This window comes from Nicotiana tabacum, chromosome 14, assembly GCF_000715075.1.
Source record: "Nicotiana tabacum cultivar K326 chromosome 14, ASM71507v2, whole genome shotgun sequence".
NCBI lineage: Eukaryota > Viridiplantae > Streptophyta > Magnoliopsida > Solanales > Solanaceae > Nicotiana > Nicotiana tabacum.
Window position 1 is genome coordinate 42,135,649 of NC_134093.1, and position 72,089 is coordinate 42,207,737.

Below are 72,089 nucleotides of genomic sequence, written 5' to 3' on the forward strand. Positions count from 1 at the left end.
AAAGGTAAGTGTCTTGCCTTACCTCGAGTGAAAAAATTACTCCTTAGGCATCGAGTCTTATGTGCCATTTATGAAATGTGAAAGCCGTGTACGCGAGGTGACGAGTACGTACTTGGGCTTATATGTGCAAATTTTATTGGGTTAAAGTCTTAAGGCATTATTGGGTAGTAAATTGGATAATTATTGGTATGTATTTAATCATCTAATTGCCATACCTCGAATCACATTTATTGAATTTGTTTCTATACGACAATTCGATGTAATTATTATTTGTATATTTATGTGAATTCCGTGAGTTTGATGGTTTGATATTTCTTGAAATTTAATTTCATTATGAATTTTTTCTTTGCAAATAATTAATTAAGCAAGCTTAAGAAGACAGGTTAATATAATTATCTAAATTTAGATTAATGAAGGCTTTGCTTTATGCTGAATAATTTTTATCTCTGTTAATTATTTTTGTGGTGTTATACACATTGTGTGGAGCCTTCGGCTATTTGTTATGAAATTTTATTGATTTGGTTGTGTCTTTGTAATTTGGTTGTGGCCATTGGACAAATTGTGATATGAATTGATTTTGTTATGTTGCCGTGATAATTTTTCGTGTAAATTGTTGTGTTGTGTGAGTTATTATTTGAGGATATAATGGTGTCATTCTACTGTTGATATTATGTGGGTATAAGGGTGGCATTTCACTGTTGTGTTTGTTGGAATATTGTCTGGGCGGAGAGATAAGGGTGGCTATAGGAGAGATAAGGGTGGCAATAGGAGCGATAAGGGTGGCTATTGATATTGTCAGGGCGGAGGGATAAGGGAGGCTATTATAGGAGTGATAAGGGTGGCTATAGGAGAGATATGGGTGGCTATTGTCATGGATGATATGTGATGATGTGGAGTGGTTGCATTGGTGATTTTATGTGATGTTGTGACATTTCTTGTATTTATTTTTATACCTTGTGCAATTTGTCTTCTTGTTGGTAAATTGATAACAATCTGATTTATGTTGAAATTGGGAGCTTGTGACTATTGCCACGCGGATTATGAAATGAAATATGGGTACGAGGTGCCGTTAAAATAAAATAATGATATTGGCACGTGAATTGTCTGTGCAATTGTGATATGAAATGTGGGCACGAGGTGCCATGGTTAAATAATGATGATATTGGCACGTGAGTTATCCGTGCGGTTGTGATAAAGAAATTGGCACGAGGTGCCGTGGAAATATAAAATTGGACTGAGACCCGTACTTTATGATTTTGAAATGAGGAGTCACATGGTGACTTTTATTCGAAAGATACTTATTTGAAGGAATTATATTTGAAAAAGATTTATTTGAAAGAATTATAATTGAAAGATATTTATTAAAGGAATTATATTCGAAAAAGATTTAATTGGAAGAATTATAATTGAAAGATATTTATTGAAGGAATTATATTCGAAAAAGATTTATTTGAAAGAACTATATTTGAAAGATATTTATTTGAAGGAAGTATATTCAAAATATATTTATTGTAAAGTATTATATCCTGAAGAGTATTATTTGAGAAGCATATAGGCGAAAGATTTATATTTGAAGGACTTGATTTAATTAGGTGTACTTGTATTTATCATTTGTTGAGCAATATTAATGGTTGATTTGTGTTGCCCTTATTGTTATTTATTTTCTATTATTTTTATATATCTTTTTGCACAGGTTATTAGATTAGTGAGTGTCTTGACTGTACCTCATCTATACTCCACTGAGGTTAGTCTTGATACTTACTGGGTACTGGCCGTGGATACTACACTTCTGCATATTTTTGTGCAGAGCCAGGTATTGGAGATATCGGACTCGGACAGAGTTAGAGTGGGATCGCAAGGATTCAAGGTAGAGCTGCTTGGTTGTCGCAGTTCCTTGGAGTCTTTCCATTTTATTGTACTGTTATTTATTACACTACTAAAAATTCGGCAAAAACCGACCAAGGTCGACCGACCAACTTTGGTCGGTCAAAAAACCGACCAAAGTTGGTCGGTTTTTCAAAATATTTTTTTTATTTTTTTTATTTTTACGAAACCGACCAACTTTGGTCGGTTTTCTTTGGCGCAAAAATGCGGGAAACTATTTTTGAGTCTCACAAAATTTATGTTTCAAGAAACCGACCAACTTTGGTCGGTTTTTCAATTAAAATAAATAAAAATTAATATTAAAAAAACCGACCAAAAATGGTCGGTTAATTCGGCGGGTCATTTAAAAAAACCGACCAACTTTGGTCGGTAATTTTACTTTTTAATAAAACCGACCAACTTTGGTCGGTTATTTTCGTGCGAAAATACAATTAAAGAGTATAAATCAAATAAAAGACAATCTTAAAACAAAATGTACCAATGGTCTAGTGGTAGAATAGTATCCTGCCACAGTACAGACCCCGATTCGATTCCCAAATAGTAATTTTTTTTATTACATAATTAAAATACCGACCAACGTTGGTTGGAAAAAACCTGCAATATTTTTTTTTTGAATTTAATTGACCGACCAAAGTTGGTCGGTAATTTCCGACCAACTTTGGTCGGTATTCCTTTTCGACTACAAAAATTACCGTCCACACGTAAATGGTCGCATTTTGGTCGGTTTTTGGCCATTACCGACCAACGTTGGTCGGTATTTTTGGTCAGTTTTTACCGAATTTCTAGTAGTGTTATTCAAACAGTATTGAGTATTCGATCCTTGAGATCATTTCATGTATTCAGTTAGAGTTCGTGACTCAGTACTACCAGTCTTGGGAGGTTGTTATATTCATATTTGTTCCGCTGTTGGTTTTGATTACCTATTCAATTTATATTAAAAAAAAATGACTTCGAAATGTAATGGAAATCGGCTTACCTAGTTTTAGAGATTAGGTGTCATATCACGACGCATGTGGTGGGATTTTGGATCTTGACATAGGTATAAAGTGAGATTTTCTCTTAAATTAATATTGGATACTGTCATATCGAGTAGAAACTCAGTCCTATGAATAAGAAGAATTCTATGCTATATCGGATACAAAGATAGAGTAACCTATGCTGAATAGACTACAAAGCAACGAACTAAGCTCCAAACGGTTTGGAATTCCAAACACTCTGTTCGACTTCAAATTATTTCTTTTTAGATATTATTTTTTATTGGATAGAATTGTAATATTAAGGAGTTCTTCCAATAATTATGACTTTGTTAATTAAAATTGTGATAATTAAAAATTATAATATGTGATAAAGTCTTAGAAACTGCATAGAAGTAGGACTCTAATAATTACTAATGAAAACCTAACTGAAAATCAATGAAAGGACATGTCATTCCGACTAATGCCGACTTTAAAGACACATGTCTTTCTTTAAAGTTGGACCATTTATGTTTTCAGATCAAATTGTAATTTCTTTACGAAAATTGGACCATTATGTTCCAGATCACAATGTAATTTCTTTACGTGGAGTCGATTCCTTTAAGTTATAACACACTTAAATTTTGAATTTTTGTCGAAGAAGTTATTTCATACCAGATAGAATCGTAATACTTAGGACTGCCTAATGTTGTGGTTCGACTCTGATATAATGTAGTTAATTATCCGCAGGTATTATTTCAGTCCACTTTGTTATGGCCTATTTAATTATTCTCAAGTGAAATTTCATATTGTTAAAGCAAGAAGGAGAACTTACGATAGGATTAAATTTTTCTAACGTACGTATTTGTATCCTTTTGAAAAACAACCAAACACAAACTATGATTTCGTATAAAAAGATGTCTGCCACCTATTTGACTCTACAAAAGAGCTCAATCAGGAACATTAGTGCATGAGTTTCGATTACTCGACTTTTACGAGTCAAATAACTTTTTCTCTTCTTTTTTTCTTTTTTTCTTTCTTTCTTTGCTTTAACTTCCTTTAAGGCATCTTCGGTGAAGATTAATGTACTATTTTTATTGTTATTTTTTTAATCTTGTAAATTGCGATATAACACTTGATTCTATTACGCTCGTCAAATAGATATTTTAAATGTTTGTGAAATTAAGAATTTATTTAAAAATAAAAATTTATAATAATTGACACAAGATAACATGCAGCACAATGAGAAAAGTAATTACTTCGATATACATGAATCATTAAGGCTTATCTAACGTAAATCATAACATCACAAAAGTTATTAAATATTGTTGCATTCTTTAATTAAATTTACAATTTAATCGTATAACTTTGTACACGTTTTATAGTATTTAACAAAATATATTCGTGCAACTCACGAATATATAGGCTAGTATTTATAAGTGAAAGAAATTCTACGAGTGAACTACCTTACTGACACCTTTAACACATTCCCTGTAAGTATGAGCATGAGTTTATGTGGCATCTGAGAGGGTTAAAAGTATTTGTTGAACTACAAAAGTAGTTAAACTTATACTCTCTTCGTTTCAATTTATGTGAACCTATTGACTGGGTACGGAGTTTAAGAAAAGAGAGAAGACTTTTGAACTTGTGGTTAAAAATGAGGCACATATATTTTGTGTGGCTATAAATTATTGCATAAAGGTAAATTGTTTCCAAATAAGGAAAAAGGTCATTCTTTTTGGCACGAACTAAAAAGGAAATAAGTTCACATAAATTGAAATAGAGAAAGTATTAACTTAACGGGTCTCAAAAGCTATTGAACACTTGACTGCTTATATTACTTTATTTCACTGTGAATGTATCTGATATTTGAATTTAGCTTGCACTTTTGCAATATTATGTGTTTTAAAAGGACAAAATGTTGGGATTTTAAGTTTGTGTAGTTTAAAGAGGGTGAATGAGAAATGGAGGGAAAATAAAATATTTGAGTTTCCCTTGGGAAAGGGACATTGTCCCATATCGAAGGAAGAAAAGGCTTTTGATGGGTATATATATAATTGCTCTTCTTCTAGCTCTTAAAGAGTTAAGAAAAAGGCAAGCCTCGCGCCGTCGTCGTCGTCGCTCGCTCGGCTACGGCTACGGCTGTTTCTGAAAGGCTGCAAACCTTTTCAGAAACATTGCCAGCAACTCTATAAATAAAGTTTGAATCCCAGAATCTTTCCTTATGAAATTTTCTGAGCTTCTTCTTCTTCTGCACAATATTTTTCAGTGTGTTTTACGACCATTGAGTGGTTCGCAATTCATCAGAGTTTTTGGTACCAATACACTGGTGAGTTAAATCGTTCTATCCTGGGAGGATATATTCCAGCACATCGGGTACTTGAGGGGAATAATTTCCTTAAGGACACACTGTGTATTCAGTGGGCTCGATTTATTCCTATACTGTTTTTTGTTTTTCAGAATCTATTTCGGTAAACAAGTATTACTAACTTTCTATTTTATTTTTTTCAGAAAGTTTAATTGTTTATTACAGCAATACAGAATTTATAACAATCTTAAGGAAATTAATTTTTTTTTTATATTCTGTATTTTGTTTGTGGAGATTAAAACCTGTGTGATTTTCTACTCCTTCTGAATTTTACTATTCTGATTTGAAGATATAAAAAACTTCATCAGAGTATTGAAATTCGTAAAACGATTTGAAGAACATAAAAACTTCATCGTTTTTCTGTGAAACAGTACATAAAAACTTCGGTTTTATTTATTATACATACTGTTTTTGTTAATAACAGTATTATTTACTGTTCTGATTTTGTCATTAATTGAACTCTTCTGTTGTTTACAGTGAGAAATGGCAATTGATAACGGAAATTCTTCTGCGACTATTGCGGCAACGACGATAGCCTCGTCAAGCCGGACTGTTGTTCCACCGGCAGAAAAATCGGAGAAATTTTTCGGAACCAACTTCAAAGGATGTTAGCAAAGGGTGTTCTTCTGGCTTACCACACTTGGTATGCAGAAATTCACTAGTAAAGAACCTCCAGTGCCTGCTGCGGACATGCCGGACAACGAGAAATTCATGATTATTGAGGCATGGAAGCAGGCAGATTTTCTTTGTAAAGGCTATAACTTAAGCGCTTTAGAGGATGACTTGTACAATGTGTACAGTGTGATGAATACTTCGAAAGAATTATGGGACGCACTTGAGAAGAAGTACAAGACTGAAGATGCATGCTTGAAGAAGTTCGTGGTTGCCAAGTTTCTAGACTATAAAATGATAGACAGTAAAACTGTTGGAACCCAACTTCAGGAGCGTCAACTTATTTTTCATGACCTTATTGCTGAAGGTATGGTCGTGAATGAAGCATTTCAAGTGGCTGCAATGATTGAAAAATTGCCTCTTTCGTGGAGAGATTTTAAGAACTATCTTAAGTACAAGCGCAAAGAAATAAAGTTGGAAGATCTTGTGATTCGTCTCAAGATTGAGGAAGACAACAAAACAGCCGAGAAGAAGTCTCGTGGAAATTCAACGATCATGGGAGCTAATATCGTTGAGGGGACTACTCCAAAAAGTAAGAAGAGAAAGAGGTCTTCTGGACAGACTAAGGAGCAGAATAAAAAGAAATTCAAGGGCAACTGCTACAATTGTGGAAAAACCGGTCACAAAGCCCCTGATTGTCGTCTCCCGAAAAAGTATAAGAAGAAGGTACAGGCCAACATAGTGGAGAAGAATTATGACATTGATGATCTGTGTGCAATGCTTTCGGAATGCAACCTAGTTGGAAATCCGATGGAGTGGTGGATTGACTCTGGAGCCACTCGACATGTTTGTGCTGTCAAGAAAGCATTTGCGACTTACTCTACTGTTGGTCCCGAAGAAGAGCTTTCCATGGGAAATACTGCAACAGCCAAGATTGAAGGTTATGGGAAGATATTCCTGAAGATGACTTCCGGCAAGGTGTTAACGCTCAACAACGTTCTTCATGTTCCTACTATTAGGAAGAATTTAGTTTCTACTTCTTTGCTTGTTAAGAACGGATTCAAATGTGTATTTGTTTCTGATAAAGTTGTTGTAAGCAAGAATGAAATGTATGTTGGAAAGGGCTACTTCACAGAGGGCCTCTTCAAACTAAATGTAATGGTTGTTGACAGTATGACTAAAATTGCAGCTTCTTCTTATTTATTGGAGTCAAATGATTTATGGCATATTCGTTTAGGACATATCAATTACAAAACCTTGAGGAAGTTAATTAATTTAGAAGTATTGCCTAAATTCGAGTGTAATAAATCAAAATGTCAAATATGTGTTGAGTCTAAGTTTGTAAAACATCCTTATAAGTCTATTGAAAGGAATTTAAATCCTTTAGACTTAATTTATACTGACATTTTGTGATATGAAGTCGACACCATCTCGAGGTAGGAAAAAGTATTTTATAACTTTTATTGATGATTATACATATTGTTATGTTTATTTGCTTAATAGTAAGGATGAAGCAATTGAAACATTTAAGCAATATAAGAATGAAGTGGAGAATCAATTGAATAAAAATATCAAAATGATTAGAAGTGATAGGGGTGGAGAATATGAATCTCCATTTGCAGAAATATGTTCGGAATATGGAATTATCCATCAAACTACTACACCTTACACACCTCAATCCAATAGAATTACGGAAAGAAAAAATCGGACATTAAAGGAAATGATGAATTCTTTATTAATAAGTTTCGGATTACCGCAGAGTTTGTGGGGCGAAGCTATCCTTACAGCTAATCGAATACTCAACAGAGTACCCCATAGAAAAACGCAATCCATTCCATATAAAAAATGGAAAGGAAGAAAACCCAACTTGAAATATTTCAAAGTGTGGGGGTGTCTAGCAAAGGTACAAGTTTCTTTACCTAAAAGGGTTAAAATCGGACCAAAAACTATTGATTACGTTTTTATTGGATATGCTACAAACAATAAAGCATGTCGGTTTTTTGTTCATAAATCCGATAATCCCGAAATTCACGTTAATACGGTAATGGAATCAGATAATGTTGAATTCTTTGAAAGCATCTATCCGTATAAAACTGAATGTGAGTCGTTAAGTGAAAGACCTAAACGACATCGAGAAGAACCAAAGGAAAATACTCCAAGTATAGAAGATCCAAGGTGTAGCAAACGTCAAAGAATATCTACTTCCTTTGGACCAGATTTTGTGACATTCTTGCTTGAAAATGAGCCTCAAACTTTTAAAGCAGCTATGTCATCTTCTGATTCAGCGTTTTGGAAAGAGGCAGTCAATAGTGAGATTCAATCAATTTTGGATAACCATACATGGGAATTGGTAGATCTTCCTCCAGGAAATAAGCCTTTAGGTTCGAAATGGATCTTTAAACGCAAAGTGAAAGCTGATGGCACTATTGACAAATATAAGGCAAGACTTGTTGTCAAAGATTATAGACAAAAGGAAGGCCTTGATTACTTTGACACTTACTCGCCAGTAACGAGGATAACATCTATTAGGGTGTTAGTGGCACTAGCGGCCGTGTATGGTCTTGAAATCCATCAAATGAATGTTAAAACAGCTTTCTTAAATGGAGAATTAGAGAAAGAGATTTACATAGAACAACCTAAGAGTTTTGTGGTAACTGGTAAAGAAAAGAAAGTGTGCAAACTTGTTAAGTCACTTTATGGACTTAAACAAGCACCCAAATAATGGCATGCCAAATTTGACCAAACAATGTTGGCAAGTGAGTTTAAAATCAACGAGTGCGACAAATGTGTTTACATTAAAAATACTCCAAGTCATGAAGTCATTATTTGTTTATATGTTGATGACATATTGATAATGAGCAAAAACATGACAGATATAAATGCTACTAAGCGCATGTTGGCTAGCAAATTCGATATGAAAGACTTAGGAGTTGGTTATGTGATCTTAGGAATCAGAATTCACAAGACTCCACAAGGTCTAGTATTATCACAGTCTCACTACATTGAAAAGGTACTTGACAAGTTCAAGTATTTGGATTTCAAAATTACCAAGACTCTAATTGACGTGAGTTATGCACCTCAAAAGAATGAAGGTGAAAGTGACTCACAATTGGATTATGCAAGAGTATTGGGAAGTTTAATGTATATTATGAATTGTACACGACCAGATATAGCATGTGCTATTAGTAAACTGAGTCGGTTTACAAATAATCTCAATCACATACATTGGATGGCAATGAAACGAGTTTTGGGGTATCTCAAACATACCCAAAATTACGCTTTGCATTATAACAAATATCCCTCCGTGATCGAGGGATATAGTGATGCAAATTGGATCACTGGATCATCTGAAGTTAAATCCACGAGTGGATATGTTTTCACAATTGGGGGTGGAGCAGTGTCTTGGAAATCATCCAAACAAACGTGCATCGCCCGTTCTACAATGGAATCTGAATTCATAGCTTTAGATAAGGCCGGTGAAGAAGCTGAATGGCTCCGAAATTTCTTGGAAGATATTCCATTTTGGCCCAAACCTTTGGCACCTATTTGTATACATTGTGATAGTCAAGCGGCAATAGGCAGGGCAGGGAGCGTTATGTATAACGGAAAATCTCATCATATACGACGGAGACACAATACTGTTAGACAACTATTCTCTAGTGGTGTTATCATAATTGACTACATAAAGTCAAGAGATAACGTGTCGGATCCACTTACAAAAGGCCTATCTAGCGAGGAAGTTGAAAGATCATCAAAGGGAATGGGGTTAAGGTCTAGGACAAGTCATGATGACGGTAAATCTACCTAGTAGACTGGAGATCCCACGAGTTAGGTTCAAAGAGATCAAACAAAGTTATGAATGACGGTTCAACATTGTCAAATAACTCAACCTATTCTCGTGATGAAGACAATGTTCATAAATAAAGGTAAAGCATTAAGGCTTTTTGATGAGTCAACAAAGCTTAAAGATTTTTTAATGATTTGCTAAGTCTGGCAGGATATGACCAGATAGTGTGTCTATAGGATTACACATTTAGAAATTACCTATGTGAGTGTGAAGTGTAAGCCGCTTCAAGGGGAATGAAAGTAAAGGCCTATTCTCTAAGCACTCATGAAACCAGGCGGTGTTCATGGCTGAAACGAACACAACCGTGAGAACCATAGATGGTTAAGGATTGATTGTGTGATTTATGTTGTCTAGGTATACAACAAAGCTCGACGGTTCAAAGATATCAAATCTACCGATTGACCGAGTATATCCGATATAAGTTCACTACGAAAAGTTCAAAGGAAAACTTACTTATCCAGATACAATTAATTCTTGCATGTAAAACACACACCTGTCCGTGCATTCCTTTATTTTATAGCCATTCCCCATTCATGTGGGGGATTGTTGGAATTTTAAGCTTGTGTAGCTTAAAGAGGGTGAATGAGAAATGGAGAAAAAATAAAATATTTGAGTTTCCCTTGGGAAAGGGACATACTCATATCGGAGGAAGAAAAGGCTTTTGATGGGTATATATATAATTGCTCTTCTTCTAGCTCTTAAAAAGTTAAGAAAAAGGCAAGCCTCGCGCCATCGTCGTCGTCGCTCGCTCGCTCGGCTCGGCTCGGCTTCGGCTACGGCTATGGCTACGGCTACGGTTTCGGCTTCGGATTCAGATTGATTAATTAATCTTTTTGGATAAAATTCCTTTCAATTATTTAATTAATTAATTAAATAATTAACGAAAAATTCAATCCGAAATAACCCATGACCCGCGACCCGGTCAGGCCCGTTTTCTTTCTCGGATTATTTTAAATATATTTTTTTCGCAATATTTTTCAAACATCCCTTTTCCAACAGCCATGGCTGTTTCTGAAAGGCTGCAAACCTTTTCAGAAACATTGCCAGCAACTCTATAAATAGAGTTTGAATCCCAAAATCTTTCCTTATGAAATTTTCTGAGCTTCTTCTTCTTCTTCTGCACAATATTTTCCAGTGTTTTACGCCCATTGAGTGGTTCGCAGTTCATCATAGTTTTTGGCACCAATACACTGGTGAGTTAAATCGTTCTATCCTGGGAGAATATATTCCAGCACCTCGGGTACTTAAGGAAAATAATTTTTTTAAGGACATACTGTGTATTCAGTGGGCTCGATTTATTCCTATACTATTTTTTGTTTTTCAGAATCTATTTCGGTAAACAAGTATTACTAACTTTCTGTTTTATTTTTTTCAGAAAATTTTATTGTTTATTACAGCAATACAGAATTTATAACACAAAATTCGCCTGCTACTATTAGAGTCATTACTTAATTAGAATAAATTGCAAATTAGGTATAAATTGTCGTCTGTAATGGGGTTGATTTACTAAAATTCTAAATATTAACAAGTTTTGTTTATCGGAGTGTAGTAACTTTCGATGGTTTAGAAACAGATAAAAACATTTGATATTAATTTTTTTATACTAGTATCTATGAACGTGCACTGCACGTTAATAATAACACGTGATTTAAATATTTATTTATATGAAGGAACAAAAAAATTAATTATTGAGAGAAATTTTATGTATACTAATATAACAAACATCTAAATGCCGAAAAATATTATTACATTAGCATAATACATAAATTTAAAATAAAAGGATATCATCAAAAACTTATACAAATGATCAATTTTATCATGTTAGTTAGATATTTATGTATTATAGTTTAAAAGTATTTAATGTGATGGTATCTTAACGAACACTTTTTTGTGGACAATATTTTGTTGTGTATGTTTCCTCCTAAAACTTTGGTTGCTCCGCCTTAACCAAAACTCTTGTTGTCGATCTTGATATTCCTCTTGAAAGTGCAACATACAATTGTTCATACAAGAAAATATATTGCGGTAAATATAATTCAATATTTAGGATGTTTGCCATCGTGCTTTATTTGCTATATTAGCAAAACATAAACATACTAAATATTATTTTCACACAAATTTAAAAGGATATTCCTTAGTTTCAGTAGACGAAAGCTGAATTCAGGGATAAGAATTTACTTAGAAGTACATTGACCGGTATCATAATTTTTGCATGTATGACGTTATTGTCAAAACTTCTATATACTATTTGTGTGCTATTACATAAGTTATTCGACGTATCTAAGTTTTTCAATAGCATGACAGACATATATTTTTTCAAAACTAATATATATACAATGGAAGATCAATTTTAACTTAATCTATTATATATACGGTGACACTAACATACGTAAGAAATAATAAACTTGACAACAAACATGTATGGTAGAAGGCCATTTAGTATTAAAGTATTTAAGTATTCTTCTTGGTAGTAATTATTGGTATTATTTTCTACTGAGTAAAAAACTGAAAAATATTTTATTTTTATTATAAAATTTTGCAATCAACCTTTTATTTAGTTGATCAACATATTCATTTGTGCTAGCTAAAATATCTTTTTAACTCTATTATGCGATTTGCACAAATTACGTTTTAATCTAATGATAGAAATATTTCTCTTATTAAATGCACTGCTATTACCATTGGGATTGATAATCAAGTCTTCAGGAAAAACCAAATCATTTTTTATTGGATACTCTTCTTCGTTCCGACACGAAGCAAGAAGACACTGAATACTGGATCTGTTATTACTTTATATTTCTTGTTAGTTGAATCTTTTTCATTTGAGGCCAGAAGTATAACTTTGGCAAGCTAGCTTTTACAGTCTCTGCTTTTGTTGATTTTGAAACTACTGATAGTACTTGACATAAATCACATCCCAACCCAATAATTTTCCACCAAATGGTTCATGAATAAGAACTTTAGACAATTATTTCGATCGTTTGATACTTTGCCATAAGTGTTTCATCCCATATTATCAATTTTGCTTTCCTTATAAATTTAGTACCGTTGCTCTGCTTTGATATATTTGTGATGGTTATTTAAGTTGTTTGAAGAGGTATATCAAATATAAAGTGGGTGGCCTCACAATAAAATCGTTGTTGCTGCACCACTTGTTATTATTGCTAACAGTGTCATGCCTTTTGATGTGATATTTGCAAATAATGCATGACATAGAAATATTATTTCGATTCTGCCGGAGGTATCTACAAAAAATAATCCTGTTATAGCAGAGTCGACTCTTTATAACATAGTCTTGAAAGTTTGTTCTAGTTTAGGATTTAGTTTTGATTGTGCTTTCTCGTACACTTGTATAACATTTTCATTCTTAATAATATACTAACATTTTTACTTTGTGTTCCAACGCTCTTTTTATGGAATAAATTTATGTACCATATGATGTTTTTAAACTTGAATAAGAATTTTAATCATATGATGAATTTAAAAAATAATTGAATTGGATTCTCTTGCTAAATAATTAATTAAAAGATTTAATTATTTAGTTTTAACATAAAAAATAATTTATTCTATGTTGATTCAGATCTTAATATTAGTTCATCTCTTGTTTTGAATATTTAATCTTAATTATAATTTTATCCACCACAAATTTTATTTTCAAAGAGTAAAAGATTGATATGACATTTCACTTTTAGATCTTTATGTCTGTAGAATCATTAGTGGTATTGACTCTTACCAATCATTTTTTTTCTCTTTCTCGCACATTTATATTTGTAAATATTTTCTTAGTTGTGGTTTAATAATTGAGTATTTTTAATATTACACAAAAAATTGATTAAAAAAATATTATTTGAATAGAAAAATAGTTCAAATATAACATAAAAATATGTTATCGTGTGGTATTTTTTTTTCTCAATTTCAACTCTTTATGCAGTTCATTTAATATTACTTTTATTTTTTCTTGGTATTGGACATTATGGAGTGGTAATGTATTGCCAATACAGAGGATTCTTATGAAATTAATTTTATTAAACCATCCTACATATTTTTAATAAGAATTTAATAGACAAATTTTATTAATTTTTAAAACTTAAATACTAAAAATTCTCATAGAAGGTATTATAGTCCAAAAAATAGGTTATTGCAGTTATGCCATTTCCCTATGAGTTCTTCTGTTTAATATTTTAGGGCTATTTTGGTATATTAATATTGTATGTATGCTTTTATAATAATATATGCTCTCTTTTTTCTAAATTAATTTGGACAATATAATACATTCTTAATTAAATTAGTAATATGGCGTTATAATACGTTTTCAAATTAAATTAGTAATATGAATTTTTAAGAAGTATATCCTAAAAGTAATAAGATTACATGACTAAAGATATTTAGTTGTTCAATACGTTTTCAAATTAAATTAGTAATATGAATTTTTAAGAAGTATATCCTAAAAGTAATAAGATTACATGACTAAAGATATTTAGTTGTTCAATTTTATACGAATTAGACATCCCGAAAGTAATTATACTAATAAGATTCCTAAAGGTAATCATGTAGGATTCCTAATGCGTAGTATTATGTCCTAAAAATAATATGATTATAAGGCTAATGTCTAGAATTCTGATTATGTCCTTTTATTATGAGTTATTATGCTTAATATTAAAATTATTTTTGTAAACCGACATTGTATTCATACTTTTATGATAATATAGATAGGTAGATAGATAGATATAGATAATGTATTTTGTTAAAAGTTCATTATCTTTCGCTATAAATTTTACAATAATAGTACTAGGGGCTACATGTGTGATGGGTGAGGCAAGTGACATAGAGACTAGTATGCCAAAAAATTATTTGTTCGATGTTACTTTGCCCTTTAACCCCTTTCTCTGGTTTAATTTTGTCAGTTACCACTTCCTTTTTTTTTTTTCTTTTTTTAAATTTCCACCCGTTTGTTATAATTTTTGTTTTTACACATGTAGCAGTCCCTGTGATGCATAGTGGTGTAAAAAACAGAAGATTTGCGATATCCTATGCTGAGAAAGAATTTGAGTTTCTAGATCCGTGGGTGTTCTTTATGGCTTGAACATCTGGGATCGGCATTAGTGAATGTTTTAAAACTTCTTTCAGAGGAAACCAATTCTACAAACAGCAAAAGAAGAAATAACTGATGCTAGTGCGCATCTTTTTCCTCAAGCTAGAAGCACAACAAAAGCACTGATGAAATACAGCTGCTTTATTTCTTTTCATGGTGAGCTTATCTTCAGGGTCGAACTCCCGCTATTTTCCCTTCTTACTTTCATGACTAGATCTCACCAAATTTTGGTTTTCTTTTTTCAGCGAAAAATTTTGGTATTGTTCAAGATACAAATTGAAGTAACTTTTACCCAACTGCAATGACATCCTTTTTTCCCCTTGACCATTAGTTTAGAGGGGAAAACGTGCTGGGTGGGGGTTACGCTTACACATACAAACATTTTTGGGTGGGAATTCTAATTCAGCAAACGGCCAAATATACCCTTATACTTTCGAAAATGGTCTAAGAATATCCTTGTTATACTATTGGGTCATCTATACCCCTTCAGTCATACTTTGGGTTTAAATATACCACTCATTTAAACAGAGGAACACGTGTCATCGTCCCGTTGATCAATTCTAAATATCTTCTAATTAATTAAAAAGACACATTACCCATACCCGAAAAGTAATTTTTTAAAACAATTAAAAATTGGAAAAAACTGAAATTATTTTTACTAGAAACTAAAAAAATGAAAATATTTTTTTTCTAATTTTTACAAAAAAACTGCATTAGAAAAAACTAAAAAATATTTTGTAAAACAATGTTTTTGTAAAAACTAAAAAAAAAATTAAAAATTAATTTTCTAAAGCAATTTTTTTTGTAAAAACTGGAAAAAACTGAATTTTTTTTTACTAAAAACTGAAAAAAAAATGAAAATGTTTTTTTTCCAGTAGCTTTAAGAAAAGCTGGAAAATATTTTCTAAAATAATATTTTTATAAAAACTGGAAAAAAAAACTAAAAAGCAATTTTCTAAAGCAATGTTTTTGTAAAAACTGAAAAAACAAATATTTTCTTTTTTTTCAGTTTTTAGTTAAAAATATTTCAGTTTTTAATTGCTTTAGAAAATTACTTTTCAATTTTTTTTTAAATTTTTACAAAAATATTATTTTAGAAAATATTTTTCAATTTTTTTAAAGCAGTTTTTTTGTAAAAACTGGAAAAAATATATATTTTTGATTTTTTCAATTTTTAGTAAAAAATATTTTTTAGTTTTTTCCAGTTTTTACAAAAAAAAATTATTTTTCGAGTATGGGTAATGAGTCTTTTTAATTATTTAGAATTGACCAACAGGACAATGACACATGTCTCTCCGTTTAATGAGAGGGTATATTTGAACCCAAAGTATAATTACAGAATTATAGATAACCCAATAATATAACGAGAGGTATTCTTAAACTATTTTCGAAAGTAGAAGGATATATTTAGCCCTTTGCCGATTCTAATTTCCAACAAGAGTCGAGCATGCAACCAAGCATTGAATGGAGAGGACTGAGCTGTCCAAGTGGCTTTTGAAATTGTTAACTCAAGGGCAGTTTAAGGTTTCCAGGGTTTGGATTAGTTATTTGAGGGCAGTGGATTAAAGAGCAATTCAGGATGTGTAACTAATTTGGTAACCGACAATACCAACTAGTTTTTTCCTGGTGAATTTCCCTGACAGTATCGCAACAATCTTCTGAACGTCTTTACATTTGTTGAGGAGATATTGTGAAGGGCGATCATTCCCTAGTTTTTTGCCGCCTAACAGAAATGCCAAAAGTTAAAATGATCACCAAGTAAATGGGTAATCAATAGGTTAACATAATGCAAGCACCTAAAAGCACTTCCTCTAGCTTTTTAGCTTCATAGCAGCCAATCATCATCTCTATACTGAATATGGTATCTTCAAAATGCATTTCTATCTGTTTCTAGACATAACAAACTTTAGATGATTTATGCTGTCTATATTGATTTGATTTAGTTTAAGACTTCGGATTAACTTGGATGATAAAGATGAGGGTTAATGTTACGTCAAGCTGAGCTTGTATTTATTATGTATGTCTAAGATGTTGGCAATACATTTCATTCAGTTCCTATGCGGCCTCTTCCAACTATCATATTTGAGATGTAAGCAATGGCTCAATTTTATTCCCACTTCATTGCACGGGTGATTTCCCATTCGACTGTGTCATGATCTTGATCCATAAGTCCTTCAACCTTTTTCCTGCAGTTCACCAATGCAACTTTGAATGTTTCGTGCTCAAGGGATGATGGATACATTATCTGCTCTTCCTGATATGTCAAATCCATAAAATGAAAAATAGTAAGAGAATTGAGCACTTAGTCGCGCTATCAAGCATCAAACACATAGTTCCAATCAAAGATCAATCGTTACTGGATCATTGAGAAATCGGCAGTTGATACTTTGTTGAGTATATAGCATATAGTCATTGAAGCAACATGTTTATAGTAATTCTTTTGAAGTGCCAAAGTATCAAAAAAAAAAAGTTGGAGACTACATATAGGAACACTTTAATTGCCTGTCCATGGCACTCAAAAAAGGAATATTTTTCAAAATAGTTAACTTTCACCATTTTCTAAAATTCGTGGCAAGTGAAACAATTTTGCTCCTGAGAGAAAGCAGCTGGTATGTATATATATATATATATATATATATTGTCAAATTAATAATCCAAATTCCGGTTTTTCATGTTAGGCAGTTGAGTTTTACCTCTGGTAGTTCGCAGAATTCATCAGGAGCTATTTGCAGCAACTCCACGGCAGTTTGACCAGTACACCAGGCAAAGATTTTTCCACTCTCATCTGCAAGAGTTATTTTTAAATGGAAATTCCATGCCAGTTCTGCATTGCATTTACATTGACAGAAGCTGCACTTGAGATCCTCAATGGAACTATCATCAAGAAAATAACCACAAGACGTATGTGATAGTCTCGTAGTCACGTGACAATGCTCAATTTGATCCAGCCAGACTCGACATACCTGGAATACAAACAACCCCACAACCATAATGAGAAGTGCAGATTCAGTTTTGCATAAGTAGCATAATGACAACAGAAATGAGACTCTAATAAGTCTTGATTATATTCTCTCTCTATCTCTATCATCATCTCCAGCATTACTAATCCCAACAGTGAGAAAGCACGGGAGAAAATATTTTTGATAGTTATTCTATGTTACAATGATCCCTATTTATATGTATACATAACACATAACCTAATCATGTTACATACGAAACTAGGACTGATTACATATATTCACATAACTATTCTAACACTCTACCTCAAGCCGGTGCATACAAATCATATGTACCGAGCTTGTTACATATGTAACTAATACGAGGACCAGTGAGGGACTTGGTGAAATTATCTGCAAGCTGATCATTCAACTTCACAAATTTTGTAGCAATATCTACTGAGAGTATCTTTTCTCCGACAAAGTGACAGTCAATTTCAATGTGTTTAGTTCTCTCATAGAACACTAGATGTGATGCAATATAAAGAGCAGCTTGATTATCACACACAAGTTCCATCTGGCTAATCTCACCAAATTTCAACTCCTTGAGCAACTGTTTGATCCAAATTAGCTCACATGTCGCCATAGTGATTGATCGATGTTCTGCTTTTGCACTAGATCAAACAACCACATTTTGTTTCTTGCTCTTCCAAGACACCAAATTACCTCCTACTAAAACACAATATCCAGACATAGAACATGTATCAGAAGGTGATCCTGCCTAATCAGCATCTGAATATCCAACGATCTGCTCACGGCCTCGATCCTCAAACAAAAATACTTTTGTGGTCTTTATACTTTTCTGAAGTGCAATCGATTGACTAGGAGGAGACAAGTCCGCGGTAGGAGCAGGGTCAAGTGCAGGACGTGAATCAGCTGGAACTGATACTAGGTGCGGACGATGATGATAAGTCAAGAGTGGTGTTCATGTGGCTGGGGATCTAGAAGGATCAACACTAGACTCCTCAGCGGTTGATCATCTTATATATATATAGTTACTTTGCTTGATTATCAGGACGTCGAGGGAAATGGGAGCGAGTATGCTTACCGAGCTGACATGACTCACACTCTATGTGCACAAGTGAGATAAACCAGGTACCATTTTCTGAAGTTTTGACAAACTGGCATGTCCCAACCGTTTATGTAATAAATTTGATAAATCAGTAACAGGACAAGTTGTTGAAGGAAGACAAGATGTGAGTCCATATGATTTAGCAAGGATAAGATAATAAAGTCCATTTGATTCACGCCCGGTACCAATGATCTGCCCCGTACTGCGTTCCTGTATAAAAACAATGTTATCAAGAAATAAAATAGAGCATTTAAGTGATTTGGCTAAGCGACTAACGACTATGAGATTAAAAAGACTACCGGGAACATAAAGAGCCGAATCTAAAGGTAAGGAAGGAAGTGGACTTGCTTGACCTATTGCAATTGCCATGGTTTGAGACCCATTGGCCATTGTGACTATTGGAAGAGACTGGGAATATGAAATAGTGAAAAGAGATTTGTTACCAGAAATGTGATCAAATGCACTTGAATCAATGACCAAGTGTCGGAAGAAGAAGAAGAAGAAGATTGAGAGACACAAGTCACGCTATTACCTGTTTGAGCTACAGAAGTTATATCAGAAAATGTCTGCTTAGGTGCTTTATACTAAAGGAACTCGATATATTCTGATAAAGAAACTATATGAACATTCGAAGTATAGGATCCAACGGTATTTGAGCCAAAAGCATCGGATCGGAGTGACATTATAATGGACTTAAGAGAGATCAAAGCCAAATATCTGATGAAGATTACCAACAGTGATGAGATCCCCTCAAATCAAGCAATTAGAAACTGTAACCAAACTTTTATAATGATCACGGACATTGTTCTGATCACCAGACTAGTAGTAAGTCGGTCTGATATTGTTGGTCGAGCTTCAGAGTGATGAAACATTTGTCTTGAAGACCTTCAATTGACATACGCAACTGCTGTGACTTCTCAGATCTTTGTCGGAAAATTGAAGTAAACAAAATGGTGGAAATTAAATGGCTGAGGTCCAAATCAACAGGCGACCTTAGTATGTGAAGGTGGCCGGAAAAGTGACCAGAACAGTGATAGACTACTGCTCTCGCTGAAAAACACTTTTTCAGTAATTGAAAATCCACAAAATCTCGAGGGTCGAGTCGGAAAAAGTAGGCGACCAGCACAGAAGAAAAATCAGACTTGGAAGATACCGGAAACGAGCTCACGCGTCGGCGCGTGAAGTGACACTTTCGCCGGAATCCTAACTGTTGGAGGCGCGTGACGACGCGTGTGAGGTTTTTAGTCGGAGATCTTCATTGGGGTTTGGTCGCCGGTGATAGAGAACCTTGTGGTGGTATTTGCACAAACCCCACTCAAACTAAGATTGACGTAAACAACTTCTTAAGTCACCGAAAAATTACACGGTGACGACTAATTTATTCCCAGATGTCGTTGGAATGACGCACAACGATAATTATCTTACCATTGCTCTGATACCATGTGAGAAAGCATGGGAGAAAATATTATTGATAGTTATTCTATGTTAAAATGAGCCCTATTTATATGTATACATAAAACATAACCTACTCCTATTACATACGGGACTAGGACTAATTACATATATTCACATAACTGTAACGAGCCGACTGGTCGTTCTGAGAATTAACATCTCGTTCGGTGGCTTAAGGTCTTGAGCAGCTTCATATTCTATATTATGGCATGCGTGTGCGGTCGAGTTCGGGTTTCGGATGATTCGGGATCAATTTTGGAAGAGGAATTCTTGTTTTAGAAGCTTAAGCGGTAAGAGTTGATCGGAGTCTTGACTTTTGTGTAGACGACTCCAAAATGGCGTTTTGATGATTCTAATAGCTTCGTATGGTGATTTTGAACTTAGGCGTGCGTCCGGATTTGGATTTGGACGTCCGTAGGGTATGATGCATTTTGGCGAAAATTGGGAAGTTAAAGTTTTTGAAGGTTAAGAGATTTGACCGGGAGTTGACTTTGTTGAAATTGGGCTTGGATTGCGATTCCGAGATTTGAATTTGCTCCGTTATGTCATTTGGAACTTGCATGCCAAATTTGACGTCATTCCGAGTTAATTTGATATGTTTCGGCACGAGTTTTGGAAGTTGGAAGATTTGAAAGTTCATAAGTTTGATTCGAGATGCGATTCGTAGTTTCGACGTTATTTGATGTGATTTGAGTCCTCGAGTAGGTCCGTGTATTGTTACGGGATGTGTTGGTATATTTGGTTGAGGTCCCGGAAGCATCGGGTGGATTTCGGATGGTTAACGGTTTGGATATTGGACTTAGGAAATTTCTGGGCTGCTGGTTCTGGTGTGTCGCTTCTGCGGAGAGGGGAGCGCAGGTGCGAGCTCACATCTGCGGAAGGTCGATCGCAGATGCGCGATATGTGTTCCAGTTGGTCATCCGCTTCTGCGGTGTTTGTCACGCTACTCCGCAATCGCAGATGCGATTATTGGATCACAGGTGCGAGCTCTGGGCTCTCAAGTGAAGACCGCAGGTGCGGTGCTTTTCTTGCAAAAGCGAGGCCGCAAGCGCGCATTTTTGTGCGCAAATGCGAAGAGCGCTGGGCAGAACACATATATGTCGAGGGTTTGATATTTTCAACATATTTTGAGTTGTAGACCTAGGTTTTGGGAGATTTTTCGTGGGTTTTTCAAGCAATTCATTGGGGTAAGTGTTCTCTATCCGAAAATGATTACATTTCATGATTTCATACTTATTTACATCATTAAATCAGTGAATTGAAAGGAAGGAAATGTGAATTTTTGTAAAAATCTTTCAAAAACATAAAACGATGATTTGAAGAATGAATTGATGTCGGAAATTGATAATTTTGGTATGGTTGAATTCGTATCGGAATGAGTGCTCGGGTTTTGTGAATTTTATCGAGTTCCAAGGTGCGGGTCTTGGGGATGACTTTTGGATTGACTTTTTAGTTCTTGTTAAAGACTGAAACTTTATTATCCGGAATTGTTTCCTATGAGTTTTATTTATGATTTGAAGTTATTTTGGCTAAATTTGAACCGTCTGCATGTTGTTTCACTCGAGAAGATCCTTTTAGAGTAACGATCTAGTTTCTTTGAGGTAAGTATCTTGCCTAACTTTGTGTGAGGAAACTACCCCTTAGGATTCGAGTCATTTGTGCTAATTGTGTCATGTGAAGGCCGTGTACACGAGGTGACGAGTACGTGCTCGGGGTTATTTGCGGAAATTTGACCGTTTAAGGCTCTTAGGTTCTTATGTCCATTAAATATGAAGTTATTTTGTCATGTTAAATTCCCCATTTACTAAATTCACCCTTACGTTGTCTTATTTGGAATTAATTGCTTCATGTTTTACCCTTATTGCCGATTAAACTCTTATGTGCCTTAACTGAAGTTGTTTTTTTTATTGTCATGCTATCCTTTCCGTAATTGTTTATCCTGATTGAAGTTATTATTATCTTTTCCATAATATGCTTATCCTTAATTGAAATTATTGTATCTCTTCCATAATTGCTCAACCCTAAATGAAGTTTTGTTATCCCTTATCATTGTTGACTTATCCTTATTTGGAATCATTGATTCATGTTATCCCTCTTATCATTGAATTGTACTTTTGTGGAATCATTGCTATATATTATCTCTTCCTTGTTGAACTATTCTTGTTGAAACCATTATTCCTTGTTGTGTCTTTCATCATGAGCTCGTTCTTCCATTTTTTTGTGTTTTGAAGTTCCTGAGTTGATTTACTTGCCGTATTCCCGTATTATTGTCGTTGTTGATGTATTCAGTGTTGTTGAACCGAGGGCTATGCGTGGTTGTGATATTGAAACTGTTTTGAGAAAATGTTGTGGCATGTGGGCACATATTGTGAAAGTCATTTATTTGAGTTGTTATGATTTGGCATACGTGTTATTGTAGAGATAATTGTTATGTTGTTTGCACGAGGTTTATGTTATGCCGTTGTTGTTGTGTTTGCACGAGGTTTCTGTTGTGCCGTTGTTATTGTGTTTGCACGAGGTTTCTGACGTGTTGTTATTGTGTTGCACAAGTTCTGTCGTGTTGTTATTATTGATACACATGCGATAGTATAAGGTCTGGGTGTTGAAACGCATGCGGTGAGATAAGGTGAGCTTGAAACGCGTGGCTAGTAGGGGAACTACTAGAAGCCATGCGGTGTGATAAAGTGGGCTAAAACACGGGATGCTATTTCGGAAAAAATGATTTTCAAAAACTAAATGTAAAGGCTCCCGCGATGATATAAGGAAAGTTTGTGATTCATTTTATGATTTGAAACTACGAGGCGGTACCTCGGTAGGGCTCTTGGTGTATTTACCCATCTTTTGTACTCGTATTTAATTATTGTCTTCTTAGAATACTATTAATTGTCTTCCTCCATGTTACACTATTTGCTTAGTTCTATGTAACTAATCTTGTTGTGCTAGTCGTTGCTTCAAACTTCATTGCTGCCTTTATTACACTATACATTGCGTGGTGATCATTTCTTATGTGCCATTCATTGTCTCTGCTCTTATTTGTTGCCTTGAATTATGGTAGAACACTTGCACAAGCATACACATTAAATCACCCATATCGGTTTTAGAAGATGAATCGTGACGTCATTGACCATTATACATACTCTTGTCTACTTGCCTTCTGTGTGAGGATTGTATATTGGCATGTGAGTCGTCCGTGCGGTTATGCCAAGTGATTAGTGTTCATGAATTGGGACCCGTGAGCTGTGATTATGATGTTCGGTACCTCATGGAAATGCTTGAACAGATCTGGTGTGAAAGTGGTTGTTCTTATTGAGTGGTTGCTGGTTTTCCTTTATTTGGTTTCACCGGACTTAGACTGTGACCAGCTTACTCTACAGCATTATTACCTGATTGCTTCCTGTTAAATATTGATGTTACCAGTGTATCATTGCAAGTATTGTTTTATATTCATTATCCTGCTTAGCTTTATATTAATATTGTTTCTCTGTTAGTTCACCTTCACACTTGTTCAGGATGTTTAGTCCGATAGGTGTCTTGACTGTCCCTCGTCACTACTGTACCGAGGTTAGTCTTGATACTTACTGGGTACCGCTGTGGTGTATTCATACTACGCTTCTGCATATTTTTGTACAGATTCAGGTGCCTCAGATATTGTTGATTATTAGCTAGTTGGTCGAGCATTGCTGTATTTAGGAATTTTTCTAGTAAACTCAGTAGAACTTATGACTTGTACTACCGATTTTGGGATGCGATTTCTTGTTGTAAATGTTGAGTTCATTTAGAAATATCTGGTTTCTACTTAATAGTTTTATTGGTTAATTTCTGTCAATTTATTCAATAAGTATTAGGCTTACTTAGTCGTAGAGACTAGTGCCGTCACGACATCCTACGGAGGGAAACTGGAGTCGTGACAATAATTATTCTAACACGAACATTATTAATACATCATATTCAGTACTATTCTTATACACCCTACCAAACGACCCCCAAGGCTTATATAGGGGAGAAAATCAATATCATTAGTGCATATGCTTCGCAAATAGGATTAGATGAAGAAGCTAAAGCTAAGTTTTGGGAAGATATAGATACCTTGGTTCAAAGAATTCTCCGGGGACCAACAAATCTTTAGGGGGAGGGGGGGTATAAATGGTTAAGATAGTGATGGTTTTGAACAAGCACATGGTGGTTATGGTTATGGTACTAGGAATGATGAAGGGGACTATTTTAGTATTCGCTTTAGCTTATGATTTAGTGTAGTAGCTAACACATTTTATAAAAGGGATTCTCACTTAATGACTTATAAGAGTGAAGGTAACCATGTCAAATAGACTTTTATCCTTACAAGACGACGAGATAGAACTACATGCAAGGACTAAAAGGTTATTCTAGTAGAAGTGATGACCACCCAACATAAGTTAATAGTCTCAGATGTAAAGCTTAAGAGTAGAATGAAAAAGGAGACGACTTACAAAAAAACAGTATTAGGTGGTTGACATTAAAGGAGGCTATCCAGTTAGTGATTCAAGAAAAACTACGAAAGAAGAGAGCTTGGAATTAGAGAAAGACACAATCCATGTGGAAGGAAATGTCAAGCTGCATTAAATAAGTAGCAAAGAATGTCAAGCTGCGTCTAAAGGTCTAGGACCTCTACCACAGCAATCCTGGTGGTGATATAAGGAGGTACAAAGAGCTATTAAAGCTAAAAGAGTATTATAGGAAGTTATTAAAAGCACAAGACAAAGGAGTCTTTGAAGAACACAAGAGAACTAAGAGGGAAGCTGAGAAAGCTATTAGTAAAGCCCGAAAAGAAGCTCTAGATGGCTTGTACCAAAAGTTAGGGACACAAGAAAGGGAGAAGAAAATGTTTAAACTAGCATGACTAAGAGAAAAGAGGATAAAGATTATAGGTGAAGTGTATTAAACGATTCTTACAAGTGTTGACATGAGATAATGAGATCAACGAGAGATGGAGAGGCTATTCTAATCAATAGTTCAACTCAAACCAAGAGAATAACATTTTAGACCTCCACACGCCTATGTATGATGAAACTTTAGTTGCACTCGTAAAATTAGGCCAATAAAGGTAAAGGATGCTATGAAAAATATGAAGATTAGAAAAGCGTACGGTCTAGATACTATCCCTATAGAGGTTTGAAAGTGCCTCGGAGAGGTGGGAGTAAAATGGCTCACCAAGCTATTTAATACTATACTTAGAAGAGGTAAGATGACCAAAGAGTGGAGGAAGAGTACCATGATTTCAATCTATAAGAAGAAAGGAGATATTCAAAATTGTGCGAACTATCGTGACATTAAACTCATGAGTCATACAATGAAACTCTTGAAAGAGTGATAGAGCGTAGATTTAAGAACACGACAAGAGTGACAGTTTATGATCGATACATCTACAATGAAGGCTATATTCCAGCTACGAAGATTGATAGAAATTTATCACAGAAAGAAGAAAGATATACACATGATGTTCATTGACCTAGAGAAAGCATATGATAGAGTATCACGGAAGGTCCCTTAATGTTACCATTCTCAAAAAAAAGTATCACAGAAGGTCCCTTCGTGGGTTATGGAGAAGAACGGAATTCATATTAGATATATAAATGTCATAAAGGACATGTACAAAGTAGTTGTCACTAGTGTGAAAAAAGTAGGAGATACAGAGGAGTTTCCTATAGTAGTGGGTTTACACCAGGATTCGGCATTGATCCTCTACTTGTTTACCCTAGTTATGGATAAGCCAAACAACACAATACAAGAGATGTGGATGCTAATATGGATATGCGGTCATCCACTATTGGATAAGATTAAAGTGACAAAATTCGCCAGAAGATTCAAGTAGCACGCATTAAGGACAAAATGAGAGAAGGTCACTTGTGATGGTCTAATCACGTACTGCATTGACCTAAAGATGCGTCGTCGGTACGTGTGAAACTATGGTGAGTGAATGTATTAAAAGTAAAACGGATAGACCTAAAATCACATGGAGGAAGTTGTCTCAAAAGAGCTCCAAACCTTTGGAATCAATGCAGACTTAGCTAAAGATATGGCTCAACGGAAGAATAGGATCCATATAAGTGATATCTACTAGTTGGGAATAAGTTTTAGACTTGTTAGAGAACTTCTAATATTATTATTATTACTATTATGTATATATATATATATATGTGTGTGTGTATGTGTATATATATATATATATAAATATTTTTTTACTTTTCACTTTTATTTTATTTTCGTATGATGATGATATGAGTTGAGCTTTAAAAAAGTGAGAATTTTATAGCCAACTCCCAACTTTGTTGGGACTGAGGCATAGTTGTTGTTTGTAGTCATTGGAAGTCAACACAAGTATAAGAGCAGATAAACCAGTGCTCATATAAAGTAAATACCCCTTTGACATCAAGGGAGACCATAATCCTAGCCCTTTGCAGAGAGAAATCTTGAAATGGATGTCAATGTTCAAAGCAAGAGAACATACACGAGTACCAGTAGGCTCGACTGATAAATCAGAAAGGCAGAAGAGAACATACACGGGTACCAGTAGACTCCACTGATAAATCAGAAAGGCAGGATAACTTGTGAAGACAAGATGAGTTAAGCAGTGCTGGTAAGCAACTAATATTAATAAATGAAGCTCCAACATCATTCTCGAACCACCGCAGTTCTAGGCTGTCAAAGTAGAAAGAGTGGCACATTTAGATGATAAAGCTGTAAAAACAGATGGTTAAGTTACCTATTTTCCCAATTTTTTGTTTATATAAAATCCTTGGAAAGATGAAGTTTTATATATAAGTTATTATCTGTGAAGATTGCATATAATCAGAACACTCACCTTTTTCTTGTCCCCATAGAGCACGCCAAACCAGATATGTAAATACTATGCCCCAGTCCTAGTATCCCTAATGACCTGCAAGGATATATTTCTGTAAAGTATGTTTTTCACACTGATTGATCAAAGAGAATCCATATAACTTTATTGGTTTGAGAATATCTTTTTTCACATTGATTGATCAAAGAGAATAGCACGTAATTTTATACATTTGAGAAAAATCTTCCTACCAGGATCGAGCAAAATGTAGTCTCGCCCAAACTGCACCAGTTACATCTTGAATCTTAACAGAAAATACTGGCTCTTGAGTACTTCTGATGTCAGCAACAATACCATAGAGGCTTACTCCGGTCATCTTCTCCCGAAGATCAATAACAAATGACTGCAAACTTTAAAGTTGTAAGATGTCAATAACAAATGCCTGCATAATGGTGAATAATGGTGTTCTTCAACAGAAAAAGACCATCCAGATTATTTTATCACCAACCAACATGATTACAGACTATTAAGACTGTTTTCTTTATAGAATGCTTTGTAGGAACAGGGTAAGCATAAAATACTCTAAAACTTTATTTACAACTTTTTGCAGTGAATCAAAAGCATATAAAGCTCTATGTATGAGAAAAGACTTCAATCGATTTGTTTGTGAAATCCAGATACGAACAGAAAAATAGCTTACATCAATAACAGATACATAGTCAGGTCAGAAGCAGTGGCATTACCCTCTATGGATGTAAGAACCCGAGATTGAAGACCAAAAAGCATGCAAATGAAACATTTTATGGTGGAGGTGAATGAACTAGCATGTCAATCAAGATGTGATTAAAAGTCAGAAACACCTTTAAAACAGACTGTTACTTTTTTTGAAAAAATATTCTGAAATTCAGAGCTAAATGCAAGTAGGGATGGCAATGGGGCTGGGCAGGTTGAAACTTTTATTAAAAAAAACTGTTGCGGGGCAGGTTGCGGGTTTCCTCCTAGCATAGCGATTGCAAATGTTCCTTGTCTTCATCTTTGTAGAAGAAACACTACTACAGTTGTCATCTTTAATAGGAAAATCATTGTTACAACATTAAATTTATTAATGTATGTAACAAGTTTCCAAAAAAGCACAGGTCTCTAAATTATTAAGAAAACACATCATCATATAGAAATAATTTGCAGTCATTAAGTCCCAGCTGGAATTAGATCACTTCTCCTGTTATAAGTAATTGGATAAATTAACCTAGGAAAAATAAAATATTTAGCTCATGTACTAAGACCAAATAAGAAAAGAATCCTATGTTAACCAATATTCAAAAAACTAATGAATCATTTGGCTACCATTTTCTATTTTCACAAACTTAATTACATGAACTTATATGTTATTTTATCTAGGTTAGCATGTGAAATACGATTATGTACATATAATACCACTTAAAGTGAAAAAATCATCCTTAGTTATACAAGACATTTAGAATAATTGTCTGTATGACTTGGGAGAAAATAAAAAAAAATAAAGAAGGCCATTCGTGCATTCACTGTAGCGAGAGAGGAAAATTGATTTACTAATCTATGATCTTAGTTTTTTATATTTTTCACTGCAAAATAAAGCAATATTAAATTTTTATTTAGCTTTTCTAGATTTAAAAAAAAAAACATACACGGGGCGGGCCAAGGTGGGACGGGCTGATGTTGGGCGGGGCGGGGAGGGTTTAAAACATAGAAAAATGCTATGCAGGGTGGGGCGGGGACGGTTGAAATTATGCAGGTTAAGGCTCAACCGGTCCCGCCCCATTGCCATCCCTAAATGCAAGTGTTAAATTTTATTAGAATTAAATTTATTAAATAATTTAGACTATATTTAAATGCAAGATATATTAGGCCAAATAAATATTATGGACTAATATAATTGAATTAATTTTATAAGTCCAATACATATGGATTAAACAAATAAGTCTTAATCCATTGGGCTAGCCCAGGGCTAAAGTGATGAGCCCACTTCATTAAGCCCAAGATTTCATCATCCTAGAAGCCCAATTTGATGCTCACGTGTCAAATGACGTGGCACGCCAAGTCAAACGAAAGAGCCAATAGAATCATGCCACGTGTCAAAATGACAAGGCATACCAAGTCACATTAAAAGGCCAATGAAATCATGCCACATGTGCAAGTGACATATTCTGGCCAATCAAATGTGGCCTTGTCACGCTTCAATCTGATTGGTCGAAAAGAGTTTGTTCTTATCATAACTCTTTCCTCCCACAACTATAAATAGGGGTCTTCATAACTCAGAAAAGAAACCAGAAGTTATAACAAGAAGCAAGAGAGAGCTCGTGGATCAAACGCCGCAAATTTCTCTACAAGTTTCAAGCTTCAAGCAATCAAGTTCAAGTTCAAGTTCAAGAAATCAAGTTCAAGCTCAAGAACGAAGAACAAATCAAGATTCAAGGAGTACGAGTTCAAATCAAAGTTCGTGCTAGTTGAATTCAAGATCATCGTTCGTGACAACAAATATAGGTTCAAGATCAAGCTCAAAGGCACTTGAATTTATATTGGAAAGAAGAATCAGAGGATTCATAGAGATTGTACACTCATATTATTTGAAATCAAATACTACAATTGTTGCAATATTTTCGGTCTTGATTATATTTTCTCGATGTAATTTATTGTCTAAAGCAAGGAAGATAGAAATTCCAAAACTCTGTAAAATTAAAGCAACTGATAGAACAGAAAGTATTAAGGAGCGCAGGCTTACTCGGAAAGGATAATTACTGAAGTCAATAGAACCTTGAGAATTACAAGGCAGGGAAACCTGGGAGACTACAAGTCCCTGACTTGGATCCATAGCTCTTGATAGTTTTGACCCTTTATGATGGTTCTGAGTCAATGCTACGGATACCTGAGAATCCCGTGATCTAAGTTTCCAAATAATAATAAGAATTAACATCTCTTAAACTTAATCATTCAGGACTTACTTGCTCCTCATGCCGAATAAAAGGCACCAGATATAACTGTGTTGCAGTGCCATATTCAAGGCAAAATTCTTCAGATAATTCAAGAGCACTCTCAGTGGAACTCAAAATAAATGGTCTATCCAGGGCAAGCGTACTTCCCACGCTGAAAAGAACGAAGTTACAGTCAGTTACAGAAGCAGGAAAAAGAGAAAAGCAAACAAACAAAAACAAATTAAAGGGAGTACATATGGTATCGTACCTGAATAGGTTTGCAAGCAGAACCTGCTCACCCCACAAAAGAAATTTTGAACTGACACCATCATAATCAACAAGATTAATTTGCTTCCTCTGCAAACTACCATACTTCCCTTGAACCTCCGGAGAAGTAATAGATTCAATCCTGTAGCCATTTCGGACTAGGGTATATCAACAATGTAGCAAAATGCACAGTACCAATGCCAGATGTGGAATACTACACTTATATTTAAATTGTTAATAGTCATATGACAGAATATTGCACCTTGCACGTAATGAATAGGAGACCCCCTGATCGACTGTACCAAGAGAAATGGAAGAGAAGGAATCTGCACAAAATCGTGCTAAAAGCAACATTGCATCATCATCTTGGTCCTACATTTGGAGTAAGAATCACATGTTTGCCTGTAAACCAGGACATGGGTTCACCAAAGAAATTGAAATGCAAGAATACTATTATAACAATAGATCCAGGGAATAAGAATGTATCAGCTCGTGTGCACTTAATTTTATCTAGCTAATAACATTCACCAAAAACCCTATTTCAAAAGGTTAACATAGGAAAACAATAGTGGTAGAAGATGAAAAGATCAATGCAAGTTTTGGAGCTTGTATATAAACTGCAATCATTAGTGGTGAAGAAAGAATTAAATTAAAACAGAGTTTTTATTTAAGATTGTTAGTCACATATGTACTAATGGAATTTGAATTTGCTGAACTTATGAATGGTATATAACTTCTTTGTTGTTGTTGTTGAAGAATTTGGGGCATGAAGAGGAACCGACACAAATTTGTAGTAAAAATTTTGTTTTATATCAACAACAGATGACCTTGCAGACAGAACTACATCATAAGGACAAGGATAAGATGGTTAAATGAGGCAGCTTTTCATTGAACTATCATTTACTTTTCGGAATGCCTGCAGAACTTTTACATCGGAATGATTTCTGGCTCATGCTAACTGCATCAATCATTACGTTATAGGAATATAATAACATGTGAGATTCCATGGTCATGGATTTAATTGAGGACAATACTTCTCCCTTCCTACCCACTTTTGCGGAAACCAGTGACGAAGGAACCACACACAGCACATCACCTATTGATCTCATCTTCTATCCACCCTTCAAGCCGTTACATTAACCCTAGCATTAATCCAGCAAAATATCTGCTAAGTTATCAGATAAAGGGAGAAGGAGGGTTACTGAGGTGCTGCTTTTTTGCTACAATTTGTAGTGGGAAACAATAAAAGATATAATATGCCTACAATGTCTAGAATATTGGTAAATCTTTGCTAAGACAAACATGAAACAACTATCATAAATGCTGAAGCACAAAAACACATATAGATTTTGACAATACCTCATCTAACAGTATCACAAGATATTCAGTTGGCAAAAGCCGTGCATGACCTGAACATCCAGTGGCAGTTCGGAGGCGGCACCCTGTGAGGAAAACTTCACGACCTTTCTTCAAAATACCATTCTTTGGATCAGCTAAGCTGTAGAATCTGCTCTATCACAATTTAGAGCTCTAAGGAAGCCAAGAAATACAATATCTAGAAACAACTCAGGCAGAAAATGTTAAGTAGAACAAAAGGACATGAATAACAAGTTGCAGAAGCAAAACATTATTAGTCACGCTCTCAAGTCTAAACCATCTGGTTTCCTTCACATTCAGCTTAAATTCATACTATATGGATATCAGATCATATAACCAATATAGCATCGCTGTTAATGTTTGAGCTTTAGCCCTTACAGTACATCAATATCAAGCCAAGCAAGACCAAACACTATATTGATATTATGGCATATCATCATTACCACTTGAAGACTAACAATCTTTTATCGAAAACAGACAAATCTTTTGTACATAAAACATTCATAAACCATTGTAGGTTAACTGCATTAATGAAGCTTGAGTTACAGTACAAAATAATTTCCTGCAATCTTATTTATAAATGTTAGGCGTCTACAGTATAGGGGAGAGAGAGAGAGAGAGAGAGAGAGAGAGAGAGAGAGAGAGAGAGAGAGAGAGAGAGAGAGAGAGAAACAAGAGGGTCTAAGTAAGCAATTTGAGCTAGTCCATAAAATTATTGTAGACAAGGAAACGTTAAATTTGGCATGAAGGTCAGGGTGGAACCATAATAAATTTTAAAGCATAGGATACAGATCAAGTAATGACTTTAAGTTGGTAAAATAAACTTTAGTAAAGGATCAGCATAGTCCACTCAAAAAGCCATTACCTACGGTGAAGATACAGATCTATTGTATTAGAACTCCAAAAATCACCCAGATGAAGCATATAAATGTTTGTTCCTGGAAGAAAATCAGCATAAAACATTCGTAAGTTTTGATCTTAAGAGCGAAGCAGAAAAAAAGCCCGTGTATGAAAAGTTAACCCGTCAAAAGCTCCATGCAAAAGATTTTAACTTTCCGTGAACTCAATGTTTCCAAATAAATAAACATTAGAATTAGCATATGTTTGCCGTTTAACTTGATATACTTAATCTAGGAACTGCTATTGAAATTTTAAACACATAGCAAGTGATGCAGAAAGGATTCTCCAAGAAATAAATACTTTTTTAAATGCAAAGACTTTAAGCATCATTTGCATAATGCAAGTTCCATAGTAGTGATAATATAAAATAAAAGCATAGACAGTAGAAAGACATCAGAAGATGTAGTAATGATTTATCAATCATAGGACAACAGATTGAGACAGTTTAATCAAAATAGTGCAAATGTAATGCCCATGCATTATCACCTCATGACATAAAATGTATATAAGCGGAATCAAACCTAAAGGTCCAACTGTACCTGGAAGAATGAAAGTGTCTATAATGACAGCTTCAATTACACTGTTCAAAGATAAGAACTTTTTCTCATATATAGAGTCAATGGTGACAGTGTTAGGAAGCTTTGCCCTCTTATGCTTCTTCTTCATGTGACTAATACATTCTGACTGTTTCTTTGGAGCTCCACTCCTATTCAATTCATTCCAAGCCTGCACTATCATTAAATCACCAAAACATGCAAACTTCAAAAATTGTAACTCCAACCTAGCATATTCCTTGAAGTATGGGGGAAAAAGTACTACTGTTTCTGACCCCCCCCCCCCACAACCTGGCTAAAAAAAAAAAGAATGGCCATGTCCAGAGTGAGAGCATAAGCAAGAGATATATAGTTTTCTATGTGAATCTTTTAAGAAAAATTTGATAAAATTAGCTTATTCAGAAACCGCATAGAAACTACTACTAATAAAATCTTGTTTCAATAGTTACAAGAAAATTAAAATATTTTTAAAAAATTTGTAGTAAACAAAAAAAGACTGTTTAATTTCTCAAGTAGTGATTTCTCACATAGCAATAGTGACATCAGTCTGAGGATGGAGCAAATTACTGGATCACAAAATTACTAAATGAAAATATAACATATCAGACATAATGGAGCTTTTCTTTTTATTCAATTAACAAATTCACCAAAATGCTTGAAAGTAGCAAAAAGCAGATGCGCATGTGAAAGGGCGTATTGAACCTGAAAGAGATCGGAGAGGAGAATAGCGGAGGTAACTCCAGATGAATAAGCAATGCAAGTCTTGAGAATCTTAGAAGCAATCCAGCTCCAACTAGGGCCCTTCGCTTCATCGGGAGATAGTACGGACTTAGCGTACTCAATGAATTGAAGAAATGGATCTTCCTCTTCCTCTTCTTCTACTTCTGATTTCTGCCGGCGCCCCACTTCCATGGCTGAGGCCTCATGGTCCTTGATGCAGCTACGCATTACCTGATTTGAAAGAGAGCTCATTATTTGAACTCGAAACCCTAATCTTTGATGTGGAAATGGCGGGTTTTTTTAAGGGGATAACTTTTAGCGCGGGAAATTTCTGCAGATCGCCGTTGTGTGGTCCAACGACGTCGTCGCTTGCTAAATATGACAAATAATTTAAGATGCGTGTGCAGGAAAATCATTTTCAAATAATTGTTTTAAAAAAATAGTCCAATATATTCTTAAGAAAAAATTTTGTTTTATTTTGAACTTTCTGAACTTTAGCAACTATTTCTAATTGTATTATCGAAGAAATATATGAGTGAAGAAAGTTATTTTTCTTCTTTTAATAAAATATATTTCTATGTTAAACACACCCTTGGTGTTGATTAGTTTTTTGCATGGAAATCAAAGTGCAAGATATTAATAGTAATAACTGTATGGGGTGAAATTGGTTGACAACAAGGGGCTAAATGAAATCTAGGACAGGCAAAAGTTGAGTCGGCAAATAATCGACGTCGGGTACAAAGTGCGTAATCGGTACAGGATGGATCCCGAAGGAAGCACAACCGATGGTATAGATTCAAAGGCTTGACATTGGATAGAATTTAATGAGTAGCCATTACAAAGAATATCTACATTCACAGCCAATCGTTATGCACCTATCAACGGCATTTTTATTTTCACTTAAGAGGAGCTTGATTTTAGGATATTGTCTCCCTAAGGATAGCTATAAATATCATGATTGACAACCCTTGTAGGACAGGAAACATTCTGCACACAAAAGTTTTAGTCTACTATTTTACACTCAATCTAAATAGTTTTATCATTGCTTTATCACTGCTTTTACTTTTTCTCCCGGAAAGACCGAGCTCAAAATCAGGCTTGCTACTTCCTTTAATTTCAGTCGTTAATCTTATTTTCGCTCTCATTTCTTTATCATTTTTGGATCAAATCAATTCACTTTTCTATAAACCACACTATAAATTCAACAGTACTGTTTTACGGGTAAATAGTTAGGCGCCCACCATGGGGCATAGACAATTGCGTAATTGCTTTGATCCATTCGTTTGTTACTAACGAAGTTCAGTTTTTTCTTAAGTAAAAGTCACATATGGCAACCAATGATGTCAATAATATTCACAACGTTGGAGCACACGATAAACGGGAAGAGGTGTCTCGACGTGATGATTCCATCAGCAAAACCCGCAATGAAGGAGATGAGACAACCCTAGTTCGCGAAGGACAATATCCTCGACATATGCGAGGCCCAACTCCCGATAATGTGGAGGACGAACACGTTGCGGAAACAGTAAAAACTTTTGAGAGAGCAGCAAAGAGCAATCATGGACCACCTCTTCAGGAAAGATCTTGAAATGACGGAATTGAAGCAGGCATTATCGGGTGCTTCCAACAATGCTAATCAAGGGGCCCCGGTTCATCCTAACGCTTTCGTAAATCAGACGGCACAAAGGACCGATAACAACACTCCAAGGGATGAGGTCGGTTTCGAAGGAGCCCGGGGTACCGGTAGTGGATCTGAGAATAATAACTTGAATGATCCTTTCAAAACCGAACTCATGAGATTTATGAGAGAGATGAATGAACAACCGGATCAGTCATGCTCGGATGGACCAGATTTCGGGCGCGCCGACGGTGTTAAAGGGTCCAGATTCCAAGAAGTACACGCAATTGCCGTTTAAACCAAGTGTGGCACCAGAGTTGATCCCGAAAAGGTTCAAAATGCTAGATATTCCGAAGTATGATAGGACTTCGGATCCGCAGGAACACATCACTACCTACACCACGGCAGTAAAAGAAAATGACTTCGCTCAGTATGAGATCGAGTTTGTTTTGTTGAAAAAGTTCGGCGAAACCCTCGTGAAGGGTGCCCTGACATGGTATTTTCCTCTTACCTGAGCATTCAATCGATTCTTTTGAAATGCTTGCATATTCATTCATAAAAGCTCATGCCAGAGCGAGAAAGGTCCAGGCCAAAAAGTCAGATATATTCAGAATTTAGGAGGGCTGAGTCCGAACTGCTGCGAGAATTCGTGATTCGGTTACAAAAAGAAAGGATGATGTTACCAGAGGTTCCGAATAAATGGGCAGCGGAGGCATTCACGAAGGATCTAAATCCACTGAGTTTTGATGTCTCCCGAAAACTAAAGGAGAGCTTGCTCGAGTTTCAGGCAACCATATGGGCGGATGTCCAGAACCGCTATGAGTCAAAGATAAGGATAGAAGACGGGCTCATCGGTATCAACCAAGGGACGGGGGCGCGATAAAAATCAGGATAAGTTCAAAAATGATTTTGATGCAGATCGGAGGTCCTCTAGGGGTCATTTTCTACCGTATGAGAGGAACGATGGGCGTAGTAGTAAAGGATTTCAGTCATCGGATGGGTTTGCTTCCGACAGAAGGACGGTTGATGGCCAAAGCAACAGGTCGTTGCAAGAAAAAGAGAGGTTAGGGGTGCGAGATCCCGTATATCCCAGGTTATCAGATTACAACTTTAACATCAGCCTGATAGAATTGGTGTCGGAAATGAGGAATATCAAAGAAATACGATTGGCGAAACTAATCCGATCGGATCCTAACCAGAGAGATCCTAGTATGTGGTGTGAATTCCATGGGACTCACGGCCATAAAACTGGGGAATGCTGACATCTTCGCCGGGAGGTAGCGACGTTGTTATAGAATGGCCATCTTAGAGAGTTTTAAGCGACCGCACCCGAAACAACTATGGTCGGAGTCGGGACGAGCGGAGCCATCGAAACCGGGAGCAAGATCACCCCGGATGACGATCAACATGATCTTCGGAGGGAATGAAATCACTGGGGTAACATTTTCGACCGTAAAGAAAACAAAGATATCGACTACTTACGGTAAGAGGGTCGGGGAAGTCTCGAAAGATGACATCACCTTCACTGAGGAGGACGATGACGGACTTGTTCTGCCACAGAATGATGCTTTGGTAATCTCTCTCAATGTTTTAGATTTTAAAAGTAACCGTGTTTTGGTTGATCCAGGAAATTCAGCCAACATCATACAATGGAGAGTTCTAGAGCAAGCAAAATTAACCAGGAACATCATTCCGGCGACAAAGCTCCTAGTTGGCTTCAATCTGACAAGCATAACAACCCGAGGAGAGATTCTGCTACCCACTCACGCTGAAGGTGTAACAAAGACCACCATGTTTGAAGCGGTAGATGGCGACATGTGTTACAATTTAATCCTTGAAAGGCCGTGTATACATGATATGCGCAGCCGTTATCCTCATCTATTCACCACTTCAGGTATGTCTCTATGCTCGTTCGAGGACGAATGATTGTTTTAAGAGGTGGAGGATGTAACGACCTGGTCGATCATTTTGAGAGTAATAGCCCTGATCCCCTAATTACTGCTTTCCATGTATCATTTTATGCTTATGTGACTTGCCGAGAGGATTTGTTTTTGGTTTTGGAGTGAAATGGGACACTCAGTCCCTAAAATGGAAGCTTAAGTTCTAGGAATTTGGCTATAGTTGGAACTATGTGAAGACAACTCCGGAATGGAGTTTCGTCAGTTCCGTTAGTTCCGTTGGGTGATTTTAGACTTCGGAGCGTGTCCGGATTGTGATTTGGAGGTCTGTAGACGAATTAGGCTTGAAATGGCGAAAGTTAAATTTTTAGGAAGTTTGACCGGAAGTGAACTTTTTGATATCGGGGTCGGATTCCGATTTCGGAATTTGGAGTAGGTCCGTAATATAAATTATGATTTGTGTGCAAAATTTGAGGTCAATCGTACGTGAATTGATAGGTTTCGACATCGGTTGTAGAAGTTTGAAGTTCATTAAGTTTGAATTGGAGTGCGATTTGTGTTTTTGTTGTTGTTTGATGTGATTTGAGGGATCGACTAAGTTCGTATGATATTTTAGAACTTGTTGGTATGTTTGGTTGAGGTCTCGGGGGCCTCAGGTGGATTCTGGGTGGTTAACAAACTAGAGTTGGACTTGCAGAAAATCTGGTATTTCAGTTGCTGGTTTCCTTCCTCGCGTTCGCGAGGGGAGTTCCGCGTTTGCGAAGGGGAGATGGTGGTAGGTGAGGATTTGTGCTTCGCATTCGCGAAATGAGAGACGCGATCGTGAAGGTCTGGGCAGTGGTGCATCGCGAACGCGTGATGGGTATCGCATTCGCGTAGAGGAAGTAGAGGCAGCTGGGACCCCAAAGCATTTGTTCTACGTGTTCGTGTAGTAGGGGTCGCATTCGCGAAGAGGTGTGTTAGTCATGCATCGTGTTTGTGAGAGGGTCCTCGCGTCCGCGTAGAAGGATTTTTAATCAATAGCTAATTGTACTACGCGAACGCGAAAGTGAGGCCGCATTCGCGAAGAAGGATTTTTGGTCAGTAACTAATTGTGCTACGCAAACGCGAGAGTGAGGCTTCATTCGCGAAGAAGGATGTACTTGGGCAGATATAAACAATTCAAAATCGAGGGTTTGCCATTTTCATCATAACTTGAGATAGAGAGCTCGGATTTAGGCAAAATTTTGAGTGCTTTTCAAAGGCAACGATTGGGGTAATGATTCTTAACTCGTTTTTGGTTATATCCCATTAATCTATCGTTAATTTCATCATTTAATTAAGGATTTGGGTTGAGAAAATTGGGGAAAAGGTTGGAAAGTTATTCAACAAAATATTTGGGTTTTGATTGAGATTTTGGTATCGGGTTTGAGTAATTTTGGTACGAGTGAACCCATGGTCGAATAGGTATTCGTATTTTGTGACTTTTACCCAATTCTGAGACATGGGCCCGGGTCAACTTTTTGGGGCAATTTTCTAAATTCTTTTTAAAGTCTTGATTTCGTTAATTAGATTAGTTTGTTATAGTTGTATTTATAGTATGTAATTGCTTTTGGCTAGATTTGGTCCATCCAGAGTCAGAAAGTCGAGGAAAAGACATTTGACTGATTGATTGAGCTTGGTTCGAGGTAAGTGGCTTGCCTAACCTTGTGTGGGGGAAATCTCCTTAGGATTTGGTACTGTTGTAATACTTCTGTGATATGTGAGTGTCGTGTACGCGAGGTGACGAGCGTGTACACAGGCTAATTGCTATAAAACCCGGGTTTTACTGAGCAGTAACATGTTATATCTTAATTGAGTTATACCAGCATGTGTAGTTATCCTGTTAGCCTAATATCGCATGTCTACGTGCCTTAATTGGTTATTTGAAACTTGTACAACATGCTTAGTTGATTTACTGTTTTTCATTGACTTGTATTTAGTCATAAACTATAGGATTTCTTGCTGTATTTTTTGTTTCCATCGATTTCGAGCTGTGGGATTACTTTTGGGACTATAAGGCGGTGTCTCGGGAGATCACCCTGCATATTTAATTTTGGGACTACGAGGCGGTACCTCGGGAGATCCCCCCTGCATATTTACTTTTGGGACTACGAGGCGGTACCTCAGGAGATCCCCTGTTGAGCACTTACTTTTGGGACTACGAGACGGTATCTCGGGAGTGCCCCTGTTGTTTATCCCTATGTGCTGTGCTGTTATCTTTCTGTAGTTTCTCCTCATTAAATTTCCAGTCTCTTATTACATTGCTATATTTTTCTACCTTAAATTATTATATACTAGTAGGGCCCTGACCTGACCTCGTCACTACTCTACCGAGGTTAGGCTTGGCACTTACTGGGTGCTATTGTGGTGTACTCATACTACTCTTCTGCACATGTTTTGTGTGCAGACCCAGGTATCTTCTACTAGCCCCGCTATTAGCTGAGTGTACTTGTTGCTGCTACGGAGACTTCAAGGTATATCTGTTAGCGTCCGCAGACCTTGGAGTCCCCCTCTATTCCCTCCTATGTTGTTTTCTTTTATGTATTTTCCTTATACTATGATGTATAGAGACACCTATCTTTCTCTTAGAAGCTTGTGACTTGTGACTTGTGACTACCGGGTCGTTGGGAATTGTTTATACTCGAGTGTTGGTTTACTTGTACATGTCGAGCGGCATTTGTTTTCCAGTTATATAGTTATCTGTTGAAGTTTAGTGATTGTATCTGCTTTTATTTCAATTATTCTGCAATTGTTAGGCTTACCTAGTCGTAGAGACTAGGTGCCGTCACGACATCTTACGGAGGGAGATTTGGGTCGTGACAAGTTGGTATCAAAACTCTAGATTCATAGGTGTTATGAGTCACAAGCAGGTTTTGTAGAGTCTCGCGGATCGGTATAGAGACGTCTGTACTTATCTTCGGGAGGCTATGAGACTGTTAGAAAATTTTCACTTCCTTGATTCCTTGTCGTGCGAAATTGTTGACTTTGGAATTCTAAACTTCTGTCTTCTATTCTCTCACAGATGGTGAGGACGCGTACATGCGGATTAGATGACCAGGCACATGCGCCCCTGCTAGAGCCTCAAGAGGCCGGGGTAGAGGCCGAGAATGTCCACGTGGTGCAGCACCCGCACAAGCTGCTACAGAGGATCCACCAGCAGCCCCAGTTGGAGCGCAGGCACTTGAGACTCCTGTTACTGCACCAGCTCTTCAGGAGACCCTGGCATAGTTTCTGAGCATGTTCGGTACTCTAGCTCAGGCATGGTTGATTCTACTTGCTTCTGCCACATCTCAGGCCGGGGGGGGGGGGGAGCACAGACTTCTGCCGCCCGTACCCCAGAGCAGCGAGTTCAGGTCGACCAGGTTCCAGGGATCATACTGATGCAGCCAGTAGCTCCAGTTCAGCCCGAGGTTAGAGCAACAGTTACTGAGGAGGAGCAACTCAGGCTCGAGAGGTACAAGAAGTAACACCCTCCTACTTTCAGTGGCTTGGAGTCAGAGGATGCCCATGGTTTTCTTGAGGAGTGTCACCGTATCCTCCGTACTATGGGTGTAGCGGAGTCAAGTGGGGTTTCTTTCACTACGTTCCAGCTTAGAGGAGCAACCTATGAGTGATGACGTGCTTATGAGTTGGGTAGTCTAGCTAAGGCAACTTCGCTCACTTGGACTCAGTTCTCGGATATGTTCTTGAGGGAGTATGTTTCCTAGAGTTTTAGAGATGCATGGCATACGGAGTTTGAGCAGTTGCGCCAAGGTTCTATGACTGTGTCAGAGTATACGGTTCGTTTTAGTGATTTGGCTAGGCATGCACCAGCCTTAGTTGCTACAGTTCGAGAGAGGGTCTGTCGATTTATCGAGGGGCTCAACCCCAGTATCAGACTTAGCATGGCCCGAGAGTTGGAGATAGATATTGCTTACCAGCAGGTTATGGGTATTGCAAGGAGATTAGAGGGCATGCTGACTTGGGAGAGAGAGTAGAGAGAGGCCAAGAGGTCTTGAGAGTCTGGCACTTATCGTGGTACTCGTGACCCAGTGGCAACTCATCATAGTAGGGTCTATGTGAGTCGCCATGTTCATTCAGCACTTCCAGCCGCCAGTGGTATTTCGGCTACTCCCTAGGCCCTAGGAGCCTTATTATGCACCGCCAGTGTCTAGTGCACCTCCTGCACGGGGTACTTTCAGCAATCAGTCCAGCCGACCTGGCCCGAGCCAGTCGTAGAAGCCACGCCCTCCCAGAGCTTGTTTTGAGTGTGTCGACACTCGCCATATGGTGAGGGATTGCCCTAGACTTAGGCAGGGTGCACCTCCACAGACTACTCAGGCACCGCGTGCTCCACCGGGTCCCCAGGCTATGATTACAGCACCAACTACCACTCCACCTGCTCAGCCAGCTCGAGGTGGAGGACGAGCAGGTAGAGGTCGCCCTAGAAGGGGAGGTCAGGCCAGATACTATGCCCTTCCTGCTCGTACAGAGGCAGTTGCATCCGATTCTATCATTACAGGTATTGTTCGGGTCTATCATAGAGATGCGTCAGTTTTATTTGCTCCATGCTCCATGCTCCACTTATTCCTACGTGTCATCTTATTTTGATCCATATTTGGGCGTATCTCGTAATTTTTTGAGTTCTCCTGTTTATGTGTATACACTTATGGGAGATTCTATTGTTGTTGACTGTGTGTATCGGTCGTGTTTGGTTGTTCTTAGTGGTTTTGAGACCAGAGTTGATTTATTATTGCTTAGTATGATTGATTTTGATATTATTTTGGGCATGGACTGGTTGTCGCCCTATTATGTTATTCTTGATTGTCATGCCAAGACCGTGACGCTGGCTATGCCAGGATTACCACTGTTAGAGTGGAGAGGTATTTAGAGTATACTCCCAACAGAGTTATTTCATTTCTTAAAGCTCAACGAATGGTTGAGAAGGGGTGTGACACGTATCTAGCTTATGTGAGAGATGTTAGTATTGATACCCCTACGGTTGAGTCAGTTCCAATAGTGAGTGACTTTTCAGATGTGTTTCCAGCTGATCTTCCGGGCATGCCGCCCGATAGGGATATCGACTTTGATATTGATTTGTTGCCGGGCACTCAGCCCATCTCTATTCCTCCATATCGTATGGATCCTCCTGAGTTGAAGAAGTTGAAGGAACAGTTACAAGAATTGCTTGTTAAGGGCTTCATTCGACCCAGTGTGTCACCTTGGGGTGCCCCAGCCTTGTTTGTGAAGAAAAAGGATGGTTCTATGCGTATGTGCATTGATTATCGCCAGTTGAATAAAGTTATAGTGAAGAACAGGTATCCATTGCCTCGTATTGATGACCTATTTGATCAGTTACATGGTGCCAGAGTGTTTTCCAAGATTGACTTACATTCAAGCTATCATCAGTTAAAGACTCGGGAGCCAGATATCCCGAAGACTGCTTTCAGGACTCAGTATGGTCACTACGAATTCCTTGTGATGTCATTTGGGTTGACTAACGCCCTAGCAACATTCATGCACTTGATGCATAGTATGTTCTGACCCTATCTTGACTCTTTAGTCATTGTGTTTATTGATGACATTCTGGTGTACTCCCGGAGTCGGGAGGATCATGAACAACACCTGAGGACTGTGCTTCAGACCTTGAGGGAAAAGAAGTTATATGCAAAATTCTCAAAGTGTGAGTTCTGGCTAGATTCAGTGGCATTTTTGGGTCACGTAGTGTCGAGTGAAGGGATCAAGGTGGATCCGAAGAAGGTTGAAGCAGTGCAGAGTTGGCCCAGACTATCCTCAGCTACGGAGATTCGGAGTTTTCTTGGGTTTGGTAGGGTATTATCGTTGATTTGTAGAGGGTTTCTCATCTATTGCAGCACCTATGACCAGGCTGACCTGGATGGATGCTCCATTCAGGTGGACAGAGGAGTATGAGGAGAGCTTTCAAAAGCTCAAGACAACTTTGACTACAACCCCAGTATTGGTATTGCCTATATGTTCGGGGTCTTATACTGTATATTATGATGCATCGCGGATTAGCCTCGGCGCGGTGTTGATGCAGGACAGTAGGGTGATTGCCTACGCGTCTAGACAACTGAAGGTGCATGAGAAGAACTATCCTGTCAATGACCTTGATTTAGCAGCTATTGTTCATGCCTTGAAGATTTGGCATCACTATTTGTACGGTGTCCCTTGTGAGATCTACACCGATCACCGGAGTCTGCAACATCTGTTCAAATAGAAGGATCTTAACTTGCGTCAGCGGAGGTGGTTAGAGCTACTTAAGGATTATGATATCATTATTCTATACCATCTCGGGAAGGCCAATGTGGTGGCCGATGCCTTGAGTCACCGGGCGGAGAGTTTGGGGAGCCTAGCATATCTACCAGCAGCAGAGAGGCCGTTGGGTTTGGATGTTCAGGCTTTGGCCAACCAGTTTGTTATAATGGATGTTTCTGAGCCGAGTCGAATTTTGGCTTGTGTGGTTTCTCAGTCTTCTCTTTATGATTGTATCAGGGAGCGTCAGTATGATGACCCACATCTGCTTGTCCTGAAGGACACAGTTAAGCACGGTGATGCCATGGAAGTCACTATTGGGGATGATGGTGCATTGAGGATGCAGGGTAGTCTATGTGTGCCTAATGTAGATAGGTTGCGCGAGATAATTCTCTAAGAGGCTCACAGTTTGCGGTACTCCATTCACCCAGGTGCCGCGAAGATGTATCAGGACTTGAGGCAGCACCATTGGTGGAGGCGCATAAAGAAGGACATAGTGGAATGTGTAGCCCGTTGCCTAAATTGTCAACAGGTGAAATATGAGCATCAGCGACCGGGTGGATTGCTTCAGAAGCTAGAGATTCCAGAATGGAAATGGGAGAGGATCACTATGGATTTTGTTGTTGGGCTCCCACGGACTCAGAGGAAGTTCAATGCAGTTTGGGTGATTGTGGATAGGGTGACCAAGTCGACTCATTTCATACTAGTGATGACTACTTATTCTTCTGAGCGGCTGGCTCGAGTTTATATCCGCGAGATTATCAGACTTCATTGCGTGCCTGTATCTATCATCTCTAACCGGGGTACACAGTTTACATCGCGGTTTTGGAGGGCCGTACAGCATGAGTTGGGTACTCGGGTTGAGTTGAGCATAACATTTCACCCGCAGACGGACGAATAGTTCGAGCGCACTATTCAGATCCTGGAGGATATGCTCTGTGCATGTGTGATGGAGTTTGGGGATTCTTGGGATCAGTTCTTGCCACTTGCGGAGTTTTCCTACAACAACAGTTATCAGTCGAGCATTCAGATGGTACCGCATGAGGCTCTGTATGGTAGGCGGTGTCAGTCTCTAGTGGGTTGGTTCGAGTCGGGTGAGGCTAGGCTATTGGGTACAGACTTAGTTCAGGCTGCTTTGGAGAAGGTTAAGGTGATTCAGGATCGACTTCGCACAGCCTAGTCCATACAGAAGAGTTATGCAGATCAGAAGGTTTATGATGTTGCGTTCATGGTTGGAGAGCGGGTCTTGCTCCGGGTTTCACCCCTGAAGGGTGTTATGAGGTTCGGGAAGAAGGGCAAGCTGAGCCCAAGGTTTATTGGCCCATTCGAGGTGTTGCAGTGAGTTGGGGAGGTTGCTTATGAGCTTGCCTTGCCTCAAGTCTAGCAGGAGTTCATCCAGTATTCCATGTTTTTATGCTCCGGAAGTATCACGGCGATCTGTCTCATGTGCTAGATTTCAGCTCAGTCCAGTTGGACAAGGATCTATCTTATGTTGAGGAGCCAGTGGCTATTTTGGACGGGCAGGTTCGAAAGTTGAGGTCAAAGAACATTACTTCAGTGAAGGTTCATTGGAGGTGTCAGTCGGTCGATGAGGCGACTTGGGAGACCGAGCATGATATGCGTAGCCGTTATCCTCATATGTTCACCACTTCAAATATATGTCTATGCTCGTTCGAGAATGAACGATTGTTTTAAAAGGGGGAGGATGTAACGACCCGGCCGGTCATTTTGAGAGTAATAGCCCTGATTCCCTAATTACTGCTTTCCCTGTATCATTTTATACTTACGTGACTTGCCGGGAGGATTTGTTTTTGGTTTTGGAGTGAAATGGGACACTTAGTCCCTAAAATGGAAGCTTAAGTTCTAGGAATTTGGTTGTAGTTGGAACTATGTGAAGACGACTCCAGAATGGAGTTTCGTCGGTTCCTTTAGCTCCGTTGGGTGATTTTGGACTTAGGAGTGTGTCCGAATTGTGATTTGGAGGTCCGTAGATGAATTAGGCTTGAAATGGCGAAAGTTGAATTTTTAGGAAGTTTGACCGGAAGTGGACTTTTTTATATCGGGGTCGGATTCCGATTTCAGAATTTGGAATAGGTCCGTAATTTCAATTATGATTTGAGTGCAAAATTTGAGGTCAATTAGACGTGAATTGATAGGTTTCGGCATCGGTTGTAGAAGTTTGAAGTTCATTAAGTTTGAATTAGGGTGCGATTAGTGTTTTTGTTGTTGTTTGATGTGATTTGAGGGCTCGACTAAGTTCGTATGATGTTTTAGAACTTGTTGGTATGTTTGGTTGAGGTCCCAGGGGCCTCAGGTGGATTCCGGGTGGTTAACAAACTAGAGTTGGACTTGCATAAAATATGGTGTTTCAGTTGCTGGTTTCCTTTTTCGCGTTCGCGAGGGGAGTTTCGCATTTGCGAAGGGGAGCTGGCGGTAGGTGAGGATTATTGCTTCGCATTTGCGAAGTGAGAGACGTGATCATGAAGGTCTGGCCAGTGGTGCATCGCGAACGCATGATGGGTATCGCGTTCGCGTAGAGGAAGTAGAGGCAGTTGGGACCCCAAAGCATTTGTTCTATGCGTTCACGTAGTAGGGGTCGTGTTCGCGAGGAGGTAGGTCAGTCATGCATCGTGTTCGCGAGAGGGTCCTTGCGTCCGCGTAAAAGGATTTTTGGTCAGTAGCTAATTGTGCTACGCGAATGCGAGAGTGAGGCCCCGTTCGCGAAGAAGGATTTACCTGGGCAGATATAAACATTTCAAAATCGAGGGTTTGCCATTTTCATCATAACTTGAGATCGAGAGCTCGGATTTAGACGGGATTTTGAGGGCTTTTCAGAGGCAACGATTGGGTAATGATTCTTAACTCATTTGTGGTTATATCCCATTTATCTATCGTTAATTTCATCATTTAATTAAGGATTTGGGTTGAGAAAACTGTGGGGAAAAGTTGTAAAGTTCTTCAACCGAATATTTGGTTTTAGATTGAGATTTTGGTATCATGTTTGCATGATTTTGGTACGAGTGAACTCTTGGTCGAATGGGAGTTCGTATTTTATGACTTTTACCCGATTTTGAAATGTGGGCCCGAGTCAACTTTTTGGGGCGATTTTTCTAAATTCTTGTTAAAGTCTTGATTTCATTAATTAGATTAGTTTGTTATAGTTGTATTTATAGTATGTAATTTCTTTTGGCTAGATTTGGGCCATCCTGAGTCGGAAAGTCGAGGAAAAGGCATTCTTACTGATTGATTGAGCTTGGTTCGAGGTAAGTGGCTTGCCTAACCTTGTGCGGGGGAAATTTCCTTAGGATTTGGTGCTGTTGTGATACTTCTGTGATATGTGAGTGCCGCGTACGCAAGGTGACAAGTACGTACACGGGCTAATTGTTATAAAACTCGGTTTTTACTGAGCAATAACCTGGTATATCTTAATTGAGTTATACCAGCATATGTAGTTATCTTGTTAGCCTAATATCGCATGTCTACGTGTCTTAATTACTTATTTGAAACCTGTACAACATGCTTAGTTGATTTCCTGTTTTTCCTTGACTTGTATTTAGTCATAAACTGTAGGATTTCTTGCTGTAATTTTTGTTTCCATCTATTTAGAGCTATGTGTTTACTTTTGGGACTACGAGGCGGTACCTAGGGAGATCCTCCTGCATATTTACTTTTGGGACAACGAGGCGGTACCTTGGGAGATCCCCCTGCATATTTTACTTTTGGGACTACGAGGCGGTACCTCGGGTGATCCCCCTGCATATTTACTTTTGGGACAATGAGGCGGTACCTCAGGAGATCTGCTGTTGAGCACTTACTTTTGGGACTACGAGACGGTATCTCGGGAGTGCCCCTATTGTTTATCCCTATGTGATGTGCTGTTATCTTTCCGTAGTTTCTCCTCGTTATATCTCCAATCTCTTATTACATTGCTATATTTTTCTACCTTAAATTATTATATACTAGTAGGGCCCTGATCTGACCTTGTCACTACTCTACCGAGGTTAGGCTTGGCACTTACTGAGTACCGTTGTGGTGTACTCATGCCACTCTTCTGCACATATTTTGTGTGCGGACCCAGGTACCTCCTACCAGCCTTACTATTAGTTAAGTGTACTTGCTACTGCTACGGAGACTTCAAGGTATATCTGTCAGCGTCCGCAGACCTTGGATTCCCCCTCTATTCCCTCCTATGTTGTTTTCTTTTCTGTATTTTCTTTAGACTCTGATGTATAGAGACATCTATCTTTCTCTTAGAAGCTTGTGACTTGTGACTACCGGGTCTTTGGGAATTGTTTATACTGTGTTGGTTTACTTGTACATGCCGAGCGACATTTGTTTCCAGTTATATAGTTATCTGTTGAAGTTTAGTGGTTGATTCTACTTTTATTTCAATTATTCCGCAATTGTTCGGGTTACCTAGTCATAGAGACTAGGTGCCGTCACGACATCTTACGGAGGGAGATTTGGGTCGTGACAAGCGGCAAGGGGGGTGAACGTCATAACCATTTCTAGCAGCAAGGATAGAGAATCCAACAAATAGTAATTACAAGAATTGATGTTTTCTCCCTTTTTCGAATGAAGATGATAAAGGAGAGGAGTCATCGGAATCCTACCAGGTTCCGAGGTCTTTTCAGGTACCGGAGAAGACAGATGCGACCAAATCGACCGTAGAAGAGCTCGATCAAGTGGCTTTGTTCGAGGAGATTTTTGAAAGAAAGTTTCATAGGAATGATGTTATATTCCTAGCTTAGGTTAGAGTTTATAAATTTTCTTAAAGCTAACGTTGAGTACTTTACGTGGTCGTACTCGAATATGACACGTATCCCATTAGAGGTAGCGGTCCACAAATTAAGTCTGAATCCAAACTTTCCGCCGGTAAGGCAAAAGAAATGCCATATAGTAGAGGTTAGGAACAGGTTTGTTAAAGAAGAGGTAACCCGACTACTCAATATCGGTTCAATCCGAAAGGTAAAGTATCTAGAATGTCTAGCCAACGTAGTTGTAGTACCTAAAAAGAATAACAAATTTAGGATGTGTGTGGACTATAAGGATTTAAATAAGACATGCCCCAAAGACTTATTCCCGTTGTCGAATATTGATCGAATGATTGATGCTATGGATGGACACGAGCTAATGAGTTTCCTTGATGCTTACTCCAGGTATAATCAGATCAAGATGAACTCAGAGGATCAAGAAAAGACTTCTTTCATAACAAACTTTGGCACATATTGCTATAATATGATGCCTTTTGGACTTAAAAATGCCGGAGCCACTTATCAGAGGCTCATAAATAAGATGTTTGAGAATCAGATAGGCAAAACAATGGAAGTATATATTGATGACATGTTAGTTAAGTCTTTAAATGCAGGAGATCATCTGAAAGATCTCCAAGAAACTTTCGACATTCTAAGGAAGTACAACATAAAACTCAACCCGGAGAAATGCGCCTTCGGGGTTGGCTCTGAAACTTTTTTAGGGTCCATGGTCTCTTAGAGAGGGATCGAGGTAAATCCTGTATAAAATCAAAGCCATCGAGGACATCTCAGACCAGTTGACAAGTATGAAGGAAGTGCAGAGGCTGATTGGCAGGTTGGCATCTCTTAGCAGATTCATCTCAAGGTCCTCGAAAAAATGCCACCACTTCTTTTCACTCATGAAAAAGAAGAGCGACTTCGTATGGACTCCACAATACCGAGAGTCACTGAAGGAGCTAGAAAGATACATATCCATCCCTCCGTTATTGTCAAAATCAGGGGAAGGCGAGAAGCTGCTAATTTATCTAGCGGTCTCAGAATGGTCCGAGAAGAAGAAGGTACGTAATTTTTTGTTTATTATGTTAGTAAAATATTGTCAGGAGCGGAGACTCATTATCCGCTCCTCGAAAAGCTGGCCTTAGCTCTCGTAGTTGCCTCTCGAAAGCTTAGGCCTTATTTTCAGTGTCACTCAATAGCCGTTGTGATAACCTTTCCCTTAAGGAATGTCCTTCAAAAGACTGAGTTGTCAGGCCGTTTGGCTAAGTGCGCAGTCAAAGTTAGCGAATTCGACATTGAATATAAACTGAGGACTGAAATTAAGTCACAAGTTCTGGCAGATTTTGTGACCGATTTTAGTCCAGGATTAATACTATTGCTGCTAAGGAAGCAGTGTTGGAGTCGGAGACGACATCGGGAGTTTGGACCTTGTTTACAGATAGAGCCTCCAACGTAAAAGGGTCCGGTCTCGGGGTAGTTTTAATCACTCCTTCGGGTAAACCCTAAGGCAGGCCATTATAACTATACCATTAACTAACAATTAAGCCGGGTATGATGCTTTGGTTGCAGGACTTGAACTAGCTCGGGGACTAGGTTCTAAGGTAATTGAGATAAAATAAGACTCCCAGATGGTGGTCAACCAAGTGTATGTGATTTTTGACACAAAGGAAGAGCACATACAACAGTACTTGAACAAGGTTCAAGCATTACTTGCACGATTCTGAGAATGGTCGATCGTCCATATTCCGAGGGAAGAAAATATGGAAACATATGCATTGGCTAATTAGGGGTCGCCCACGGAGATGAAAGGATCTGATTCTAATACGGTCGTCTAATTACTACACTCGATGTTAGATGTGGACGACTACTGCGAAGTAAATTCAACCAACTTAATTTGGGACTAGAGGAATGAGTTCATTGAATATCACAGACATGGTAAATTACCCGAAGACCCAAAGGCATCCCGGGTACTGCGAACCAAAGCAGCTCGCTACTGCCTCATTTATGGACCGTTATACAGTAGATCGTTCCAAAGACCACTGGCTTGGTGTCTAGGGGCCTCGGAGGCGGACTACGTGATGAGAAAAGTCCACGAAGGAGTTTGTGAAAACATTCCGGTGCAGACTCGTTAGTTCTCAAGTTGGTCAGGGCTGGCTATTATTGGTCCCAGATGGAACAGGACATAAGAACATTCGTACAAAAGTGCGACAAATGTCAACATCATGCACAGTTAATGTATCAACCAGCAGAACTTTTGCATTCGGCGGTGTCCCCGTGGCCATTCATAAAATGGGGGATGGAGATAGTTTGTCCTTTACCACCAAGCCCTGGGAAGGTAAGATTCCTTTTAGTTTTAACTGATTATTTCACTAAATGGGTTGAAGCAAGTCCTTACCAAAAGATCGGAGAACGCGAAGTGGTTGACTTCATTTAGGACCACATAATTTTCCATTTTGGAATATATAAGGAGATTGCTTGTGACAACGGGCCATAATTCATAGGTTCAAAGGCTACAAAGTTCTTGGAAGGGTTAAAGATCAAACGGATCACTTCTTCGCCGTACCACCCGAGCGCTAACAGGCAAGCGGAATCAAGCAACAAGGTAATTATTCAAAACCTTAAAAAGAAGTTAGAAGATACTACGGGCAAGTGGCCATATGAGCTACCAGGTGTTTTATGGACATGCCGGACCACGACGAAGTCGAGCACATGGGAACACCCTCTTCGCTCATATACAGTTTGGAGGCTCTAATATTAGTGGAAGTGGCAGAGCCAACTTTGAGTTTTTCCCAAGCAATTGAAGAAGAAAATAATGAGGCATTGCTGGTAAAGCTATACCTGCTCGAAGAACACCGGGACCTGGTATACGTGAGGATGGTAGCATAGAAGCAAAGAATGGAAAGGTATTACAATCGCAGGGTAAAACCTCCAATATTTCAAAGTTGGAGATCTGGTTCTAAGGAAAGTTACTTAAAACACTCGAGAAGTCAACGCCGGGAAGATGGGACTAACATGGGGAGGACCTTACCGGGTTTCGGCTATAACCCATTTTTTCCTCTTTTCGAATGATAAATCTTGTAAAGGCTCATACGAATTAGAAAATCAAGACGGGGTCAAATTGCCGAGCAATTGGAACGTGGCTCACCTCAAAAGGTATTATTGCAAAGGATCCTTACTGGCACTGAAAGTATGTGCTGCACTCGTTTTCCCTTTGACTAGTTTTTGTCTCAATCAGGTTTTTTTGGCAAGGTTTTTAACGAGGCAACGATGTAAATCATACTACGAAGGAAGCATCATCAGCAAAGGCAATACCTTTAATATCAAGGCACTGAAGTTCTCACGACTATGAGCTCGTATGGTAAACAACTTGTGGGTGATTAAATAATCTTTGGTTCAATGGCAAACCTTGCCTCCCACTATTTAAAAATATTATTTAACCGTTTACAAGTTGTCTCCACCGATGAAGCAACCGTATATATACAAGACTTCTAGTGTTCGAATTCTCATATTTACCATTCAAACACTGGGGGGGTTAATGCGTGATACGACACCAAGAGTGCCACGAAAACCGGGGACTGTAAGAACTGGGATCAATGTCTTATCAGGACCAGGGACTGCATTATCAGCCCTGTAGAAATAAGTTGTGCAAGTTAGCCACATGCATTAGCAGATTTATTTACTTAAGCAAATGAATGTTTATGTGAATGTACTCTTAAAGATAGAAGGGAATAAATCAAAGTCCTTTTATTCTTGTCTTATTTCTTGTCCAAATGATACGTTAATTTATTTTATCATTTGAGAGTAAACAAAAACTTCAAATGCTTGTGCCGTATTGAACATGAGACGTTCTCTTCAAGAGCACCGTAAACATAAGGGCCCTCTCTTATGAAACCTTCACAGTAAAGAGTAGATTCCGGAAGTATTTATGACCGGAATCAAAAGCTATTGGATGAAAAAATATACCTAAAGCTTTATCAACTAAACGTAAAAAGGATATTTTTGCACAACACCTAAGCAAAAAATTCTTTTATTTATTAAAGTGCCAAACTCAGTAAAAAGTTTTGGCATAATTACAAAAGATAAAAGAAAAAATTATACATTATTCTTTACTGCCAAAACCCGAAGGGAGAGAAGGGTCTTCATTCTCCCTGGTGGAAGGAGGTTGTTCCCCTGTCGGTTCGGGGCCTTCATCCTCTTCCGTCTCCCATTCGGTTCCCGAATACTCGGAACTAGTATTCGAGGAGTCAGTTGCAGTGGGTCGAGCAAGAAGATTCTCACGAGCAATTAACTCTAGTTCCTGGGCTTTGGCAATGCAATCGTCAATATTGGCAATGCCTACTTTGGCCTCCTCCAAAGTCTTCCTTTTCATATGGTACATAGCATATGTCTTCTCAAAGATGAGGGAATCTTCTTGATCTTGGAGTTTTGTTTGAAGCTTGTCAATTTTGGCTTGGAGCTCTTCTCTTTCAGCCTTTATTGCACTGAGTCGGGAATCATGATCAACATTGGTAGTTGAGTGAAGCCGGTTTTGCTCCATGACTCTCTTGAGCCTCTCTTCCATTTTGGCCCTCCTCTTCTCGGCATCATTGGCCTCCTCAGTTTTGGAGCATAAGTTGGCCTTTAAGTATTAACTTGTTCCTCGAAGGCAGACTCGCGCTCGACAGCGACAGTTACAATATCCTGAAGCTCGACCCACTTAGCATTACCTCTCTGAGATCTTCATGAAATTGGGCAACCTCTTGGCTATAGGCCATTTTATCTTGCTCGGTTTACTTTAACCGAGCCTCAAGCTTGCTCATCTGTGCAACTTTTGCCTCTAGCACCGGGAGGCGCTCGGTGAGCTGGTTCCTTTCAGCCAAAAGTCGATCCCACTCGGAAGCAAGTTCTTGTTTATCCAGGATCAACTTGTGCAGGCCCACAGAAGCAAGGAGGTTGGCCCAAAATTGGAATCAAGGTTATTATCATAAATTACAAACGGAAAAGAAGATAGAAGAAAGTTAGGATGATATCTGTACCGAATAGTGCATGCTATTGTTTATCAGGCACTCCCTATAAAGGGAGCCCATCTTTTTCAAATCCTTTGCTGAAGCCAATGACTTCATATAATTGGCTAGCTCCCCCGGCTTTGAGAGAACATGGCACTTCTTCAAAACCGAAAGAGTGGCGCTTCGCCTTCCTTGAGGACCTTGAGATGGTATCGTATAAGTGTTCCCCATGTTTCTGTGGTTAGGAGACTGTGAAAGAGAAGCATCCCCCACTTGTTCAGCTGGTGTCAGTAGAGAAGATGCAGTTGGTACTGGTGGCGAAGGAACAACTGGTGTCGATAGGTATGGAGATGTCGGTGTAGAAGGAGAAGAAGCAGCTGTGGTAGAAGGAATGATGGTTGTTGCTTGCTCAGAGGTTGTGGGCAGAAGAAGCTCAGAGACCGAAATCCTTGGACTGGAGACAACAATAGGGACCGGGAAGCGAGAATCAGCATTCTCAACCAGGCCCATTTCACCCAGAGTGCATGAACTTTCTCTGTTGGTGGGTTTTGGAGCTCCCCCGATTGAGTATCCGATTGAGCCGATGAAGATCCTTTCTCATTTGAAGGGAAGCCTCTTCATCACTGGATTCCCCTTTATCATTGAGGACCACTGTCGCCGGCTCAGTTGGTATTTTCTTTATTCTTTTCTCTTGAGTCCTAGCTGAGGAGGAACGCCTCCTCTTCAGTTTCTTATTCTTAGACTAGGGACTCTAAGAAGAGGCACCCTCACTGGAGGCTCAGGCAGATCTACGAGCCCTACTTTGGTTGAGGGCATACTGCAACACCCTCTCGGCCTCCTCGGGGTCATCTATGGCGTTGACATCGGGGCACACGACGGGACCCCTCGGGAGCCCTGCGCAAGCAAAAGGACGATTAGTAAATTACTTTTAAAATATTAAGATTGAAGGAAAGAGAAACTTTGCTCACCGTGGTTCTTAGCTCTCCACCCGTATTTGGGAGCTATTTCTTTCCACCGACGGGATTCTGGAGTTGTAATATCCAGGATTTTCTAAACCCATCGGTCCAAACCGTGAACCCATGGTGGTTCCCAACAGGTAGCTGAAGCGAAGAAAGTAAAAAAAAATCAGCAAAATAAGAAATTATCTTTTTATGAAGAAAGGAAACGAATATCCAAAAACTTACGGAAAAGATTTCACGACTCGGGGAAAGCTGGAGTTGTGGTCGGGATGATGTACCTAGTAGCAATCACAACGAACCGCTTCATCCATCCGCGGTCGTTGTCATCGTCTACGCTGGTGAGAAGGGCGTGATGGCCACGCTTGCTGAAGTTTAACACTCCCACACGAAATATCTTAGGGGAGTAGAGATTCATTATATGTGCGAGAGTTAGGGTTTCCCCGATCTCGATGCACAACTTACGAAGGGAGGTCAATTTATACCATATCGACGGGCCAACTTGTGCCAAGCAGACCTGGTACCGGTGGCAAAATTTCAGAATTATTGGGTCAAGTCCTTCACTCGATCCCAAGGAGAAGTGACCCAAAGTAAAGGGATATGTATAGACATACATAAACCCCTCTCTCAAGTAGGTAACTCATTTTACCCCACCTGGGGCAAGGATTTTGACATTGGAGTAGTTGCAGTCCTTCTTCACAGTAGGGATACTAGAAGGACGGATGGAGGAGGGGTACCTACAAACTGGCCAAAACCTGCGGTTTTGAGAATTTGCAAATGCAGTTTGCTCTTGAAGATCGGATGCAGTGCTGAGATGGAGTGGTATGATGGTGTTAATAGTTGGAGGTTCAGATTCAACGTCAACCTCTTTGGCTTTGATTTTCTTCGGGCCTCTACCGAAGAAAGACCAATGTTTCCAAAGTTAGCAATATCAGAAGATGTGGTGGTAAAAGATCAATGAAGAAGTTCTTTCTAAGGAAGTCAAATGTTTTAAGAAAACTCAGAAAGGAAGAAAAGAGTGAAAGTAGTGAAAATGAAGAAGTAAAAATGATGAGTAGCAAAGAAGTTATAGACGGCAAAAATCGTGGTCATGATTACCTCAAAAATCGGTGAAAATACTTGCTGAATCATGAGGCAACACATGTTCGGAGTATTAAATGCGAGGAGACGTCTGTCCCTTCAAGTGTTAGAGACCGTTCAGGAACTTTTCCGCCAAGAAAGGAATACTCATCTACTTCCCGGTAACATTGAGGGATAAAAGGAAAAAAATTTGGCAGAGAAATACGTTTCTGCGGTCCATTATGCGACTGTAGAATCACTCTGCGGACGGCATAATGGCCGCATAGTGAGGAAGGAGGGGGCAGTTTTGGATGCCATTATGCGGTCGACTATGCGATCGCAGAACTGTTCTACGGTTTACTATGCGACCGCAGAACAGGTCTGCGGGATTCATAGTGACCGCAGACCCAGGCAGATTTTTGCCAGTTTTGGACACCAATTATGCGGCCGATATGCGGTCCGTATATCGATTATGCGGCCGATATGCAATCGCAGACCTTGTTTCGGAGCTTTATTTTTTAGTTTTTAAAAACCGACCCTACTTCGTTAAATACACGCTTTGGGCTATTTTTGAGCTAAAAATCTAACATTTTAGAGTGAGAGAGAGTGCCCTAGAGTGAGAAGGTGTTCCTCTATAATTGTTCTTCAATTCTTGCTCAAATTTTGGAAGATTAAGAAGGGAAACTCACTAGGTCTTCATGCTAGAGGTAAGATTCTATACCCTAACCCTCAATTTTGAATTTTATCTAGAAATGGGTAATTAGCAAGATAAATTTTGGGCATGGGAGTTGTTTATTTTACATGCATGTGTTATCAAAGGGTGTAGGAAGATTGTTGAGCTAAAAATAATAAAGATTGGATTGTGGGATGATAGAATCCTCCATAAAAGGATCTTGAAACCTTAATGCACACCTATTGTTTGATAAAATACTCAAATGAGCTAGAACCATGAGCATCTTCCTAATTTTGGTTTAATTTGTTATATTTTTAAAATAGATTGAAGTTGCTAAGAATTCCGGAATATTTTAGAGTTTAAGAAAGCTCCATTGAGGTATGTTGGCTAAACTCTTCTTTAAGAATTGGAACCCCAATATCCTTGTAAGTTCCAAGATATTTATTACAAGTTGAGTATTCCGAATAAGTTTTGTGACAAAGATGTATGTTCAATTCGTGTTTCAAGTGCTCTTACCATATTGTATTATAAATTGAGGATGTGTTCCAAACTAGAGATTGTGATTGGGGTTACACCTTCACCCGCATATATTGGGGTAAGGCGGAAGAGCCACTTTGTGTATGATTTTGGTATTGTTATTGCACCACCACCCACATATACATATTAGGGTAAGGTGGCATGACCGCTTTGCGTAGGTATTAGTATCGTTGATGCATTTTCACCCGCATGTATTGGGGTGAGGCGGCATAGCCGCTTTGTGTAGGTTTTTGGTATTGTGGTTATACCTCCACCTGCATACATTGGGGGTGAGGCAGCAAGGCCGCTTTAGTAAAGTTTTGGTATTATGTTTACACCTCCACTCGCATACATTGGGGTGAGGCGGCGGGGCCGCTTTGTGTGGGAATGGTTACAACGGATCGCATCTTAAATTCTATAAATGTTAATGACAACTCTTGATAAGCTTGCTTTGGTTTAAACGGTTAACTATACTATTCTATTATCGCCCTGGTTCATATTTATATTGTATTTTCGAATTCTTTAATAGGTGTTTGGTTTTCATACTAGTACTATTTGACATGTACTAACGTCCCTTTTGCCGGGGGCGCTGCATCTTTAATGGATGCAGGTGGTTCCACAGCGGAGGATATTGACCAGTGATAGCAATGCTCATTCTTCCCAGCTGACTTGGTGAGCCCCATCTCATTTCGGGGTTGTGCATATTTTGTTTCGTATGTGTTATCGTATTTTGAGGTATAGCCAGAACCTTATTGCCGGCACTATCATTGTACTCTTTGGTATTTTAGAGGCACCGTAGACATAGTGTGGGTTGTGTATTGGTGCTGAGAAAGACAAACTATATTATGTTGTGGTTATATTACTTGTTCTATTTAAGACGTTAAAAATGATGGAACTATTGGTAATGAATTGGTATTGTGGACATGAACACCTTTTTGTCTAATTAATAAAAATATGTATTATCTCCATTCATGGATAAGTTGGGTAGAAGAAAATCTAACAGACTTGCTCGGTCGGGTTCACTCGGTTGAGCGCCGGTCGCGCTCCCCGGTTTTGAGGCGTGACAAGGGGGACTATCTGTATGGGGTGAATTAGTTGAAAACAAATGGTTAAATAGCGAGGTGACACATCGAACAGAGGACATGCAAAAGTTGAGTCGGCAAATAATCGGCGTCGGATACGAAGTGCATAACCGGTATAGGATGGATCCCGAAGGAAGCACCACCGATTGTAAAAATTCAAAGGCTTGACATCGAATAACATTTAATGAGCAGCCGTTACAAAGACTATCTGCATTCAAAGGCAGCCATTATGCACCCATCAATGGCGTTTTTATTCTCATTCGACAGGAGCTTGATTTTAGGATCTAGTCTCCCTAAGGATAGCTATAAATATCAGGATTGACAATCCTTGTAGGATAGGAAATATTCTGCAGACAAAAAGCTTTAGTCTACTATTTTATGCTCAATCTAAATATTTTATAATTGCTTTATCACTGATTTTACTTTTGCTCCCAGAAAGATCGAGATCAGAATCAGGCTTGCTATTTCCTTTAATTTCAGTCATTAATCGTATTTTCGCTCTCATTTCTTTATCATTTTTGGATTTTAGAATTTCATGTGATTTACAATATAATGTTCGCCTTTTTTTTTTAATAATAACTTGTGTTAGGATACGCGCTTTGCGCGTGTGCCTATATTAATAGACACATAATACTAAAAAACTATATAAATAATATGTTGATTTATAAAATAAAAATTATAGAAAAAATGTAAGAATCCTAAAAATGATGACTTTTGATCCCCTAACTCAATAATAAAAAAACTCTTAACCACCAAAGTCCCCATACCTATTGTGATTTCTGAGGACTTATGTGGAAATATTTTATGAAAATTATTATTTTGTTATGGCCTAATACAAAAAATAAACAAATAACATAAAAATAATTCATCATTATTTGTCAAATAAAATAAAAAAATAAATAAAAAAATTAAATCTTTTGGTCTTTAGGGAATTAAGAAGTTGGACTTATAGCTCATAAATAAAAATTAAAGTTGAATATGTTTCCTAACAAAATCAGAAAGTACTCATCTGTTCTCCTTCGTTTATAATATGGTTCAGACTATTTTTTATGCAAAGGGTCTTTGAGAAGGTCAGGTCAACGAAGCAAATTGCAATGTATGTTATACCTTAAGTTATTTTGTTTCTCAGAAAAGGAAATTTTGTTTTGATTCGTTTTTATGGTATGCGTGAATCCTAAATATTATAAATAATTACATAAAATTTCAAATAAGGAAATATTTAATATGTAAAATTTTAATTAATTTAAAGTCCTAAAATTTAGAAAAATAATTAAAGATATTTTGTCTTGTGTGAAATTAATTTTTAAAGGATAAAAAAGATGAACGATATTTCTCTAAGGGGCGTGCTTTTAATATAATGTGTGTGTGTATTAAACCTATTTATTATTAATTTTAAATTTATCTTTTCTTATATACTCTTTTATTTTATTAATTTTGGAAACATCTTCTGGAAGAAAAAAAATCCTTTTAGAATAATACCAGTTTAATTGAAAAAATTTCATATCATTCTGGTGCGTATACACTAATACAACAAAAAATTTGTAGCAAAACAAAATTCTCAACTATGAAAATAATTGTATATGAAATTTAGAGTCACTAGTGTTATCAACAAGGGGAAGTTACGAAATTACCTTAACAGCAGAAAGCGCAAAAAATACCACTATGTCCATGGAGCTTGAACAAAAAATAAGAAGTGAAAGGCGCGCTACTTTAAAGTGAAAGTGCATAACCTCACAATCAAAATGCCCTAAGAGGCATTTCTATGGGATGTAACACGATTAATCAACTTTAGTATTAATATATAAGTAGTTCCATTTCCTCAAAAAAAAGAAAGTGCATAATTTGCATAAAATTAAAAAAAAATTATTCTGTTATAAAATAATAAGAGAAGAAGAAGAGTATTGCAGAGAAAAGTAAAGAGATAATTCTTATTGATTTGTGATGATTTACAATGGAATAGAACACCTCTATTTATAGGGGGAAAATGGCTTAGCCACCAAGTAACAAACCCTAAGATCTCTCTAAAATATAGACATTCACCTTAAATATAATTCTATTTATAACACTCCCCCTTGAATGTCTATTCAACAGATAATGTGCCTCATTAAAACCTTAATTAAAATAAAACCCAGTGGGAAAAGATTCTAGTGAAGGGAAAAGAGTACACATATCTAACAATACGCCTTTTGGTTGCCTCGTTAAAAACCTTGCAAGGAAAATCCAGTGGGACAAAACCTTGTAAGGAAAAAAGAGTACAACGCATATTAACTCCCTCTGATGAGAGCATCAATTCACATCTTTAAGCTTTCGCATTCCAATCTTGTGCACCATCTTCAAAAGATTGTTGGTGTAGATTTGATAAACAAATCAGCCATATTAACTTGAATGAATATGTTACACCTTGAAATTATCATTCTTGATAGATATATAATGTCTTCATATAATATCGTGGAATGACTTTTCAATATCTCCATAGAGGTAAAATTCTCGTTATCACATTATTATGCTTATAGTTATAGTAAGATACATATGTGCACAAATTGCACTTAGAATGTGGTGCTTCAAAATCAAGAATTGTATATGCTTTAAGTGATTTAAATCCTTTACAGATTGTCATATAAGCTAAGTCATATAAGCCATACAAATCGACTTTAGATGCATATCAAATTTTCATGCCATGCTAGATATATAAGATAGATAAAAGTGATTACACACACAATTGACTTTATACTTTCAAGTGTTTGAACTACATGTCCAAAACTACATGTCTTTCATATGAAACCAATTCTATTCGAATTGTGTCTCTTTCATTTGGCCAATATTTTTATGTTTGTATTCGACAGACTTAAGATCCTCATCTATACTTATCGCTATGATAGATGTCGTCGACGAACATCTTATATCGGTTTCAATATTTTTTTTCATAAAGACATAACATTGAGATCTCTTCATTAATATTTTCAGGAACCTCTCCTGAGATTTTATGAAGTGTTATGTCATGTGATCTTCTAGATCACTTGCCTCCTTATTATGATCATTTGCTCATCTTCTTTATCAATTTTTTTTATTTAAAACCGAATTGTCTATACACTTTAAGCGTACCATAGACGTTGTCCTTTTAGGACTTATTCTAATAGGAGCATTTACAGTGAGAATATAGTTACTTTCTTTGGGTCCGCAAATACGCCTGGCATACTTTGCAATATATTGCAGATGAATTATCTTTTTATGAACTTCAAGTTCATATTATCTTATTCGAGGATCTAAATGTAGAAATGATGATTCATTCCACGTAATATTTTCTCAACTGTTTATCCTTTCCCTCCCCCTCATGTTAGAAAAACTAACTTGCTTCCTCAACTTTTGAAAACCCACCTTTGTGCGTTATGGTGTTAATCAAAACATACACCGCATATCAATAATAATAAGATGGAATTATTTGGTTCTTAACCCTGAACCACTTATGAGGGGAGAATGTAATATACTTTTGTATATAACGAATATCAAACTGATATAGATAACTTTATTCTCATAAACAATAGTTTAGCTATTAAGTGGAGGCACTCAATAAATTATTTTGCTAAACCAACTGTGATGTAAACTAACTTATCAAGATGAACTGTCTTGAATAAAAAATCTAAAAATTATGATCTAAATTAAATTATTGAGCAAGTTACCTCACAAATACTAGGTTGCGGGTTAATAATAAACGCATATGTAACCATCTCATAGATGTATCTTTATAAGGTTTACATAGCAGGTAAATGAGCCCATATTCACCTTTGATAAATTCCAGAATTCAAGGGATTCAATCCCAGTTTTAGTTGGTATAATAATCGCGAGAACAAGCAACACAAGAGAATTCATAAAGAACCTTCTTCAACACTTACCCATGTGAATTCTCATTTATTTTGCTCAATAGGCCATGCCTGATAAAGTTGTCTGTATCAGTAAATTTCAGGATTACATCATGACATGTACAATTGTTAATTAAACTCCCAATTTACTATGACATGAGTTTTTATATCAATAAATATCCATTTACTGTGTCATGTAATTTTACCATATTTTTTTTATTTATGTAGTACAAATCAGAAAATAAAGCGGGTAATTTTTATATACATTTTACCCTGCTACAGTTGTAGTAATATAAAGATATTAAATCTTCTCATTATTTATAGTTTCAATATAACTAACCGCTTTCGCGAATACTTTAGAAACTTAATACTACAACACAATGCCTTATTGATAATCAATTTTATTCCTCAAAAATAGTAATAATTGGCTCTTCAAGAGCTCTCAATTAATTTTGTACTTCCATATATTCATCAACATATATATGGTGAATATCTCTTTTAAAGAGAAAGTTATACCATTATGGTCATGGTCAAAATTATATGCAAGATCTGTTTGTTGCATTACTGTTGTCCTTTAATAATCACATTGCCAAAATATTTTGGCGTACAATAGGTACGTATCCAATGACCATTCATGCCATAATAATGATATTATTTTCTTATTTCATCTCAAACCTCCTTCTAGAGGTGAGTGTGACATATTCTCTACCACTAGCACATTCATATTTTTCCAAGAATGAATATATATTCATAAATCATATGTTATCACATTCACATCATGAATGAACCATAATCATCCATATGTGCTTTACAATATCTCATGTCAAATCGATGACAAATATTAATTTCATAGAGTGAAGGATTATTTTGAGAATCCTTATTATTCTCATTACCACAATGATGACGATTATAATTTTGTCTATTGCCACGTCCACATCCATTGATACCTTTATGATAATAATTTTATCTTCTTTCAGACTTATTATATATTTCTACCACATTCTCTTAAAGGAACGAGAATGAAGCAAATTCAATGGGACGAGTTTTCACTTCTTCTGCTCATAATCATACATGAATTTGATCATAGCAAGACATAGAGATTTTACCACTTCGGGTGATTATAATTTCTCGCAAACTCTATTAGAGTTATAATCAAAATTTATTGTCTTTGCTTGTATTTAAAATCAAATTATAGAATTTCAAGAATTTAAAAGAGAAAAACAAGGCAAAATACTTACCTTAAATCCAGAATTTACTCCTGAAGGAAGTTCATAGAACAATTGACAATCACTATGCTCAATATTATGTACAAGTTGAGCACCATGCATGTATCCCAAAGCTTGGTGACCAAAGCAGATGCCTCTACTCAATTGGTTAGAGTCTAGTGTTGATAATGTGTTATAAAACAATAAGAGAAGAGGAAGAGTATTGCAGAGAAAAATAAAGAGAGAATTCTTATTGATTTGAGATGATTTACAATGGAATAAAATACCTCTATTTATAGGAAAAAAATAGTTTAGCCACCAAGTAACAAACCCTAAGATTTCTCTATAATATAGACATTCACCTTAAATATAATTCTATTTATAACACATTCACGTATGAGTTTAGTACTTTGATAATTCCAACATCTATATGGAAGTTCTAGTCTTACTCCATGATTTAAATCTCGTTAAGACTAAAGGCTTATACCCACTAGTCATTGAAGCCGACTGTAAAGAGTTAATCAAAATAATGACTAACAGTGACTGCTATTTTTTCTTGTTGATGATTCCAGAGGGCTATTACAGGAGGTGGGGGATCCGCCAATGAAGCACATATTTAGGGAGGCAAATGGAGTCGCAGATAAGCTGGCAAAGCAAGGAAGTTGCTCGGACGTTTTTGGAAGCTTGATGTTATTTTATGCTCCTCCTGCTTTTGTTGTACCTGCTTTTGAAAAGGACAAAATGGGCTCTATGTCGCCCAGATTAGTCCCCTTATGTAATAACTCTTAACTTTAATATATATGTCTTCATTACCAAAAAAAAAAGTACCTTGATAATTGCATTGCAATTAAAATAACTAATTTTAACATCTAATATACAATAATATCAATATTAATCTAAGTCCTCGAAGTTGAGACTCAAAGAACCGACTGACAGATTTTATGAAAGCTAAATATTGTCCAAGAGCTCATCTTGTTTCACAGAAATGGACAGCAGGACAATCTCATACTTGGAAAAGACTTCTAAAGCAATTGCATTTGGAGAAATAACTGAAAACAAAAATTTATCACCTAAAGGTGTCATGACTCAAAACCACCAAGCGGTCTTGATGGCGCCTAACTCACTTGTTAGACAAGTCAAACATAACAAAAGTGAAATATAAATACCGAATTAACAAAAATAGTACAAGTCTAAGGCCAATAATTTAAATAACAACGTCGATACATAATGAATTCCCCCCAGAATTGGCAATACAATGTCATGAGCTCTAAACTGAAGTAAAAGTCTGAAATACGAAATAACCATACTGTCTGAACGAAAATAACAGTACTAAAACAAAAAGAGACCCCAAGACTGTGGTCGAGATACAACTCTACCTCGTCTCTCGAAGATGCTTACATCAACAACTCGCAGCTAGCTACAACTCGGTCCAACACCTAGATATGTACAATTAAGTGCAGAGTGTAGTATGAGTATAATCGACCCCATATACTTAACAAGTATCATAACTAACCTCAGTGTGGTAATAGAAGCAAAAATTATGAATGATACTCACTATTCACCTATATAATTCATAAGTATAACAAGTACCTAACAATGATATGATCAAGTCATGAACCATAGATAGAACCACCTTGATGCACACAATAACTTAACATACTCTGCTCAATCAACAATCCAGTATATAAAGATGATATGTAAATGAAACAGGTAAGCAACCATGGAACTTGCAAGTAAAGAAGAAATGCAACAACCGAACCAACCACTGACAAGTATTTCCTCATACCGCGTGCACAACATGAAGAGAGAAACATGAGAGGGTGACCCTAGGGGGATGGATCCTTATTCACACGCTGCACGGACAACTCATGTACTGCACAAATAACTCACATGCCAATAATATCAACAACACAAACAATTCACGTGCCAATAAGAATAATATCTCGAATCCACACGGATAACTCACGTGGTGCACGGACAACTCATATGCCAATAGTAATAATATCTTATATCCGCACGGACAACTCACGTGCCAATAGTAATAATATCTCAGATCCGCACGGATAACTCACATGCTGCACGGAAAACTCTCGTGCCAATAGCAACAATATATCTGATCCATACAGACAACTCATGTGCTATCATATCTCAACCGCATGGATAACTCACGTACCAATAATCACAACCACACGTCATATTCACGTGCCAATAATCACAATCGCACGGCCAATTCACGTGCTACCAGTCCAATCCATAACACACAAAAGGAAAATATATAAGATTACATGTACATGATAAATGAATATCAAATTTCATACTCCTGAACTATTATAAGTGACATGCTAAAGTGTATGTATGTGCAAAGTATGATATCATAGCTCAAATCAGGTAATTACATCACGAAAGTAGCAATTATCAGGTTCAATCAGGAGATTAACCTCTATATAACCTTAAACATGTTTCAAATAGCTCACAAAATGGGTATAAATATAAGAAACATCACATCATGAAGTTTAGCTATCAATTCAAGGCATATCATAGCCTAAGCACTACCCCGAGCATGAATTATACTCCGATGCACACACATGAGCTCAACCTCACACATGCGCGCCATCCATAGCACGTAGCTATCACAAATAACTCAGGCAATTAGTGCCTCAACCAAGTTTAGGTAAGACACTTACCTCAAGCAAGCTAAATCAGTACTCTAAAAAGACCTTCCCGCATGAATCAACCCCTGGACGACTCGAATCTAGCTAAAATAACTTAATAATATCAATAGAAGCCGTAGAAAACAAGCCCAAACAATAAAGCTAAGATCTTAGTTCAATTATGCAAAGTCAACCCCGGGCCCACACCCTAGAACCCGACAAAACTCACAAATTCCGAACACCCATTCCAATACGAGTCCAAATATATGCGTTTTATCCAATTCTATCCTCAAATCGACCCTCAAATCATTAATTTTCACTCTCCAAAATTCATAGTCCAAAAATCCCCAAATTTCACCTTTAATTCACATAAACTAGGTGTAATAATCAATGGGTAATTAATGTCTATGATCAAAATCAAGTAAAATGCACTTACCCCTTCAATTGTGATGAAAAACCCGCCAAATATTGCCTCAAACAGAGCTCCACAACTCCAAAAATGAGAAATAAACAAAATCCTTCGAAATTATATCCTTCACAGCAATTCTGCATTTGCGGACACTTAATCGCATTTGCGGTGCCGCTTCTGTGGTAAAAGGCCCGCATCTGCGATCCTCACTTAGCTTCCGACCTCCCGCTTCTACGGCTCACCAAGCGCACCTGTGCTTCCGCTTCAACAGACTCCAATCGGGAAAACCCTCCGCATCTGCGGACATTCCCCCTGCCAGGTCAGCCTTGCACCTGCGCAACCAAGGCCACACTTGCGGACAAATCTCCGCATATGCAAAAACACTAGAACTGAGAAATTTTCTAGCAATGCCAATTCCATCCAAAATGATCTGAAATCAATTCGAAACACACCAGAGGCCCTCCGGACCCCATCCAAACACACCAACCAATCCAAAAATATAACATGAACCTACTCAAAGCCTCAATCTACACAAAACAACATCAAAAACTACGAATCTCACCTCAATTCAAGCCTTAATCCAACTTTCCAAATACATAACTTATGCTAAATCATGCCTAAACAACTCGGAATGACCTCAAATTTTGCATGCAAGTCCCAAATGACACAACAGTCCTATTCCAACTCCCGTAACTACAATCCGAACCTGATACCATCAAAGTCAACTCTCGGTCAAACCTATCAACCTTCCAAACCTTTAACTTTTCAACTTTTGCCAAATAGAACCAAATCGATCTAGAAACCTCCAAATCCAAATCCGGACATACGCCTAAGTCCAAAATTACCATTTGGACCTATTGGAACCATTAAAATACCATTCTAGGATTGTCTACAAAAAGTCAAAATCTGGTAAACTCTAACAACTTAATCCACCAACCAAGGGACTAAGTGTCCCAATTCAATCCAAAACTCTCCCGAAACCAAACCAACCACCCCGCAAGTCACATAATCAAAATACACATATACAAATCATCAAATAGGGGATTATGGCTAAAATTCTCAAAACGACCGACCGGGTCATTACATTCTCCCCCTCTTAAACAAACGTTCATCCTCTAATGAGTCTAGAATCATACCTGGAGTCTCAAAAAGGTGAAGGTATCTGCTTTGCATTTTCTTCTCGGTCTCCCAAGTAGCTTCCTTGACTAACTGACTTCTCCAATGAACCTTCACCGATGCTATATTCTTCGACCTCAACTTTCGAACTTGCCATTCCAAAATGGCCATGACTCCACATCATAAGTTAAATCTTCATCCAACTACAGTTGAAGTCCAATATGTGTGACAGATCCCCATAATATTTTCAGAGCATGGAAACATGAAATACTAGGTGAACTCCCGATAGACTAGGTGGTAAGGCAAGTCTGTAGGTCACCTCCCCAACTCTCTCAAACACCTCAATAGAACCAATATACCTAGGGCTCAACTTGCCCTTCCTTCCGAATCTCATCACACCCTTCATGGGCGAAACTCTGAGTAGAACCTTCTCACCCACCATATATGCCACATCACGAACCTTCTTGTCAGCATAACTATTCTGCATGGACTGCGATGTACGAAGCCTCTCCTGAATTAATTTCACCTTCTCCAAATCATCATAAACCAAATCAGTGCCCAACAACCTAGCCTCCCCAGGCTCAAATCAACCAACTAGAGAATGACATCACCTCCCATATAAGGCCTCATATGAAGCCATATAGATACTCAACTAATAGCTGGTATTGTAGGAGAACTCTGTTAATGGTAGAAACTGATCCTATGATCCTCCAAAATCAATGACATAGACTCGTAACATGTCCTCCAAAATTTGAATAGTGAGCTCGGACTGCCCGTCCATCTGGGGATGAAATGCTATACTCAGATCGACCTGTGTGCCCAACTCACACTGCACTTCTCTCCAAAAATGCGATGTAAACTGCGTGCCTCGATTCGATATAATAGACACAGGCACACCATGAAGGTGAATAATCTCCCAAATATAAATCCGAGCCAGCTACTCTGAATAGTAGGTAGTCATGACTGGAATGAAGTGTGCAGATTTAGTTAGTCTGTCCATAATGACCCACACTGCATCAAATCTTCTCAAGGTCCGTGGAAGCCTATCTACAAAATCCATAGTAATACGCTCCCACTCCCACTTCGGATTATCAAGCCTCTGAAGCAGACCACCCGGTCTCTGATACTCGTACTTCACCTGCTGACAGTTAAAATACCGAGCAACATACTCAACAATATCCTTCTTCATCCTCTGCCACCAATAGTGCAGCCTCAAATCCCGGTACATCTTCACATCACTTGAATGAATGGAATACCGTGAACTATGATCCTCCTCAAGAATCAACTCTCGCAACCCATCCACATCTGGAACACAGATCTAGCCTTGAAGCTTCAATACCCTATCATCTCCAATAGTCACCTCCTTAGCATCATTATGCTGCACCGTGTCCTTTAGGACAAGCAAGTGGGGATCATCATACTGACGCGCCTTGATGTGCTCAAACAAGGACGGCCGCGATACAACACAAGCAAGAGCTGTGCTAGGCTCTGAAATATCCATCCTCACGAACTGATTGGCCAAATCCTAAACATCCAATGCTAACGGTCTCTCCCCAACTGGGATATAAGCAAGACTCCCCATGCTCTTAGCCTTCATACTCAGAGCGTCGTCCACAACATTGGCCTTTCCCGGGTGATAAAGAATGGTGATATCATAGTCCTTTATAGCTCTAACCACCTCCATTTCCTCAAGTTCAGATCTTTTTGCTTGAACAAGTGCTGGAGACTCCTGTGATATGTGAACATCTCACAAGGCACACCGTAAAGATAATGCCTCCAAATCTTGAGCGCGTGAACAATGGCTTCTAAGTCCAAGTCATGTACTAGGTAGTTCTTCTCGTGGGGATTCAACTGACGCAAAGCATTAGCAATCACTCTACCCTCATGTATCAACACACATCCATTATCAATCCGTGAAACATCATAATAGACTGTATAAAAACCAGATCCCAAAGGCAACCAGAGCTGGAGCTGTAGTCAAGGCAGTCTTGAGCTTCTGAAAGCTCTCCTCACACTCATCAGACCCCTGAATGGGGAACCCTTCTACATCAATCTAGTTAATGAGACATTAATAGATTAAAACCCCTCCACAAAACAGCGATAATACCCAACCAATCCAAGGAAACTCCAGATCTTTATAGCAGTAGATGGTCTAGGCTAACTCTAAATTGCCTCAATCTTCTTTGGATCCACCTTAATCCCCTCACTGGACACCACGTGGCCCAAGAATGCCACCAAGTCTAACCAAAACTCACACTTGGAGAATTTACATGTAGCTTCTTCTCCCTTAAAGTCTAGAGCATAATCCTCAAGTTCTACTCATACTCCTCCCAACTGCGAGAATACACCAGTATATCATCAATGAAAACTATGATAAAGGAATCCAGATAAAGCTGAAATAGGTTGTTCATCAAGTGCATAAAAGCTACTGGGGCATTGGTTAGCCCAAAAGACATCACCAAGAACTCATAATGGCCATAACGGGTCCTGAAAGCCGTCTTAGGAATATCCGCATTCCCTAATCTTCAACTGATGGTACCCCGATCTCAAGTCAATCTTCGAGAATACCCTAGCACCCTGAAGCTGATCAAATAAATCATCAATACGCGGTACTGGGTACTAGTTCTTGATAGTAACCTTGTTCAACTGCCTATAATCAATGCACATCCTAATGGAACCATCTTTATTCTTTACAAACAGCTCCAGTGCACCCCAAGGTGACACACTAGGCTTGATGAAACCCTTATCAAGCAATTCCTATAACTGCTCATTCAACTCCTTCAACTTTACTGGCGCTATGCGATATGGTGGAATAGAGATGAGTTGAGTGCCCGACACCAAATCAATACCAAAATCAATATCCGTGTCGGGTGGCATGCCCAATAGGTATGCAGGAAACATATCTGGGAACTCCCTCACTAGTAAGACTGACTCAATAGTAAGAGTATCAACACCAACATCTCTCACAAAGGCCAAATACGCCAAACACCCCTTCTCAACCATCCATTGAGCCTTCAAATGTGAAATCGCTCTACTGGGAGTGTGACCAAGCGAACCTCTCCACTCCACCTTAGGCAATTCTGTCATTGCCAATGTCATGATCTTAGCGTGAAAATCAAGAATAACATGGTATAGAGATAGCCAATCCATACCCAAAATCACCTCAAAATCAATCATACTATGCAATAAAAGATCAAATCTAGTCTCATAACCCCCGATGGTAACCACACAAGACCGATATATACGATCCACCATAATAGAATCACCCACCAATGTAGATATCTGAACATGCATATCTAAAGAATCACGAAGCATATCCAAATAACGAGCAAAATAGGATGACACATAAGAGTAAGTTGAACCAGGACTAAATAACACTGAAGCATCTATGTGGCGCACTAAAACAATACATGTGATCACGGCATCGGAAGCAACGCCTCTAGCCTGGCGGGAAATGCATAACAACGGGCTTGACCACTGCCTGACCGACCTCCCCCTCTAGGGTGACCTCGAACTGATTGAGCCCCACCACTAGCTGGCTGTGTGGGTGTTGTATCTACTGATGCTGAAACCATAGGATGTGTGCTCTACTATGGGACTCTACACAGAAATCTGGGCAATCCCTCTTGAGATGACTAAAGTCTCCACACTCGAATCAACCATTGTTTTGATGAGGCTGCTGACACTGATAACCCGAATAACTGCATGTGAAACCCTGAGAAGATGGAGCATGGTAAGAGCTCTGTGCTGGCAGTGCACTGAATGATAATTGAACTGGGAAAGCATTGTATGAACTGTGGCTAACTGATGAACCATGGGGAATCTAATGAGCTGCCTGATTGGCCTAAATGGACGGCCTCTATTGTGATGTGACTGGCCTCTAGACGAGGCACCACCAAAATCACCTGAACCACGGGGCCTCCTGGCCTCCCGCTACTCTCGCTCAAACCTGCGGACATGCTCCAAATGCATAACAATCTCAACCACCTGGTCAAACCTATCATCCGTCTCGGCCTCCCGAGTCAAACTATATCGTAGACCATAGTTGAGGCCATCAATGAACCTCTTGATCTTCTCCCTCTCAGTGGGAACCAACCATACTGCATGACGTGCCAACTCCACAAATCTCATCTCGTACTGGTTCACAGTCAAACCCTTCTGGCATAGCTGCTCAAACTCTTTACACAACTCCTCTTTATGAGTCTGTGGTGTTGCGCCAATTGGTCTGCCTTACTCATAGGCCTTCCACCACCTGTAGACTGGACCTATTAGCTGAAAAGTAGTAAAGTCAACTCCACTAGTATCCACAATACCCGCTATGAAAAGAATCCGATGACACCAATCTAGAAAATCATGAGCATCCTCTGACTCTCCTCCACTGAACTAGGGAGGGCGAAGTCTTTCAAATTGCTCTGACCTCTTCTGCTCCTCATCAGTCATAGATGGTCCAACCTCGGCCCGAGTAACAATAACTAGCTGAACTGGTAACACCCCTAGTGTTTGATAACCTTGAGCTAGTTGCTCCGGTGTACGAGCGGCAGGAGTCTGGGCTCCTCCCCCAGCCTGTGAGGTAGCTGGTGCAACTGGTATCATACCCGGCTAAGCCAAGCTTCTGTACACCCTCAAGATCTGAGCCAAAGACTCTAGAAGACCAGGTATAGCAACAGGTACTGCCGATGTCTGAGCTGGTCCCACCAGCTCAACAGTATCTGAAACCTTCTCCCCCACTGGAGCAACTGGTGGCTCCACAGGTGCCTACTCGCCCGATCCGGCGGAAAGTGTCCTCACCACCTGTGAGAGAATAGAAGAGTAAAGGTCCAAACTTCGCAATTAACAAATTCGCACGACAAGAATGCAAGAAAGTGAAGTTTCCTAATAGTTCGGTAGCCTCTCGAAGATAGACTAAGCACTACCCCAAGCAAGAATAATACCCCGTTGCACGCACACGGGGTCAACTCCACACATGTGCGCCACCCATAGCACGTAGCTATCACAAATAACTCAGGCAATTAGTGCCTCAACCAAGTTTAAGTAAGACACTTACCTCAAGCAAGCTAAATCAACACTCTAGAAAGCCCTTCCCGCGTGAATCAACCTCCGAACGGCTCGAATCTAGCCAAAATAACTTAATAATGTCAATAGAAGCCATATGAAACAAGGCCAAACAATGAAGCTAAGATCTTG

General features: G+C 38.1%; 1 protein-coding gene across 4 annotated transcripts; it reads right to left on the reverse strand.

Moving 5' to 3' along the window:
* Positions 1-16,694: 16,694 nt before the first annotated feature.
* LOC107828358 (uncharacterized) lies at positions 16,695-34,174 on the reverse strand. 4 transcript variants are annotated; one of them, XM_016655647.2, is made up of 13 exons: positions 33,839-34,167; positions 33,122-33,308; positions 32,548-32,620; positions 31,665-31,812; positions 30,568-30,677; positions 30,307-30,447; positions 30,069-30,210; positions 29,849-29,971; positions 27,342-27,493; positions 27,115-27,189; positions 26,813-26,951; positions 17,450-17,719; positions 16,695-17,010 (listed from the first exon to the last, which is right to left on the reverse strand). In XM_016655647.2, the coding sequence occupies exons 1-13, from the start codon at positions 34,106-34,108 to the stop codon at positions 16,864-16,866; spliced, it is 1,977 nt and encodes a 658-aa protein (XP_016511133.2). In that variant the 5' UTR covers positions 34,109-34,167; the 3' UTR covers positions 16,695-16,863. The 4 variants fall into 4 exon arrangements, with proteins under 4 accessions (XP_016511133.2, XP_016511132.2, XP_016511134.2 ...); XM_016655646.2 differs by having other exon boundaries at positions 29,849-29,992; positions 33,839-34,166; XM_016655648.2 differs by having other exon boundaries at positions 29,849-29,992; positions 33,122-33,288; positions 33,839-34,081.
* Between the last annotated feature and the right edge of the window lie 37,915 nt (positions 34,175-72,089).

Coding starts and splice junctions, on each gene's coding strand:
- LOC107828358 (XM_016655646.2), bottom strand. CDS start 34,108: ATGAGCTCTCTTTCAAATCAGGTAATGCGTAGCTGCATCAAGGACCAT. Junction 29,993..30,068: donor TTATTCGGCATGAGGAGCAA/GTAAGTCCTGAA, acceptor CGGGATTCTCAG/GTATCCGTAGCATTGACTCA. Junction 27,494..29,848: donor TCAGTAATTATCCTTTCCGA/GTAAGCCTGCGC, acceptor TAAAGTTTGCAG/TCATTTGTTATTGATCTTCG.